This window comes from Odocoileus virginianus, chromosome 8 (assembly GCF_023699985.2).
Source record: "Odocoileus virginianus isolate 20LAN1187 ecotype Illinois chromosome 8, Ovbor_1.2, whole genome shotgun sequence".
Lineage (NCBI taxonomy): Eukaryota > Metazoa > Chordata > Mammalia > Artiodactyla > Cervidae > Odocoileus > Odocoileus virginianus.
In genome coordinates this window covers 35,676,129-35,748,217 of record NC_069681.1, presented here as the reverse complement: position 1 = coordinate 35,748,217, position 72,089 = coordinate 35,676,129, and the positions used below count along the sequence as shown (strand labels likewise).

The window sequence follows — 72,089 nt, the reverse complement described above, 5'->3', positions numbered from 1 at the left end:
ACTCCAGAAGAATAAATGACCCAATCAAAAAATGGGCCAAAGAACTCAACAGACATTTCTCCAAGGAAGACATACAGATGGCTAACAAACACATGAAAAGATGCTCAACATCACTCATTATCAGAGAAATGCAAATCAAAACCACAATGAGGTACCATTATACGCCAGTCAGGATGGCTGCTATCCAAAAGTCTACAAGCAATAAATGCTGGAGAGGGTGTGGAGAAAAGGGAACCCTCTTACACTGTTGGTGGGAATGCAAATTAGTACAGCCACTATGGAAAACAGTGTGGAGATTTCTTAAAAAGCTGGAAATAGAACTGCCATATGACCCAGCAATCCCACTTCTGGGCATACACACCAAGGAAACCAGATCTGAAAGAGACACGTGCACCCCAATGTTCATCGCAGCTCTGTTTATAATAGCCAGGACATGGAAGCAACCCAGATGCCCATCAGCAGACGAATGGATGAGGAAGCTGTGGTACATATATACCATGGAATATTACTCAGCCATTAAAAAGAATTCATTTGAATCAGTTCTAATGAGATGGATGAAACTGGAGCCCATTATACAGAGCGAAGTAAGCCAGAAAGATAAAGACCATTACAGTATACTAACACATATATATGGACTTTAGAAAGATGGTAATGATAACTCTATATGCAAAACAGAAAAAGAGACTCAGATATATAGAACAGACTTGTGGACTCTGGGAGAAGGCAAGGGTGGGATGTTTCAAGAGAACAGCATTGAAACATGTATATTATCTAGGGTGAAACAGATCACCAGCCCAGATTGGGTGCATGAAACAGGTGCTCGGGCCTGGTGCACTGGGAAGACCCAGAGGGATCGGGTGGAGAGGGAGGTGGGAGGGGGGACTGGGATGGGGAATACATGTAAATCCATGGCTGATTCATTTCAATGTATGACAAAAACTACTGTAATGATGTAAAGTAATTAGCCTATAAAAAAAGATGGAAAAAAAAAAAAAAAAGAAAGGTCTTTCTTAAGAAGGAGAAACCTGGACAAATGAGGAGGAATCCACTAAATAGAAATCTGAAGAACCCAAAGCAAAGTCATTCTGAAAATCTGACCCAACCACAGACACCAAACACAGACCAGTCTGCTCAGGCTAAGAACCTGAAAGTTTTCCTTGATTCTTCTTGTCTTCTATCATGCCATCATCCAAACCATCATTTAGGCTTGTTGGCCTCACCCACAAAACAATGTCTCAAATCTCTCCTTGCTCCCCTGAACCATCTACCATCGCCTATCACCTGGAACTGTTCTGATGTGGTAGCCACTAGCCACACACGGCTATTGATCATTTGAAACGTGTCTAGTCTGAATACTGCAAGTGTAAAATACACACAAGATTTCAAAGGCTTTGTATGAAAAAAGTAAAATATCTTATTAATAATGTTTATCCTGATTATGAGGCTTCCCAGGTAGCACTAGTGGTAAAGAACCCGCCAGCCTATGCAGGAGACAAGAGATTCGGGTTCGATCCCTGGGTGGAGGGCATGGCAACCCACTCCAGTATTCTAGCTTGGAGAATTCCGTGGACAGAGGAGCCTGGCAGCCTGCAGTCTATAGGGCCTCACAGAGTCAGACACAACTGAAGCAGCTGAGCATGCAAACACACATCTTGATTATACACTGAAATGATAATATTAACAGATTTGGTTAAATAAAGTATGCTATAATTATTAATTTTACCTGTTTTTTTTGACTAATCTTCTTCATTGTCTTCCCCCATCAGACTATTGCACTCCATGGGAGAAAGACACTGAATCAACTTTATTCACTGCAGTATCTCTCTCATCTAAAACAGTGCCTGTATTCTAGTTCACACTAAATAGAGATCTGTTGAATGAATACTGTCTTATGGAACTACTTCATCCTGGTGTTTGAGTGTGGGTGCTGAAGACATTAGTTCTAAAGCCTGTTTTTAGGGCCTTGTGTATTGTTCCTCTTAAATTTGAGGTTAAGGAAAGTCTCTTCCTTCAATTTTTATATGTTCTTCTCCTTTAGGTGCATCTTTTGTAAACTGCATAAAAATGGATCTTTTTTTTTCCTTTTAACTGGTGAGTTTAGTTTTTTTAATAATTACTGATACCTTAGATTGTATTCTGAATATCTTCAGTTCAGTTCATTTCAGTCGCTCAGTCGTGTTTGACTGTTTGTGACCTCATGGACTGCAGCACGCCAGGCCTCCCTGTTTATCACCAACTCCTGGAGTTTACCCAAACTCATCTCCATTGAGTTGGTGATACCATCATACCATCTCATCCTCTGTTGTCCCTTTCTCCTCCTGCCTTCAATCTTTCCCAGCATCAGGGTCTTTTCCAATGAGTCAGCTCTTCGCATCAGGTGGTCAAAGTATTGGAGCTTCAGTTTCAGCATTAGTCCTTCCAATGAATACTCAGGACTGATCTCCTTTAGGATGGACTGGTTGGATCTCCTTGCAGTACAAGGGACTCTCAAGAGTCTTCCCCAACACCACAGTTCAAAAGCATCAATTCTTTGGCACTCAGTTGTCTTTACAGTCCAACTCTCACATCCATAAATGACTACTACAAAAACTGTAGCCTTGACTAGATGGACATTTGTTGGCAAAGTAATGTCTCTGCTTTTTACTATGCTGTCTAAGTTGGCCATAACTTTCCTTCCAAGGAGCAAGCGTCTTTAAATTTCATGGCTGCAGTCACCATCTGCAGTGATTTTGGAGTCCAAAAAAATAAAGTCTGACACTGTTTCCATTGTTTCCCCATCTATTTGCCATGAAGTGATGGGACCAGATGCCATGGTCTTAGTTTTCTGAATGTTGAGCTTTAAGCCAACTTTTTCACTCTCCTCTTTCACTTTCATCAAGAGGCACTTTAGTTCTTCTTCACTATCTGCCATAACAGTGGTGTTATCTGCATATCTGAGGTTATTGATAATTTTTCCCAGCAATCTTGATTCCAGCTTGTGCTTCATCCAGGCCAGCATTTCTCATGATGTACTCTGCCGTAAGTTAAATAAGCAGGGTGACAATATACAGCCTTGACATACTCCTTTTCCTATTTGGAACCAGTCTGTTGTTCCATGTCCAGTTCTAACTGTTGCTTCCTGACCTGTAAACGGATTTCTCAAGAGGCATTTCTCCGGTGGCCCAATATTCCCATCTCTTTCAGAATTTTCCACAGTTTGTGGTGATCCACACAGTCAAAGACTTTTGCATAGTCAATAAAGCAGAAACAGATGTTTTCCTGGAACTCTCTTGCTTTTTCAATGATCCAGTGGATGTTGGCAATTTGATCTCTGGTTCCTCTGCCTTTTCTAAAACCAGCTTGAACATCTGGAAGTTCATGGTTCATGTATTGTTGAAGTCTGGCTTGGAGAATTTTGAGCATTACTTTACTAGTGTGTGAGATGAGTGCAATTGTGCAGTAGTTTGAACATTCTTTGGCAATGACTTTCTTTGGGATTGGAATGAAAACTGACCTTTTCCAGTCCTGTGGCCACTGCTGAGTTTTCCAAATTTGCTGGCATATTGAGTGCAGCGCTTTCACAGCATCATCTTTTAGGATTTGAAATAGCTCAACTGGAATTCCATCACCTCCATTATCTTTGTTTGTAGTGACGCTTCCTAAGGCCCACTTGATTTCACATTCCAGGATTCTGGCTCTAGGTGAGTGATCACACCATTGTGATTATCTGGGTCATGAAGATCTTTTTTGTATAGTTCTTCTGTGTATTCTTGTCACATCTTCTTAATATCTTCTCCTGTTAGGTCCACGCCATTTCTGTCCTTTATTGAGCCCATCTTTGCATGAAATGTTCCCTTGGTATCTCTAATTTTCTTGAAGAGATCTCTAGTCTTTCCCATTCTATTGTTTTCCTCTATTTCTTTGCACTAATCACTGAGGAAGGCTTTCTTATCTCTCCTTGCTATTCTTTGGAACTCTGCATTCAAATGGGTATATCTTTCCTTTTCTCCTTTTTTTCAGTATTTTTTTAAAAGTCTTTTATTTTTAATCCTTCCAACATTATTCTTTTTTTTCCTTGTGAATACTTGCTATTACTTTATATATAATATCCCCCTTAATAAAACAAGAACACCTCTGGCACATTCTCATACTTCTTGGTATAGGCTCATCATGCTGATATTATCTAGACTTTTAATTCTGAAAATTTATGGATGTATTTTCTCTTGGCTATTTCTTTCATCTTAGGTATTTTTAAAGACAACTGATTTTACTAAAATATTTGATCATCTTTTCTTCAACATTTCATGCAGTATCACCACCTTTTCCTCAAGTATTCTTACACTGTTTCCAATGTGGGTCTCTGTGCTGCAATATTCCTGAGGTCTTCTACACCTGAGATTATCTGTAGCCTATTCTCATATCTGAATGGCACCTTGAAATGAAAGTATTAGTCACTCCATGGACTGTAGCCCTCCAGGCTCATCGGGCCATGGAATTCTCCAGGCAAGAATACTGGAGTGGGTAGCCATTCCCTTCTCCAGGGGCTCTTCCCAACTCAGGGACTGAACCACCAGGGAAGCCCTGAATGCACCTTGGCTGAATATAAACTCCAGTTTCTAAATTCTTTCCCTTGAATATGTTGAAAATCTTATTCTATTGTTCTTCTTGCTTCTTGTGCTATTGAAACATCTGATGTTAATTTTTCATACTGTAAATTTTTAGAATTTTCTCTTTGTCTTGGATATCTCCAATTTCCCTATAAGCTGTGTAGGTATGGGTTTTCTGTAATATTCTCCTTCGATACTTTATGGATCCTTCTAGCTGAAGTCTTTTATTTGTTCATCCATCCATTCATTCATTTATTGAAAATTAAACACTTTACCTAAGAAGTCATCTCTTTATTTTTCCTTCTCTTTCTTTCGAGGATTATCTGCATGCTGCCACTTCCACATCTGCTCCCCATTATCTGTGGGCTTTCCCCTTTTCTATTTCTTCATACTCCCTTCTTTCTTTGTGGAGATGACCTCAATCTGATCTTCCAGTGCATTCACATAATTGTATCTGTTCTGCTATCTCATCCCATCTCTCTTGTTCTTTATTTCAACTACTACATATATCATTTGCAATATGTCCAAACTGGTTCCTTTTTGTCTGTTTCTTTGTTTTCATACAGCTAACATTATCCCTTATGTTTTTTAGGCTTACTTTAAATTTTTGGTCCACTCTAATGTTTATGCTTTTGCTGAAAACTATGACTACTATTTTCTTTGTCTTTTGAAACAACCATACTTATCAAAATATCTTCTTTGCACACGCAGTCATTTTCCTCTGGAAATGTGTGCGAGAACAGGCCTAGGATGACCCACTGGCCTGAAGGGGTTTTCTGGGATGCTAGATTAAAACCAGGACAGAAAGGTAAACAAGGATCAGTTCACCAGACTCCAGTCTGAGTCACGCCAAGTTGCTCAGGGGGTGAGAGTAAATGGGCTCCACGGTGAAGAATCCCAGACCCCAATCAATCGCTTCTTAGATCAAGAATTCACCTTCTACTTTCCCAGAGAGAAACAACCTCAGGAAAAGCAGTCATTAGGTTGTAATTCACCACCCCAGGGGAGTTAGAAAAGGAGGTGTTAGTGGGAAATTGCCCTAAGTTGGTTAGGACCTAAGGAGTTTCTTGACTCCTCAGAAGCACGGGACAGGACTTCCCTGGTGGTCTGGAAGTTAAGAATCCGCCTGCCATTGCAGGGGACAGGGCTTCCATCCCAGGTCTGGGGAGATCACACAGCCACGGAACAACTAAGTCTGTGTGCCACAACTACTGAAGTCCGTTCACTCCAGGGTCCATGCTCCACAACCAGAGAAGTCACTGCAATGAGAAGCTCGCACACAACTGGAGAGAAGCCCCCGCTCTCCGAAACTAGAGAAAGCCCGTGAGCAGCAACGAAGATCCAGTGCAGCCAAAAATTAAATAAATAAAGAATAAGCCCAGGACTTCTACATAGCCTCATCTTCTTGAGTCCTTCTGGACCAGAGCTCAGAGTCACAATACAGATGAGGGCGGGTGCTGATTTCCCCAAGGCAATGCTGACAGGGAAGCACTGGCAGATTTACAACAGTTCTTTTCCTATTTTACTCTCCCACGAGGTGGCTGGCTGCTGACTACCCCAGGCTTACACCACCACTACCCTCTTCTAGTCCCAAACGATCAGAAAAATAAACAAAAATCCTCATGACTGGCCTTTCCCATAGTCTTTTCACTGGATGGTGTTTCACCCTCCACAATACTCTAGCGATCTAGGAGGAAAGAGCATCTTCATTTTACATGGTTTAGCATCTTCATTTTACATATGAGCACAGTTGCTCCTAATTAGTTTTAAAATTTTTATTAAAAACAAAATACATCTTGGATTTATGGGACAGGCCTTTGAAAATGCAAAACTCAACAAATATTAGTTACATTATTATGAGTAACACCAAGATACTCATATGTCTACTATAGCTTAATTTTTAAAAATATTCTTAGATTTGTATAGAAGATATGAGAAAAATTACTAGAACTGTATTTGACCAAAAACCAAATAATAGCTGACAAATTTCTGATATTTAATACAGGTATTTATTGCTGTGGCTATACTATTACATTTGGCAAATCTTTTTTTTTTTTAATTTCCAAAATGGATCACTAAGCTGTAATTTATTACTCTTTAACAGATCCAACCAGGCCATCCTAAAGGAAATCAGTCCTGAACATTCACTGGAAGGACTGATGCTGAAGCTGAAACTCCAATACTTTGGCCACCTGATACGAAGAGTTGACTCATTTGAAAAGACCCTGATTCTGGGAAAGATTGAGGGCAGGAGGAGAATGGTACGACAGAGGATGAGATGGTTGGATAGCATCACCAACTCAATGGATATGGGTTTGGGTGAACTCCGGGAGTTGATGATGGACAAGGAGGCCTAGTGTGCTGCAGTTCATGGGGTCGCAAAGAGTCGGACACGACTGAGCAACTGAACTGAACTGAACTAATAGCTTTTTTATTGAAGTTTTTTTTTCTCCCTATGGCAAAAAGGTACTGTACAGAAAACATTTTAAATTACATTATTTACTAAAAAGACTTACCTTTATATATTACTGGTCTGTTGAAATTTTTTTCAATCAACTTCCATTCATTTTTACATAACAGCTACCATGAAAAAATAACTCTAAGTAAAAATTGTTTTCCAACCTATCTTCCATCTTCATCTTTTGCTTCACTTCATTTTTTCTTGCTTCTATCTGTGAAAGTGTGAATCCCTTCTTCATGATGTCCTCAAGTCCATTATTACCTCCTATGACAATTTCTTCATGGCACCCACATTATAAATTATTCATTATTTTGAATAATGCCTTAATTCACCCATTCCTGTCCATTTTATTGATAATTCACTGATTTCTAAGATGTCAATGTTCACTCTTGTCAGCTCATGCTTGACCATGTCCAATTTACCTTGATTCTGCACCTAATCTTCTAGGTTCCTATGAAATACTGTTCTTTACGGCATTGGACTTTACTTTCACCACCAGACACATCCACAACTGAGTGTCGTTTCTGCTTTGGCCCAGTCAGTTCATTCTTTCTGGAGCTATTGGTAATTGCCCTCTGCTCTTCCCCAGTAGCATATTGGACACCTTCTGATCTGGGGGGCTCATTTTCCGGTGTCATATCTTTTTGCTTTTTCATACTGTTATGGGGTTCTTGTGGCAAGAATACTGGCGTGGTTTGCCATTCCCTTTTCCAGTGGACCATGTTTTGTCAGAACTCTTCACTGAGAACCACCTGTGTTGGCTGACCCTGCCCAGCATGGCTCATAGCTTCATTGAAGGCAAGCTCCTTCATCACAACAAGGCTGCGGTCCATGAAGGGGTAGGTACCTTGTACTCTTCTACTTTTTCTTCTGGATTCTTTTTTTTTTTTTATAGTATTTTTGTATGTGTTATAATCTTGCTTGGAGACTTCTGATTTTTTTCCTTGAGAGCTGTCACTAGAATGGTGTTGCTATAGAGAAGTAAGGGATCAAGTAATCCTGTATTACCCTTCATTTCCCTCCACCTCATTCCTGCTTCCTTCTTTTGTTCTTTAGGTTGTCACTTCCTCCAAAATATGGCTTCATATTAATTTTCTCAGACAGCTTTCCTTGACTAAATCCCCTCCAGGTTATTACAATTCTCTTGACCTCTGGCAATTCATGTATAAATGATACATAATAGTGCCACGTACTTGAAAAAGTGTTTTTGTAGTTTTATTCAATTATTTAGTTATGTATTTTCTAATCTTATTATTTATTATACCCATTGTAATTCCAGATTTTCCCCTCATTAGCATTAATTATAACCATTAATGTAATAAGTTAAATGTGTAATCAGCTGCCTAATGCATGCCTCTTCTGTTTATAGTATCTATACCTCCTTCTAGAATGCAAGCTCTTTCAGTTGTCTATTGTTATATCCTCAGAGCCTAGACTAATATGCATAATAAGTGCTCAATAAATATTATAATGTCTTTGAAATACCATCCAGGACATTAGTAGAAAGAAAGTGCTCATGAGTGTTTGTTAATTTTTTAAACATATTTTTGTCTCAAATCCCTAACACTTTGTGTTACAGTTGAGATGTATCTGACTGCAAGATACAGAAAACCTAACAAACTAAAAAGCATAAATGAAAGAACTGTATACTTAGCTATGGTCCAAAAGAGGGCATTTACAGTATAGGTTTGACATTTTGATGTTGTCATCAGGATTAGGCTCTTCCCATCTTTCTTCTTAGCCATCCAAAGCATCACAGCCCAAAGATGGTGGCCATATACTCACATTTCAACGTGCAAAGCAGAAAACAAGTGATGTCAAAAATGGGGAATGTCGACTTAGTCTTGTCAGAATCCCATAAATCCCCCAGTCCAGCATCCTTCTCCCCAGGCCAACAGCAGTGCTTACTTCTGAACTATTAGTAACTGCATACAGGGGGGAAGGTGCTACCTTCAATGATCAATCCTGATTCATCCCCCTCACCTTGTTTTTTGTTTTTTCAAAAGTAAAGGAAAACTGCAGGGTATGCAAGCAACATTGTGCCTGGTCTTCTATGCTCAACAAATAACACTAGAGTTATGTTCCTCGGGGCTTCCCTGCTGGCTCAGTGTTAAAGAATTCACTTGTCAATGCAGGAGACTCATGAGACAAGGGTTTCATCCCTGGGTTGGGAAGATCCCCTGGAGGAGGAAATGGCAATCCATCCCAGGATTCTTGTCTGGATAATCCCATGGACAGAAGGGCCCGATGGACTACAGTTCCCATGAATGCAACGAGTCAGACATGACTGACCACACAGGCACGTATGTTCCTCCGGACCTTCAAGCTCTTAAGATTCTTCAAGGTTTTTCTTTCTTTTTTCCCTTTCCCTTATATTTTAATCATTAAGCCTTTCCTTCAGGGTTTTTTGTTTTGTTTTGTTTTTTTTTTTTTTGCTGCTTAAAATTGCCTATTGAAAAATTTCTCAACAAAAAGGTTTTTTTCACTGATTTGTTTACATACTCAATTTCTGCATTTCTGCATTCTAATTCTTTGCTAAAGTACTGAGACATATTTTCAAAAGAGACACACATTTATTTTGCCCCTTCCATTTCACTCTTCATGAATATTTTTGATTCTAACCTATACTGGAGCCTGGAAGGCCAAGAAAATGTCTTCAGCTCTCTTTATAACTGCCGGGTGCATTTCATAGGTTCTAGATGTATTTGATTTGTCCTTCCCCTTTATGGCTAGTCAGAGATACATTGGCTTTTATAGAAAACAATAGAAATCAGTGTCTTATAGCCAAGAAGCTCTGGTCATTTAAAAATGCCCTCTCACTTGTTTACATTAAATTCATTGCATATTCGCTTCTTGCTATTGCCAGAAAGTCCCAGAACACAGAGTATTCCCCACTTCATTCCACCTTTTCCAACATCTTTCACAGAAGCAAAGAAAGGAGCTGGGTTTCCATGGTAACACAAGTGTGACAGTTGAGGGTATATGGGCATAGGTGAGATAACTCTCAGGTTCAGTGAGGAGAGGAGAAATGAAGTTTCTCTCTCTCTCTCTTTCTCCCAGCAGTGCACTCCTGAAGCTAAAGAGATCCTAAAGGGTCAGTGTACACTATTAAGTTTTCACTAGCATGCAGATTTACCACTCTCGGGGAAAATTCAATTTCATTTTATCTCATTTTTATTTTGTTTTCCACGAACAATTGAATGGAGATATTTTATTTCTAAAATCACTCTCAGAATAGATAGTTCATGCTACCATAGCAATCAACACGATTAAGGGATCAGAAGATACACACCCAATTCCCACCCAAATCTTCAAAATTTTCTCCACATTTCAACATCCTTTCTTACAGCAGCTAATTCTTCAACCAGCATTTCACACTGAGCCTCAAATCAGGTCATGACCAAGACAGAATAAGTAAGAAAATATGCTCTACTTAACATGTTTGTCTGAGTGATTAAAAATCTATCTTTATGGCAACACTGAGAATGAAAACTGAGGCCTGTCATTGTGAGAAATATAAATGAGGTACGACTACTCCAAGAGCCGCAGTCTCTACACTTCTCCTCATCAATAAAGTCCACACTGATGAAAGAGCAGGGAAAATAACCTAAGAAATGTCCCCCAAAACTTCTCCTCTCTCTCTAAGGCTAAGAGGAGTAAATGGGCACTCCATTCACTATTTTTTTGTGTGTGACAACTTCTAACAGATGCATTCCAGGTCATAGCTTCTCAACTCCTGGGGGCCTAAGAAATGAAAACAGAAGCTTAAGGGTACATTCTGGACCCACAATCCCAATGCAAACTTATTTATGTGCTTATTTATTCATTTATTTTCACTGCACCAGGTCTTAGTTGCAGCAGGAAGGATCTTTATTTCAACATGCAGGATCTTTAAGCTGTAACATGTGAACTCTTAGCTGAGGTATGTGAACTCTTAGTGGCAGCATGGGAAATCTAGTTCCCTGACCAAGGATTAATGGAGAAGGAAATGGCAACCTACTCCTGTATTCTTGCCTGGAGAATCCCATGCACAGAGGAGCCTGGCAGGCCATTGTCTATGGGGTTGCAGAGAGTCGGACATGACTGAAGCACACACCACCAGGGGTTAAAGCCAGGCCTCTTGCATTGTGAGTGCAGAGTCTTAGCCACAGGACCACCAAACAAGTCCCTCAATGAAAATTTCTCAACAACAACAAAAAAGTTGCTGGACTTTTACTCCTTGCAAAGTGAATGGTTTTTCGGTTCCATTGTAATAGAAGGTACTACATAGGAAGTAAAGAACTATACAAAGAGAGAAAGTTTGATGTTTCTTGGCTCTATTTTAAACCCCAACATATCTAGGAACTTATTAACACAATACTCAAGTTGGATATTAAAAGAGACAGTATGTCTTTTCTGCAAAAGAAGTATGGATCTTACAAACAAACTACAAAAAGCATGTAAGTTTTACACAATATATTAAAAGTCTAAAAAGCTAGTTGTACACTGTATGCACCTACTAAATCATCTTGAAACATGCCTGCCAAAAAAGCTTAGATGTGAAGCTTTACCTCAAACCCATGTGAGCTCTTAATTTTAATTCACCTAGTCATATTACTAGTTTAAGATGGGATAACAGATCCTCTTTGGTTTCAATTCTCTTAAAACTTTCCTCTTGATTCTTCTTGATTAGTTCTTTTGCAATCTACCCTCACTGTTGATTCTGGTGGCTCAAATGTAACTCTCATATTTTGATATGTAATCAAGAAATAATGACTCATTTATATATTACTACATATTTTGACAGGACACTTCCCTGCAATTCTTGTAAGCACAAACTTGAGGTGTTATACTATACCAAGGTAATGCAACGGTAGGCTATCCATTTTAAGATGATAGAGCGATACAGCTGTTAGAGGACACTGCTAAATTTGAGTACATCTTTATAGTAGTTCAATAATTGATGAAAAAAAGATTTTAAAAGAACATCTGTTTTATTGATTAACACAGACCAAAACCCTCTCTACAAGATGACATTGTGGGGACCAGAAAGGGTGAAGAAGCATGCAATGATCAAACCACGCTGTGGTTGTTTTTTAGTCGCTAAGTTGTGTCTGACTCCTTTTGCAATCCCATGGCCCATAGCTCACCAGGCTCCTTTGTTCATGAGATTTTTCAAGCAAGAACACTGGAGTGGTTGCCATTTCCTTCTCCAGGGGATCTTCCCGACCCAGGGATTGAACTCAGTCTCCTGTGTGAGTCGTGTCGCCTGTATTGCTAGGGGATTCTTTACCACTGGAAGCCCCAGATCAAACCCTAGAAATATACAAATTTATAATTCCCAAGAAACGTGTACTAGTAATGGATGGGTGTAGACTGGTTAGAGAAGGACATAGTTTAAGAACAGTAAACCCAATAAGCAGCTATTGCAAAATACAATCCAGGAATATTTAGTGACATAAGTTCTCCTAAATTTGACTTTATGGATGGGAGAAAGAGAAGAGTAAGTTGCAAAAGTGAGTTGCTAAAACCATTTTAGGAGGCACGCCTGGAGAACCCATGCAACTGCTGCAGTATGTCTCCCTAACGACCAGAAATTTTCTCATCCTAAATACAAGATACTGTTATCTCGATTCACCCCACGATTTAGCCCACATCCCTCAGCACTATTTCTGTGTGCACCATTTAGGCAGAATGCCACGGAGACGACATTAAAGCGAAATTCATCACTCTCGCCTACAGTTCATCTCGTTCCTTCCCCAGAGTAGGGTGCTGCGACCGCCACCGCAATCAATGACCCCACCCAAGCCCCACCAACTCGCCCGTCTCATACTACCAGTCTGGGCTGGCAAGAGAATCGCGATTTCTGATTGGCTCAAACCAAGTCTCCGTCATGCGTGAGCTCACATACCATTGGCTGGCAGAGCACGCTCAGGCGCAAAGGCCCATCCTGGCCACGCAGTTGGCGATGGGAGGGCGGAGCCTGCAACTGGACTTTTACCCCCACTGGCTGATGGATGGCAACGTGGTATAAGGCGGCTCTCCATTGGCCGAGAGTGGCACCACGGGGTCCACAGAGGTGGGCTGGTTGGCTGAGATGGACCCCTAGCTTCCTACTAGGTTGTCCCAGCTGGCTGTTGCTATGAGGTGTCCCCGGGCTTTGGGGCTGTAGCTGAGGGCTGCGCTCTCCCGGTTTTCCACACGCCCGTGGTGACAGGGCGTGGGAAGAGCTCGACTCTCTCTCAGGCCAAGAAAAGGGCGGGGCTGGGGAAGGTGGGCGGGACCCCCGGCGACGTCACCGGGCGTGGGCCCCGGCTACCGCGGCCTCACTGACTCGGGCAGTAAGCTCCCTGGGGCTTCTCGCGTCTCCCTGAGTGCCCTAAGGCGATAAAAGCTTCCTTTCGTGGTGTGCCTGCTCCTCCTTAAAACAAAGAGCCTTCTCCTTATCTTTATAAAAACAAATCCCTCAGGAATGCTGACGGACCGGGTGGTGTCCAGCCAGGCCCTCGTGCCAGGGTCGCCGTTAGGGCCCTGCCGGTGTCTCACTTCTCACTCCCGCCTAAGGTTAAATCTCGGAGCCTGCTCTGGCCCCTCCAACAGCCTGTCTCCGCCAAAGTCTTGAACGTGGCCTGTTCAGGTAGAAACCTCCCATCGCCGGCTGGAGAACTGCGCATGCTCAGTACGCCTCAAACCCGCTGGGTTCGACGGGGTGGGGTGTTGTCGGGTGGCCCAGGTGGTTGTTTATCTAAGCCTCCCGGGAGCGCGCGCGCGGCCGGTCGCCTAGGCGACGCGGGCGCAGGGGCGGGGCTTTCGCCGCCGGGCCCCGCCCCCCGGGCCGCCGGGCCCCGCCCCCCGGCCGCGCTGCAGCTCGGGCTCGGGCGCGCGCTCCGCCGCCGGGAAGAGCAGCAGCGGCGGCGGCGGCGGCGGGCGGGGAGCTGGGCGTGGAGGCGCGAGGGGCGGGGCGGGGCGGCCGAGCGGGCGGCACTGCGGGCCCGCGGTTCGGGCGTCTCGGGCGGCTCCTTAGCTCCAGCTACCCGCTCGCCTTCAGCGCCTGCTGGCGCCCGCGGGGCCGCCTTGCCACCCGGCTCGGCCCCTATGCCCAGGGCTGCGCTTGCCTCCGCCGGCGCCCGGGGGGCCGCGGCGGCCGTGAGGTGGGGGCGGCCGCGGGAGGCGGCGGGGCCGGCCGCCGGCGCAGGGTCCGGGCGCGCAGCGAGGCGGGCGTAGGTCTATGTCGCGGGCGGCGGCGGCGGCGGCGGCCGCGGAGGGACGATGCGCGAGTACAAAGTGGTGGTGCTGGGCTCGGGCGGGGTCGGCAAATCCGCCCTGACCGTGCAGTTCGTGACCGGCACCTTCATCGAGAAATACGACCCCACCATCGAGGACTTCTACCGCAAGGAGATCGAGGTGGACTCGTCGCCGTCGGTTCTGGAGATCCTGGACACGGCGGGCACCGAGCAGTTCGCGTCCATGCGGGACCTGTACATCAAGAACGGCCAGGGCTTCATCCTCGTCTACAGCCTCGTCAACCAGCAGAGCTTCCAGGACATCAAGCCCATGCGGGACCAGATCATCCGAGTAAAGCGGTGAGAGGGCCGGGGGCGCGGGCAGGGGCTTCCCCGGTGGGGGGGCCAGCAGCCCCCCTGTTCGGGGATCAGAACTCACTCCCGCGTGCTCTGGGGTGGCCGTGGGCTGGAGGAACTGTCTTGGGAGACGGCTCTAGGATCATAACGCTTTATCATAATTTTTTTTTTTTTTACCAGCATCATCCTCATCCTCTTGAATCTCAAATTTGAGTGCTTTGTTTCACAACTCAAATTTGGCATCCCACAAGCCCAGCTCTTTGTCTCTTGGATGTTACTAGTAGCGCTTGTGCAGAACCCCCAAAGCAAAGAAAGTTTAAATCTCGCAGAGGGGAGAGGGGCGGGTTGATTTCTGCTGGGAAGAGGGCAGCTGTGCAAGTATAGTGGAGACATTTTCAGATTCAACAACAAAAAGACCTTTGCAGTTAGTTGACGGCAAAAATTGCCCACACATACGTGGTAAACATGTCAAGTCCGAAGGAAAAAGACCTTTCTCCTTTCATAGAAGACTGGATGGTGCCAAGGCGTTTTAACAAAAATGAACTCTGCAATTAAGATGAAACTTGAAAGACAGATTTGAAGACTTGGCTCAGTGGGACAAAGTATATTAGTATATAGAGGCATAAATATACCATTCACTTTAAAGAATGCAACAACTTTTCCCCCCTATTTTAGTCTAGCTGCCTTATTACTCTCAAAAACAGAAAGAAAAGGGGGGAGGGGGAGGCATTCCTGGAAATAAAGCAAGTTTCTTCAAAGGTGTGACTCAAATATTAGCTAATGTAAAGTTAATGCAAATAAGCACTTTCCTAATAGGAATTCTTTTTCTCTAAAGTGTGCATTTTGAAAATATGGCTGGTAGCTTAAATGGCTTATGATATTTGTATTCTCTTAAATGGATTATATTTTTTCCTATAATTTCAAGAATCAGAAATGCAATGTCTCAGCTCCTAGTTTTAGCAAATTTTTCTAATTACTGTTTAAGTGCACATTACTGTTTTGTTTTATTCTTATTATTAATAATCCCTAATAATATTGATCTAGTGTAATTTTGTTTTTCTACCCGATTCTACCTATAACCTTAAATTAATAGACATTGGCTGAAAGCTAGTTGTAAGTGTACTGTAGACATAATCTCATTTTTAGCCAAGTTGAATCAACTCATTTTGAAAGAGCAAATACCAAGTCATGTGCCCTCAGGGGTTGTTCAAAAATTCATTACAAGTAGATTTTTGATGCCACATATAAGATCAAAGGGGAAGCCCTCTCCTGAAACCCCTCCTCCTTAACTCATTGAATATGCACTTTAATAGGTAAAATAAAATTATGTATATTACTTCTTCCATTAAATTTCAAACTAAAGAGAATATTTTTATGGTCTCTGATGATGTTTTAAGATCTGTAAATCTGATAGCTTTTTTATTTTCTTCAGTATCATTTTCTTAAAGTTAATTGCTATAGTTAATATAGAAATACTTTTGGTGTTAAAGTATGTTATATTAAGAAGCTACATTTAAGTGACTCAAATCTTTAACACTTCCCCCTTACTATTAACAACAACAACAACAAAAAATCCCTATAGAACAGGGCAGTCAAACACATTGCCACATATCAATCTTACATATATCACATTAAAGTAAATGCCCCAACTGCTCCACTCTTTGTATTTACATATATACAGATAATACATACATCGATAAAATCACATGCCCAGTGCAAACTTCTTGACAGGAGCCTAGGGGACAGAATAGGGCAAAATGTCATTGGATAGCATAGTTCACATGATTTTGTAGTTTCTTTTGGTATATTTAAGATCACCAATAATGAGTTAGTCTGAACTTAGTGTACTGGAACAATTTATTTGTTTGCAGTATGACCCAGGAAGAAAAAACATAAAACTCTACTTGCCCTGATGTCATTTTACTCACTCGTCTCAGTTCCTGATGTAAAAGATTGAAAAAAATCAGCTGACATGGAGTTCATAAGCTCAAGATAATTGTCCGTAAGAACCACTTGGGCCCATCTGTGTCCTGATATTTTTTTTAACCTCACCCTAACCTCATTATCTGGCCTCCCAGTCTATAGCATATTTTAAACAATATTGAAAGAAAGGATCTGTGTATTTTATGTATATTATAATACTGTATATATTATGCTAAAGCAGGCATTCAGTGTATTGATTCTTTAACTTTTCCCACTTAAACAATAAAATGTGATTTTCAAATAAGTGCATTTTCTATTCTCTTTGAGGATCAGTTTTTAAGCAGTTGCTGTAGGAGGTATTTGTAGTTGTTCTTTCCCCTCTGCCAGTTAGCTGCTTTACATATTACACACAACAGTTGTTTAAGGATGTTTAATATCACCATAATGCTGATGACATAAGTGAAATGTAGAGAGGGTTGATACTTTTTGCCAAAAACTAGTCACTGGTGGAGAGGATATTTAAACCAAATCTGCATGAATCCATGTACTCTTCTCTTCCTCTGCACCAGGCTGCCTTTGAACTTGGCATTTACTGACAAATTCAATTATGCAGCCTTTGGTCTACGGCAGTACTATTCAATTCAAATATAATTGTGGGCCACATGTGTAGTTTTGAAATATCTAGTAGCTGAATTTTTTTTTAATGTGAAGCAGGTAAAATTAATTTTAATAATATATTTTATTTAACCCACTCTAAAATACTGTCATGTCAATATGTAATCATTATTCAAAAACTGAGGTATTTTCATCATTTTCTTTTGCATACTAAATTTTCAAAACTTGGGGTTCTGTTTATACTTACTGCACATCTCAGTATTTATAGAGTATTATAGCTGTATTTCAGTTGCTCAGCAGCCACACGTGGCTCCAAGGCTAACATATGGGACAGTGCAGGTCTAAGGTGTAAATATTTTGGGGAAACGCTGGCTTCTGTAAGCCCCAGCTTCCATGTTGTGAATTAAGAGTATGGCACGCACCTCTCAAAGAATCTGCCTGCAGTGCTAGAGACCCAGGTTTGATCCCTAGGTCAGGAAGATCCCCTGGAGAAGGAAATGGCAACCCACTCCAGTATTTCTGCCTGGAGAATCCCATGGACAGAGGAGACTGGTGGGCCACAGTGGTCCATGGGGTTGCAAAGAGTTGGACACGACTAAGCGACGTGCACCTTTCAGAGTCTTTGTTATATTAAATGAGGTGATAGATTTTAAGGTGTCCAGCGCAATACCTTGAACATAAAAATGGCAGCTGTTATTTAACTTTGTCTCCTTGTCTGTTTAAATGTTATTTTAGAGGAAATACATTTGTGGCTGCATTTTGAAATTCATTACCTAGTGTAGACTAGTGAAGTGTTAGTCACTCAGTTATGTCTGACTCTGCGTCCGCATAGATTTTAGCCCCCCAGGCTCCTCTGTCCATGGGATCTCCCAGACAAGAATACTGGAGGGGGGAGCCATTCCCTTCTCCAGGGGAATCAACCTGACCCAAGGATTGAACACAGGTATCCTGCCATTGCAGATAGATTCTTTACCATCTGAGCCACCAGGGAAGCCCAAGATGATACTAAAAAAAGCAATCATGATGAAAACAATCCTTGGAAAAATTTTGTTGGTATTCTTTTAAAATATTTTCACTTATTAAGGATCTTGCAGGAAAGGCCACAGAATGAACATGTAACTTTTACTGTAGCATCCATGCGTCGGCAACAGTGAAATGGAGCGTGTCGCTGGATTGTTCTTACATGGAGTGTTGCTTCTAGAAAATATAAAACAGGCCCCCACTCCCTTAAGTGTCCATCAGTCAGTTCAGTTTAGTCGCTCACTTGTGTCCAACTCTTTGCGACCCCATGGACTGCAGCACACCAGGCTTCCCCATCCATCACCACCTCCTGGAGCCTACTCAAACTCATATCCATTGCGTCAGTGATGCCATCCAACCATCTCCTCTGTCATCTCCTCCTCCTGCCTTCAAGCTTTCCCAGCATCAGGGTCTTTTCCAATGAGTCAGTTCTTCGCATCAGGTAGCCAAAGTATTGGAGTTTCAGCTTCAGCATCAGTCCTTCCAATGGATATTCAGGACTGATTTCCTTTAGAATGGACTGGTTGGATCTCCTTGCAGTCCAAGGGACTTTCAAGAGTCTTCTCCAGCACAGTTCAAAAGCATCAATTCCAATGATGTAAAGTAATTAGCCTCCAACTAATAAAAATAAATGGATAATTAATTAATTAATTAAAAAACCAAAAGCATCAATTCTTTGGTGCTCAGCTTTCTTTATAGTCCAACTCTCACATCCATACATGACCACTGGAAACAAAGTAGTCATAGGTTCATAGGTTCATGGATATCCATACACAGGTTTCCCACGCCCCATCTGAAAGGAGAGTGTTCCTATGAAACCTTTCCTAAGCCACAATGGCATAAAGCAAATAAGTGGTTACCTTAGGACATATCATGCTTACCGATACACACAAAAAAAATCTAGGTAAAGCTCAGATGCGCAATGACACAGTTCAAAGCCGTGGCAGCTTGATGCTGAGATGCTGAGCGTGGTTCCTGGGGAGGGAGCTTGGGGGTGCCTCTCTCCCCAGTGGGGTAGTGCTACTTCTCAGCTGCTCACAGCAAACCAAATGCTGAACGCCATTTTCATTTGTCACTTTTAAAAGCAAAAATCACCTGATTTCTTTTGGTTATCAAAAACAGGTACTAACAGAGGTCTTTTGTAAAAGCAAAGTGGTATAAAGCAACTTTGGAAAAGCACAGGGTATTTGGAAAGTACTTGCGCAAGTTCCTATCCAAGTCTAGCAGGCCAACTAAATGGTGGTTTTTATAAATTCCCGTGCTTTCTTTCATTGAAATTGACTTTGAATGAGATCAAACGCATAGTGAAGAGTGACAGGGATATAGAATGTATTTCAGTTGAAATAAAACTCGAATTCTTTCTAGTGTCCTGGTTGCTTGTCCCATTCCCCCCAGGGTAAGCTGTGGTCCTGACTTGAAGTATCTTGGAACATGCTGTCGAAGGCGTGTCGTAGGATAAAGCCCTGAAATCCTCACCATGACCAGGCTCAGCATGCTCTTGTCCCTCCCTGCCCTTCCAGCTTCACCTCTGGCAACCTTCCTTGCCCCTTGCATTCAAGCACCCAGTAGTTCCTTTTAGTTCCTCGAAATTGCCTATCTTCTGGGCATTCCTTCTACATGTAGAAATCACCTGCGTTTTGCAGAGTTAAAGCCTCCTCTTGGTTGCTGTAGTTTTTTAGTCACTGAGTCATATCCTACTCTCTGCAACCCTATGGACTGTAGCCCTCCAGGCTCCACTGTCCGTGGGATTTCCCAGGCAAAAATACTGGAGTGGGTTGCCATTTCCTCCTCCAGGGGATCTTCCCTACCCAGGGATCAAACCTGCATCTCCTGGTGGCTCAGACAGTACAAGAGTCTGCCTGCAGTGCAGGAGGCCCGGGTTCGATCCCTGGGTCAGGAAGATACCCTGGGGGAGGAAATGGCTACCCACTCCAATATTCTTGCCTGGAGGATTCCAAAGACAGAGGAACCCGGCAGGCTACAGACCATGGGGTAGCAAAGAGTCGGACATGATTGAGTGACTAACACACACAGAAAAGATTTCCTCCTCAGGGAAGCCTTGCTCATCTTCCCAAATTGAATTTACTCCTTCCCATCTTCCCACACTGTACTGACTTCATGCCTCGGCCCTTCCCTCAACCACGCGTATTTCAGACATCAGTGGCACCCTGTGCTTCCCCTCTTCTGGTAGAGCTCATCAAAGTTTAAATATTTGGGTGATACTTAAATACAATCAGTCTTATTAAACTCTAATCCCATGTGGCTAGCACAGCCCCTGGCACTTAGGAAACAATCAAGAAAAATATGTTGAAAAAATTCAGTGTTCAAAGAAAGAATTACTTTAGTGGCCTCAGTTACCCCAAGTACTTTAATTTTACAGATAGAGGAGATGATTCTTTAAAGCCCATTTTGTAGCTGGAACAGACAGTCTCCCTTCAACTCTTAACATTCTAGGAGAATACTTCTATCTACGTAGGGCAACCAGAAAAGAGGCAGTTTAATAAGAACCTTAAAGAATTAGGAACATGACGTCATCCAGATGGAGAACTTGGCATGGGAAATGCATAGTGGATGTTTTGTTCAGGTGCTCAGTCATGTCCGACTTTTTGCAACCCCATGGACTGCAGCATGCCAGGCCTCCCTGTCCTTCGATATCTCCCCATGGTTTGCTCAAACTTATGTCCATTGAATCGGCAATGGCATACAAGCATTCCATCTTCTGTCATCCCCTTCTCCTCCTGCCTTCAGTCTTTCCCAGCATCAGGGTCTTTTCCAATGAGTCAGCTCTTTGCATCAGATGGCCAAAGTATTGGAGCTTCAGCATCAGTCCTTCCAATGAATATTCAGGACTGATTTCCTTTAGGATTGGCTGGTTTGATATCCTTGCTGTCCAAGGGACTCTCAAGAGTCTTCTCCAGCACTGCAGTTCAAAAGCATCAATTTTTAGGTGCTCAGCCTTCTTTATAGTCCAATCTCACATTCATACATGTCTACTGGAAAAACCATAGCTTTGACTAGATGGACCTTTGTTGATAAAGTAGTATCTCTGCTTTTTAATATGCTGTCTAGGTTTGTCATAGCTTTCCTTCCAAGGAGCAAGCATGTTTTAATTTCATGGCTGTAGTCACAGTCCACAGTGATTTTGGAGCCCAAGAAAATAAAGTCTGTCTCTGTTTCCATTTTTCCCCATCTATTTGCCAAGAAGTGCTGGGACCAGATGCCATGATCTTGGTTTTTTGAATGTTGAGTTTTATGACAGCTTTTTCACTCTCCTATTTCACCTTCATCAAGAGGCTTTTTAGTTCCTCTTTGTTGACTGCTAAGTAGACCAGATTAGCTAAACCAGGAATTTATATAAAGTGTGAGAGGAGGTAAGGCTAAATATTAATATGCAAAGCTGAATTACAGAAGGTTAAAGACTTTCGGACTTAATCTTGTAGTCAAGGAGCATGATCAGGGTTGTTGCTGAAATGGTAATATGGGTGGTGATATGATAGATGGCTTAGTGATAATAGACTAGAATCAGAAGGAAGAGTTGTAAGATACTGTCAGAATCTCATATAAAGATTCTGAGTGAGCATGGTGTCTGTCAGAACAGAAAGGAAAGAATGGACGCAAACGATGTGAAGAACGAATTAATCAAACAGTGGGAGAGACGAGGGAAAGGTCCAAAGTAACCTTGACATTCTCAACATGAGCCAATAGGATTAAGGAGGAATAGCTGGGGGAGATGTTTTCACCTTTGGAAATGGTGATCATCCAGATAAAGGCATCTAATAAGCAATTAGGATATTGGAATAAAGCCTGAAAAGTCAGTTTATGTATGAATACAGAGACTCGAGATCATCTTCATAATTCAGATTTGGAGAGCAGGCGAAACCTTCTGGATAGAGTATAGAGAGACAGAAGTGGATGGCCAGTAATAGAAAATAGAAATGTATATGGCTGAGGATAGAATTTGAGAATTGCAAGATACCTCGAGGAGACTTTGTTAGGTTAGAAGAAATGGCGTGTTTTAAGACTGGGAAGAAGATTGGGGAAAGGGGTGGTTATGGTTACTACCCAAGTGAGTGAGTGACTTTTTTATGTTTTTTTAACCCTATTTATATTTCTGTATCATTTCACTTTTAAGTGACCAGCTGGTTGTTTGCACTTTTTCTTTTCACAGCAAGTTGCCAAAAAGCCTGCTCTAAGGTAGAGATGGATTGCCAATTGCTAAAGCATAGATCTTGACCCGAAGTAATTTGGCGCACAGAGCTAAAACCAGGAAATATATCCAGTGTTGTTTGTCCCGATAAATGATTTCTGGAATCTGCCACCAACTCCTTCTTCCCCAAACACTACCTTGCCCGGTTTGATCCCCCTGAAAACCAAAATTGTAATTGAGAGCTCCTCCAAGGTACAGAGCCTAATAGCTATGAGTCATCTTGTTACAGCCCAGAGTTTTTTTTTTTTTCCCTGAAAGGGGAACTTGGTTTCACTGCAATGTAAAATTAGAGTAAATTACAATAGAGTCGGGTTCTTTTTACCATCCCAGGATTAGAATTTTTTGAGTTCACTTTGTAGATGATGTCCCTACAGCTCAGCTTTCTGGGAATACTTCTGTGTAGTTAGCACGATAAGGGAAAACGTAGTTTGCTATGAATCTTAAAGAATCAGCAGCTTGTGACCTACAAATCTTAATCTAGTTAAGGTTTTGTAATCATTGTATCAATAAAATCTCTAATCAGGGGAATCATTACAGTTTCTTTTTAAAGGTAGAGAGGGCAAAAAGAATTTAGCCAGCTAGCCATGCCACTGTACACAGACAAAAGATATAAGCCCTCCCCAAATGGATAAATCCTCTGGCAAATGGAACAAATGGATGATTCAAAAGGCAATTTGACCGGCCACTGAAATGAGAAGTATTCAGGCAGGTAGAGGACACTGACCACCTAACTCTCCTTTGGGAAAAAGTCAGAAATTGATAAACATTAAGGAGGAGGAACTAATAAAATATGTCTGGATGGTAAAACCAACAGGAAAAGCCAACACAGTTGGAATCTTAAGTTTTCCAGTAACGCCACACTTGAGTGGTCTAATTGTATGCCATCTTTTCAGATATTATATATGGCACATTAAGGTACATACATTAAGATATTTATACATATTTCTAAGCAGTGATCTTTATATGATACTAGGTATACCACACTTAAGGAGGTTTTTTCTAAGGATAATTTTTATTTTACATGGTTTCTCTCTTAGCCATCATCTTTAGAACCTGAACCCCTGGGGAAAGAAGTGAGGTTCCCATTCTAGAGTTTCCTCTGGCTCTGTTTGGACTTCCCCCCTTTCTCTCTATCTGTTCTTACCTACTGTTTCCTCATGTACTTATGTTTTTCTGGCCTATAGTATAAAAGGAATTCTACGTACCCCACATTTATGGGGAGAAATATTTGTGTTTGAATATGAGTAGACTTTAACCCAAGATAAAACTGTTGGAGATGGAATAATTGCAGAAGTAAAAATGAAGAGAGTGTATTTCTGTAGGAAATGTATTATGAAATATTAATGGTGTGCAGAAATACACCATGTATATATTTGCCTTTTTATTTGTAACTTGAACAGTTGTGAAAGTGAAACTCACTCAGTTGCGTCTGACTCTTTGTGACTACATGGCCTATACAGTCCATGGAATTCTCCAGGCCAGAATATTAGAGTGGGTAGCCTTTCCGTTCTCCAGGGGATCTTCCCAACCCACGGACCAAACCCAGGTCTTGTGCATTGCAGGCGGATTTTCTACCAGCTGAGCCACAAGGGAAGCCCAAGAAGACTGGAGTGGGTAGCCTATCCCTTCTCCAGCGGATCTTCCCGACCCAGGAATCGAGCCAGGGTCTCCTGCATTGTAGGCCGATCCTTTACCAACTGAGCTATCAGGGAAGCCCTTTGACCGCTGTGATTCATTAAATTAAAAATCATTCTCAGTCTGACAGAAAAATTTCTTAAACACACTTTTTTTAATGATATCAATAATGATAATGCTGTGATTTTAGACATCTGCATTTCAGTAAAGTATATAAGTAAAATATATTGATAAGATTTAAGGTTATCAAAATAAATTAAAACATATTTTGATAACCTTAGAGATTAAACCTTCTAAGATTTTGACATGGTGTATACTACTGAATGGGCTTCCCTGGTGGCTCAGATGGTAAAGAATCCACCTGCAGTGCGGGACACCTTGCTTCAGTCCCTGGTTGGGAGGATCCCCTGGAGGAGGGCATGGCAACCCACTCCAGTGTTCTTGCCTAGAGAATTCCATGGACAGAGGAGCCTGGTGGGCTACAGTCCATGGGGTACAAAGAGTCAGATATGACCGAGCAACTCACACACACACACACACACACACACACAGAGTACTAAATATTGTTTAAATTATACTTAGAAAAGATTGAAACCTCTTTGGAAACATCTGACCTAATATTTCAACTACTTCACCTTTTATTCTTGTAGGAAAACTAATAAAAAACAGACACCTATATTAGCCTGATTTTTAATAAATTTCAGTTTAAATTAAAGGTCACCGCTATGAAATAAGATTCTTTTTTTCCAGCCTGTGAGTCAGAATAAGGTTATTGGTTATCTGAATCAAATGTCAGCAGCGTATTATATTGAAGACATGGTTTGGAAGGTCCAGTAACAGAACAGCATTGGGATTCTTTGCAGTTTGATGTATTTCATTACTTAATGTTGGAAATGAACTTATCACACATTGCTGAACTCTATCTGAATAAGCTATTTAAAACAGATTGCAGCATGTGAATAAAGTATACTTGTAAATTACACATTCTTTAAATCAAAATGCTGAAATGTATTCACTGGCCGCATTGGATAGATTGTTGGATTAGTTTTGTTTTTGGTTTTGAAAACAAATCAGGTTGGTGTTTTATGGGGAAATATGCTGATTAATTATTTTGTGGGTTTTTACAGTTTATTCTTATTGAGATAATTGACATATACATTGTGATAGTTGTAGGGTTTTTTCACCCAGTAAAATTACCCAGGACAAAAACATTGTAAAGCTTTAACTTCAAATATTTAGAAGTTATTTCTCATAAAATGTAATGACTTGATATACATATATAGTGCAGAATGATCCCCACAGTATGTTTAGTTAACATCTGTCACCACACATAGAACTTGTGTGTGTGTGCTGACAACTTTCATGGTTTACTCTCTTAGCAACTTTCAAATATCCAATACAGTATTGTTACCATGCTGTACTTGACCTCCCCAGGACTTACTTATTAGTTATTTTATAACTGGTAGCATATACCTTTTTTTTTTTAAACCATCTTCACCATTTACCACCCTCCATCTGTTCTTTGTATCTTTGAGTTCAGTTTTGTGATTTATTTATTTCTTTTAAGATTCTGTATATAAGTGAAATTATACAGTATCTGTCTTTTTCTGTCTGACTTATTTCACTTCACAGGCTACCCTTAAGTTCTACCCCATATTGTCTCAAATGGCAGGATTTCCCCTTGTTTTTTAATTTTCTCATGGTTTAGTAATATTCTGTTTTGTGTATATACCACATTTTCTTTATCAACTGTCCCTCGCCGGATACTTAGGTTGCTTCCATGTCTTGACTCTTGTAAATAATGTGGCAGTGAATTTGAGGGCGCATGTATCTCTTTGAAATAGTGATTTTGCTTTCTTCAGATGTAAATATCCAAATGTGGCATCTCTAGATCATATGATAGTTCTATTTTTAATTTTTTGAGGGACTTCCATACTGTTCTCCATGGTGGCTGTGCCAATTTACATCCCTGCCCACTGTGCACAGGGGTTTTGTCTTCTCCACATTCTCAACAACAGTTGTTGTTTTTTGTGTTTTGAGTGACAGTCACTCTAACAGGTGATAATCTCATTGTGACTTTGATATGTCCTTCCCTGATTAGCAGTGTTGAGCACCTTTATATGTACTTGTTAGTCATCTGTATGTCTCCTTCAGAAAAATGTCTGTTCAGATCCTCTTCCCATTTTTTAATTGGATTTTTTTTTTTCTGTTGAGTTGTATGAGTCCCTTTTATATTTTGGGTATTAACCCCTTATAAGGTGTGTGATTTGTAAATGTTTTCTTCCACTCTATAGATTGCCTTTTCATTTGGTTGATGGTTTCATATGCTGTGCAGAAGCTTTTTAGTTTGATATAGTCCCACTCTTTTTTATCTGTTTTGTTGCCTTCGCTTTTTATGTCAAATCCAAAAACTTATTACCAAAACCAGTGTCAAACAGCTTACCACCCTGTGTTTTCTTCTAGGAGTTTTATGGTTTTAGGTTTCATGTTTAAATCTTTAAATCCGTTTTGAGTTGGTTTTTGTTTCTGGTGCGAGATAATACTCCAGTTCCATTTTTATGCATGTAGTTGTCCAATTTTCCCAGCACCAGTTCTGGAAGAAACTACTCATTCCCCATTGTATATGCTTGGCTGCTTTGCTGTGAAGTAGTTGATTGTATATGTATGGGCATTCTGTAGTCTGTTCCATTGATATATTAATATATGTCTGTTTTTATGTTGGTACCATACTGTTTTGATTTCTGTAGCTTTGTTATATAGTTTGGAATCAGGAAGTGTGATGGCCCCTGCTTGGTTCTTCTTTCTCAAGATACCTTTGGCTATTTGAGGTCTTTTGTAATTCCATACAATTTTAGAATTGTTTATTATATTTATGTGGAAAAGGCCTTTGGAGTTTTGATAGAGATTGAATTGAATCTGTAGACTGCTTTGGGTAGTATGGACATTTTAACAATAATCGTCTAGGCCTTGAGTACAGAACAGTCTTAGATTTTCCTTCATTTTCTCTCATCAATGTCTTTTTTGTTGTTATTATCTATCAAAAAGAATATTTTTTAAAAAGCTATCTACTTTGTATTTAGTCAGCAATGAGGGGCTTTTACATTTTATTAAATCATGGCTCTCAGAAATACATTTTACAGTGCACATACAGACATAAATACATGTAACTGAAACCAAAATTTCATGAAACAATAGTTACACTTGCTGTGTTGCTATTATTATAGTTTATTATTCTTTTCTTACTTCGTTGTTTATAAGTATTCCTCTTGATCCACTAAATTGATCTCATCACACACAATTTGAAACCTGCTATTGTGGAAAATTTTTCTCTAAGAAAACTAAATGGAACTATCTCTTTCATAGTTTGAAACAGCTTTTATCTTCTCTTCCCACTTTTCCATTTTCCAGCAATGCTGCATAAATGCTCTAAAAGTGAAATAAATTTCCTAACGTGAGTTAGTAAATGCAGCCTCTGTTATGGAAAAAGAAACCATTTAGTCAAGGATCAAAAAGATACAGAAAGTGTATCTTTTGAGGAAGCATTTATTACCCTTTGTTGGGCAGATTACAATTACGAGGACTTGTTTCTTAAGTAGGTTTGTTCGTCCTGATAAGGCGGGATAGCTCCGGCCCTGTGCAGTGTAGAACAGAGGATGGGCGCTACAGTAGTATTCCAACCGGAGTGTGTGTTCATTAGCACAACAGGTTGCTGGGGAGACTGATCTTTATAAGAGGCTTGCTGCATCTCTCCAAGATGATATTGATTCAGCTCTGCCTTTACAACAGTAAAAAGAGATAAAGATGACCATAATTATAGCTATCTTAAAATTACTTTGTAAAATTACCCCAGAGAAACATTATAAACCTTTACTTAAAACACTTAGAGGAGTGTTGTTTTTCATGTTTTTCTTGGAGCAGCCCTTAAAAATTAATAATTCAAATGTGGAAATCCTACATCCTGTTAATAATTCAGTACATCTTAATATTTTCTTCTTACCAGATGTCTTTACATCTTTCTGCAAATGAAGCCTTAGAGTGTTTTTCTCGCATTTTGGGTGGAAATTTTTATTTTGTTCTTAATTCTAAATACATGCATCCTTAGGTTTACAATGAACATAACAGATATACTGTATTTATTGTAGTTGTTCTAATTCAGCTTTTAATTTTATCATACATAATGATCTGATTTTACCTATGAAGACCCATAACGGTTAATCTGGTTAAAGCTGAGCTTCAGTACTTACTAGTTATGAGGAGCAAGTTAGCATTCTCTGCATCTCAACTTCCTCATCTGGAATATAGGTATAATATAATAATTGATGAGGTAATGAATGTAAATTTTCTTTGCCTTGGTTCAGTTGCTCAGTTGTGTCTGACTCTTTGCGACCCCATGGACTGCAACACTTCAGGCTTCCTTGTCCATCACCAACTCCCAGAGCTTGCTCAGACTCATGTCCATCGAGTCAGTGATGCCATCTAACCATCTCATCCTCTGTCGTCCCCTTCTCCTCCCGCCTTCAGTCTTTCCCAGCATCATGGTCTTTTCCATTGAGTCAGTTCTTCGCATCAGGTGGCCAAAGTATTGGAGCTTCAGCTTCAGCATCAGTCCTTCCATTGAATATTCAGGACTGATTTCCTATAGAATTCTTTGCATAGTAACCCTAAAATATCAATAATAACGTTTCACCAAAGATCACAGAAATAGAAATGCGAGCCAAGTATTTTCCGACTTTATAAAATCAGTGTACTGCCATGTGATTTCTTAGGCATTAGACTCAGTTGCCTTCCTATATGTAGATAAATTATATAGCTAATCTAGTATTGCATTTCCATGTTTCCATTGCTTTCTCCTCCGTGGGCTTCCCTGGTGGCTCAGAGGTAAACAATCTGCCTGCACTGCAGGAACTACAGGAGACTCAGGTTCAATCCCTGGGTCAGGAAGATCCCCTGGAGCAGGGCATGGCAACCCACTCCAATACTCTTACCTGGAGAATCCCATGGACAGAGGAGCCTGGTGGGCTACAGTCCATGGGGTCGCAAAGTCGGACATGACTGAAGCGGCTTAGCACATAGCACAATCTAATATTGCATTTCCATTTTTCCACTGCTTTCTCCTCCATGTCTGAAGTGCTCATCCAGTGTGTGTTACCGACCTTATAGGCCTGAGTGCTTCCTGTGTTCGTCTTCCACAAGACTCTTGCCTATAGATGGTGACAGTATGATTTTGGGCTCACAAAGAATTGTGATTCTTTTTTTTTTTTTTAATGTGTGTTTGTCACTCAGTCATGTCCAACTCCCTTGCGACCCCATGGACTGTAGCCTGCCAGGCTCCTCTGTCCATGGAATTCTCCAGGCAAGAATACTGGAGTGGGTTGCCATTTCCTTCTCCATTTTTTTTAGTACATATATGTAAAATATAAAAATATTTCACAGGAAATGATCAGATATATAAAAAGTATTTGTTAAATAACATTTCTTTTTTAAAAAAGTTGACGATGATAATAGACTTTGTGTGAAAGCCAAAACTGCGCATGGGGTAGAAATAATTTTAATAGTGTTTATGGCTAGTTATATATATAACTACATCTGTATATATGTATATATATAGAGAGAGAAAGAAGGAGGGGGGCAATGGAGGGAAATATGTTGACAGACCTTTTTAATAAATTGATTCTAGAAGTCTTGTCTTTGCATAAAAGTCATCACTGTCAACATCAAATACTATGGTTTAAAGCATTTTATTTGCATAACATTGCCCTGGGCATTATGCAGAATAAGTACAAGATTCTATCTTCGTCCATCTGGTGTGTCAACATGTACTACAAATGAATATATGTTTGACAGTGTTGAGTTTATTATATATGGAGAGAGAGACAGAATACATTTTTTTTTTGGGAACAATTTTATTTCTAAGTTTTAAAGTATTATTCCACCAAAGACATTGCTTTTACTAGACCACTTTTTCTAAGGAAGCTTTTGGGGGGTACAACATTCTTCCCCCTTCCTATTTAATTGAACTGTAACTCACCCACAGCACTATATAAGTTTAAAGTGTACAGCATAATGATTTGACTCGTGTACATCATGAAATGATTATCACAGGAGGTTTAGTGAACCTTCATAATCTCATGCAGATGCAACATTAAAGAAACAGGAAAAAAAGATTTTTTTTCCTTGTGATGAGACTCTTAGAATTTACTCTCTTAACAGCTTTCATTGGTAACATACAGCAGTCTTAATTATATTTAATCATGTTGTACATTATATCCTTAGAACTTATTTACTTAGAACTAGAAATTTGTGCATTTTGACTGCTTCATCCAGTTCCTCCCCCAACCCCCATACACCCCTGCCTCTGGTAACCACAAATCTGTTCTCTTTTTCTGTGAGTTTGTTTTTTTGTTTTTGAAGCCTACAACAAATAATTGGCCTACAACGCTATGTGGGTTCCTGGTGCACAACATAGTGATTCGATATTTCTACACATTGCAAAATGATCACCATGATAAGTCCTGTTACCATCTGTCATCATACAAAGATTTTACATTATTATTGATGCTATTCCCCTGTACAGATGTATACTATATATTTCACACTTCTGAATCATTCATTTTGTAACTAGAAGTCTGTGCCTCTTAATCCCCCTCACCTATTTCTCTCACCTTTTCTAAAGATGCATTCTGACTCAAAAATTTCTCGCTAAGACTAATGTCAACAATTGTGTATTTGCTTTATTTAGTACATCTTAATCCTCCCTGGAAATGAAATCTTAAAACTTTCTGTCTGTATTTGGTTGTTGAATGGTCTGAGCAGAATTGTTATCTTAGAAAGCATTAAAAAAGCAAACTGATTTATGGATAATTGAGAGAAAATAGGGTCGGTTAGCTAGTACCCAGGGAAGATCACTGGAAGATAAGCTAAAGATAAAAGTTCATTTAAAAATAAAAGTTCATTATCAGGGATAGTTTAATATAGATTGAGAAACAAAGGATAAGCTTTATCGCCATATCAGGTTGTTTTTGTTTTTTGGTCTTTGCATTTAGTAAAACTGAAGTTTCCAAATATGGTATATATAAAACTATTTTCGTTCAGTCTCTTAATTAGTCGTGTCCGACTTGGTGAGACCCCATAAACTGTGGCCTGCCAGGATCCTCTGTCCGTGGAATTCTCCAGGCAAGAATACTGGAGTGGGTTGCCGTTTCCTCCTCCAAAACCATACTGAGATATAATCTCCTCCTCACCCAGACGACCCACGTATACTCAGCATGCTTTCTCTTCTGCTTTGTGAGCCAAACAAACTTTGCCCATCAGTCCTGTTGGCATAATGAGGGGCTCGGTGCTCACTGTAAGACAAGTGCATGTTACATGGACACTAACTAGAAAGTTAAGGTGATTTTTTTAAGTTTTATTTTAGAGGAGCTAGAGATGAGAAAATAACATCTTGATGATGTATCACTTTACGCATAATACTAATGGCAGTGGCCTTACATTAAAGAGCTGTAATGCTTGCATAAACTCTGCCTGTTCTTTCTCTCAAATGGCCATTAACCAGTTTGGCATACTGCTGTCTTCAGAGGGGAAGGATGTAAACACTATCGGGTGGTAGGTAGGACGCCTCCCAGAGCTACATCCATTTGAAAAGACCACTCTTGATATTTATTCCCCAGGCTATCCTGAGCACATCATCTGGTTTTACTAAATGAAACAGTTGGACATTTACGGAGGAAGGACTATTTGGGGAAGGCGAGTGGTTCTGTTGCTCCCATCAGCACATGCTGTCGAAATCACAAATCCTAAAGTTTTTGGAGGGGAAGGGGACAACAGAGGATGAGATGGTTGGATGACTCAATGGACATGAGTTTGAGTAAGCTCTGGGAGTTGGACATCTGGGAGATGGACAGGGAGGCCTGGCATGGCGTGGTCCATGGAGTCACAAAGAGTCGGACACGACTGAGCGACTGAATGGAGCTGAACTGAAAGCTTTTGTAGGCCATGCTGATTGGCTTCTAACAATCCCATAAATATTTTCCTTTGAGTGAGTACCACCACTTTCATCTGTTCCCTTTTGTCCAAAGGTGACCTGATGTCTCTTTACCTGGGACAGTTCAGGTTTATGCCTGTTGCCAGGCACATTTGTTTACGGTGTCCCTTTCCATCTCAAAAGCGTCTCTTGGCAGTAAATTATATAGTCCCTCTAGACTCTTACCTTAAGTTCCCTGGTTTTAGAATCATGACAATTACAGCCCAGTTTTTTACATGTATTTTTGAAATACCCAGTCTGTATAAACAGTCTCTTTCTTTGACTTGGCCACCATCCTTCTGTGTTATATTTCTTAACTTGGGGCAGCAGATCCCCATGACCTGGAAATTCAGTTTAAAGAATGACATCTTCTTTACAAAACATGCTAGACTAAAGATGGCTGTGGATTGTTGGACATGACTCCCAGAAAGAAGTGGGATCTATTTCCCCTCCCCCTGAATCTGGGCTGGCCCATAACTACTTTGACCAAGAAAGATGGTAGAAGTGATGCTAAGCAAGTTTGGGGCCTAGTCTCTACAAGGACTATGCACCTTCCACCATGGTCTTTTGGAGCCTTGAGCTGCCATGTGAGAAGTCCAGCTGCCCTGAAAAGGCCCTGAGACTGTGTGGACAGAGAGAGGGAGCTGCCCGTCCAACTGTGTCTACCGATGTGCCAGGCCTAGGGTGCAGCCAGCGTTGACTGACTGCCCAGCCCAGCCCTAGCTGAGCACCACTGAGTGAGCCCAGTCAGTACCACATGGAGCAGAAGAATCACCCAGCTGAGCTCTGCCCAAATTCCTGACTCACACCACCATGAAATCCAGTAAAAAGGTTATGTTAAGCCATTAGTTTCGGGGTAGTTTTTTATACAGCAATAGTTATCTGAAACAGTAGAACATTTTTAGATGAACATGTTGATATTTTAGAAATTATTTTGATAAAAGAGTACTATTGATCCTTTGGATTTCTCTGTGAAGACCTTTAAAGAATATTGAGGATGGGTGGTAAGTGAATGGATGAATGTATTTTAGCTATTAAAAGGTGGCAAACTGATGCAGGCACTCACCATTTGCCTTCACATTTTATCTGCCCTGGGTCATTTTACTCTTCTTATCCACATATGACTAACCACACTTTGAAGATCATATTTAATTTTATTAGGTTATAACATATTAAAGTTTAGTTTCAGCAGAAAAATCTAAGTCTGCGTGTATATGCTTTGCAACTGCTTGTAATAATAATAGTCTCACTGGCCCCTCCCCCGTACTCTGCCCACAGTGTATATTGTTTATAAAAGTAGTTGACATACACCATCTAACCTGTGTTAAGAATAAAAGCTTCTTCCATGTATTTATTTGGTGCTAGTCTGCTTCAATTTTGATATCTAGCACTTGATTCAAAGAAAGTATCTAGTAAATATTTGTTGAATTATAAATAAATGTTCCTTTAGTTCATTACATTATGGATTTTGACCATTTTTCTTCCAAATATCTGGAGAGCCTTTACGCTGCAAATCAGTTTTAAGCATTTTGGCATCTAATGGAAAGCATGATAAAGGATAAAGAAAAATAAAGCATTCTAGATAAAGTACATCCAAAATGCTTTCTCAGCCTGGGGACCATGGATATGGCTTTCCTGGTGGCTCAGTGGTGAAGAATCTGCCTGCCAGTGCAGGAGATGCAGGTTTGATCCCTGGTCAGGAAGATCCCCTGGAGAAGGAAACTGCAACCCACTCCAGTATTCTTGCCTGGAGAATTCCACGGACAGAGGAGACTGGTGGGCTATAGTCCGTGGGGTCGCAAGGGAGTCGGACAGGACTGAGCGACTAAAAGAGCAGCAGCCATGGATATGTTTGCATGGTTTCTGTGACATTTTCACTAGGGGCTCCATGTGAAAGCTGTCATATTTGCAGATCATCACTTCATTAAGTCATTCTGTTTTGTAGGACTGTAAGTGTCAAGAATTGATTCCAGTGCTGGAGAAACAGCTACATAAAAACATTCCTGGCCCTTGCTTTCCTGAGGTCCCTGATCTAACTTCAGAGGTGGCACTGCTGGTTTAAGGCAGAAACGAGACCTCGGTTCTCCTCCTTCTCTTCAGTTCTGTTCTATTTTCTTTTTTATTATCCCACATTGTTCTGTAAGGCTTCAGAGCCATGGTTCAGCCTACGGCCATACCACCCAGAGCACGCCCGATCTCATCAGAGTCGTGGTTCATATCTAGTGACTTGACTCAGCAGTGTTTGAAGCAAGAAGATGAATAGAGTAAGGAAAGATAGTTCTGTTTGGAGAAGATGGTAAACGGTCAGCTTTTGATGTTAGCGGCAATAGTATCTATCCTGTTGTTCTCACGTTCCCACAAGAGCTAATGGCCTTTATTGTAGAACACCATCCTGCCAGGGAATGGGAGCTGGAGATGAGAAGTAAGATACTATGGAACAATTTTTGTACTTTTTTACAGCTATATCACCACAATTAAAATTCTAAAACTGACTTACTAACAGATGGTTGGAGAGAACTTAGAAAAGAATAATTAGCATTTTGTAGTATTTTACAGTATCCATAATACTTCAATGGATAATTCATGTAAACTGCTTAGCACAGTGTCTGGCACCTACTAAGCCCTCTACGGATGCTAAGCTATTATTAGTAAAGTCATCACCATCTTCTTCCATACTGTAATATCTAAGGATCAGTAATGTTTGTTTCACAAGTAAGGAACAAGAGGGGAACTCGCCTGGCAATCCAGTGTTTGGACTCCGAGCTTCCCGTGCAGAGGGTGCAGGTTCAATCCCTGGTCAGGGAACTAAGATCCCACATGCCACAGCCAAATTTTAAGGAAAGAAAAAGGGGGGGGGGGGGAACTGAGGCAGAGAGAGATCACATGACATGTCTTAGGGAGCACAGCGGGGACTTTTTGTAGGTACCCTAAATATGCATCCAGTTCTCTTCCTATTGTGGACTCCATCACGATTTTAGCCAGTAACCAAGCTGTGGTTGACCTTGAGTGTTAGCCTTTATCTAGTGGTTGTAATTGTTGTTGTTCTTTAGTTGCTAAGTCATATCCAACTCTTTGCAACCCCATGGACTATAGCCCACCAGGCTCCTCTGTCCATGGGATTTCCCAGGCAAGCAAACTGGAGTGGGGTGCCATTTTCTTCTACAAGGGATCGTCCCGATGCAGGGATTGAACCCACATCTCCTGCATTGGCAGGCAGGTTCTCTACCACTGAGCCACCCGGGAAGCCCCAGTGGTTGTAGAGCCGCCATTTATTTTTCTAAGGCAGCGATTTGCGGGGATGGGGAGAGGACCGTGTGCCGGGTTGTAGGATAACTGTTGTGGACATGGCATAGAGGATAGAATAGTGGGGCAAGAAATTGGAGGTGGGACCAGTTAGGAGACTTGCATAGCTCAGGCTTGAGTTGTTTTGGAAATTAAAGGAGTTTTGTAGCAGGAATGAAAATGAAGGGACCAGTTTTCTCACATCCAATAATTCTCACCCTGCCTGTCCCCTGTAATCAGTACTGTTCCAGACCTGTTGTTACAGCCTCTCATCTCAAACTTGATTACTTTAGAGACTCTTGAAGACTTTTGCTGACCATCCTTTCCCCCTCGTTCCCACAGTGACCTCTTATAACCATTTCTAACTTCTTTTACTTTGCTGTTGGTCTGAACCCTGCCAACATACCCGTAGCGCATCATTCTCCATTGACTGCTCTTGGGCACCATAATCTCTGCCAATAATGAGGGTTTCCAGTTCCTTTCTTCACTGTGCATTTGTTTTGTTTTGCCTCTGCCATCTGTCACCTGTTACTTCTCCCAGTTCAAATGAAAAATCCTTTTTAATAGACATCACCAGTAAAACTTACGCCCAGTTGAACTAACCAGTTGCAACCTGCCGTGCATAATTGATGCACTCATTCCCTGAGCTGTTTATTGCTGAGAGAAGAAAAGCTCATTCTGCTGGTCTGATAACCTGAACTTTCTAGAGATTCAGCGTGTTTCTGATTTTTAGTTTTATTTGGTGCTGTTTATATTTAGTGATTTGGAAATAAATATTTGAAGATCTTACTACAACAGTAGGAAAGTACCCCAGGGAAAAACACTCTTCTGTTCATAATTTAAAAGTTTCTTAAAAAGTCTTAGCTCTACCTAGCTTTGATGCATCTTTAAATGTTCTTCAGTCAGAGGTAACTTTTTAAAAAATACTTATAATTGAACTTTAACTGTGTACCAGAAACATACGAATTTCCATTCACCAACATTTTTGCCAAGAATGCTGAAATGAGGGGATGCTGAAAAGAAATACCCTATAATTTGACATAAATGTAGATAACAGTTCAAATAACTTGCGTATTTCTGAGTAATTGACTCAATTTAGTCTTTTCGACTACAATAGTTGGACCTGTTTTTTAATGCAGAGGTTTTAGATTTCAACTGTCATTAAAGATAAAATGCAAGTTTTATGTCTGAAGACCTTTGTTTCTTAGATGAGACTTCTGTGTTCTTCAAATATATGTCCATGCTTGAATTGTCCCTGCTGTTTAAATTATCTAAGAAGATGCTTACTTTGTTGACAGATTAGTTGATGACTGAATATACATTAAAATGCTGGTTGAAATTTAGTTACACATTAAAGTACCAAATGTGAACCAGTAGCTGCTTCTCTCTGCCTTATTTTGGATATCTTGGGTATTGTGCTTTAAAAAAAAATAATAATAATGGTTTATTCATATATTTGCACATGTAGTTTCTAAATAACAAGGTTTAAGGCTTCCAGTTGCAAACACTTCCCCACATAAGACACATATCTGGGGCGGAGTATTTTCATATCTAATAGATAAAAAGCCAGGTTGAATGTAATCATAGTTATATTTTGTTTCTAACATGAATATTTGTAGTTCTCTGGCTTACTGTGACATCTTGCTATGCCTGAGAAGAATTGTAGTCAGATGGATGCAATTTATAGATCCAATAGTGAAGAAAATTTTCAGAGTTTTCATCGTTTTTATTTCTAAAAGCATTTACTTTGGTATAGTATTCCTTATGCTTTCAGTCTTCAGCCAGCTTTGAATATAAAATAAATAGCATAGGACAGAATTTTAGAATAGATTAGCAGTATTTAGCTGAGCAGTAAACTAACTGATCCACTGAATCATGTACTGGACTTCCCTGGTGGCTGTGCCTACAATGCGGGAGACCCGGGTTCTATCCCTGGGTGGGGAAGATCCTCTGGAGAAGGAAATGGCAACCCACTCCAGTACTCTTGGAAAATCCCATGGGAGAAGCCTGGTAGGCTACAATCCATGGGGTTGCAAAGAGTCAGACACAACTGAGCGACTTTACTTCACTGCTTCACTTGTGCAACTTACACTCATTACCAACATGCATGCTCACTCAGTTGGTCTTTTTTTTTTTTTTTTACTCAGTTGGTCTTGAAGGTTATTTTACTATTCCTATTTCAGTGAGGAAATCATTTAGATAATTATTTATTGATGTTTTTTGTTTCAATTTCTTTCTTTAATTGAGGTATACCTTTTATCTGGTAAAACAAAGAAATAAGATCAGACAGCTAGATGTATACTCCAGGTAGCCAAATCCTGCATAAAGATGTGGGACAAACCTTTCAAACAACACAGCACTTTCCTTCATGTTTCATGCCTGTTACTTCCATGCTCGAAGACCAACACAGATTAGTTTTGTTTATCTTTAGGCTTCTGAAAGTGAAAGTGTTAGTCGCTCAGTTGTGTCTGGCTCTCTGCGACCACATGGACTGTAGCCCACCAGGCTCCTCTGTCTATGGGATTCTCAAGGCAAGAATACTGTAGCGGATTGCCGTTTCCTTCTCCAGGGGATCTTCCTGACCCAGGGATCAAACTGGGGTCTCATCATTCAGCATCCTCATTGTGAGACTCATCCATGTCACTTATAGCAGTAGCTAATTCTTCATTGAAGTACAGTAGTCCCTTGTGTGGATATCCCATGATTTCATTGTTTATTCTGCTGATGGGCACTTGGGCAGTTTTGAGATCAGGGCTATCATGAGTAACACGACTGTGAACATTCTAGTACATATCGTTTGGTGCATATATGTACACTGTCCCTTCGTGAATAGCTCGGAGCAGAATTATTGGGTCATAAATGCATAGTAGATACAGCTGACCCTTGGACAATGTGGGGCGAACTGTGCGGGTCCACTTACATGCAGACATTTTTCAGTGGTAACTCCTGCAGTGCCGCGCAGTCCATGGTTTGCTGAAGCCCTGGCTGTGACCACGGATACAGAGGGCCAGCTGTAAGCTATGTGTAGGTTATCCCCAAGTTGTTGAAGGGTCAGCTGTACTAACAAATGATTCTCCGAAACAGTTGTACTGATTTCCTCTTCTCCCAATAAGAGTTGTTCCACTTGCTGGCCAACATTTGATATTATCAGCCTTTTAAAATTTTAGCTTATCTGATAAGAGTTGAGTGGTACCTCATTTTGATTTTAGTTTTTATTTCTGTGGTGTATAATGATAAACACCTTTCTATATGCTTAATGACTGTTGGCATATCTTCTTTTTAAAACAACTTACTCACATGTTCGGTCCACTTAAAACTTGTATTGTCTTTTTCTTAAATTTTGTAGAAATTGTTTATACATTTTGGATTGAAGTTCTTTTTCAGATACATGTATTGCAGGTACCTTTTCCTCACCTTTGCCTTACCTGTTCACCTGCTTAATAGTTTCTTTTACAGAACATAAATTCTTAATTTTAGTTTATTAATCTTGCATTTTTATGTTTAGTTCTTTTCTGTGTCCTAGTTAATAAATCTTTCTCCACCCCAAGGTTATGAAGATTCTTCTTCCATGTTTATTTCTAGAAGGTGTATTGACTTTTATTCTGTGATTCATCTCTAATTTGTATGAAAGGTGTGAGATACAGAGAGTCAAGGTTTTTCTTTTTATCCCCCCATGTATAGCTATCCAGTTGACCTAGTGCTATTTATTTAAAAGACCATTTCCCCAAAGAGTTGTAGATGGACCTTTGTCATAAATCATGAGATAAAGCTACACTTAAAAGCAGTAGTTTACCTATGAATCATTTACTGATTTCTCTGTCATCCAACCATTACCTGCTGTCTTCTTCAGCCAGTCTATTATCATGTCTTTGTTGATGCTGCCTCCAAAATGTATTTTAAATTTTATTTCTTTCCACTGTTAACGCCATCATTCCAATTCAAGCCATCACTGATGCCTTGAACACAGCAGTCATCTCCTGTCTTCCTTCCACTTCTGTGCCCCTAAAGAACATTTTCTGTGTATTAGCCACACTGATCTCTTAACACATAAACCTCCTCACTTCCCTGCTAAAAGACCTTCAGTCACTTTCTCCTGTTCTTAGACGAGTGGTCATAGGTCCTTCTTCATGTTTTTCTTCCCCTTGCTCTTTATGCTGTAACTGTGCCAGTCTCCTCTTTGTTCCCTGAATAAAGCTGGCACTTTTCTACTGCCTTTCCTTTATATTTTCTTCTGGTTAAAATGTTTGATTCCTGGTTGGTTTTTTTTTTCCTGTAGCTGACTCAACTCTCAACCTTCAGGTTTCAGCTTAGAATTCATCTCCCTAGGATGCCTTCTTTGATCCCCTCATGTAATACTGGCCTGCCCAAGTTACTGTATGTTAATCAATATTGACTTTCTTTGAAACAGATATCACAGTCTTTAGTGATATTGGTTGCTTGTTTATAGTGTTTCTGTCAACTTGAGCATAAACTCTAAGGATTTCATTTGTCTTATATCCACAGTCCCTCACACAATGCCTAGTAGATACTCAGATAAATAAATTAATGAAAACCTATGAAGCCCAAATTCTTAATGACATCAGTTCAGTTCAGTTCGGTCGCTCAGTCATGTCCAACTCTTTGCGACCCCATGAACCACAGCACACCAGGCCTCCCTGTCCATCACCAACTCCCAGAGTCAACCCAAACCCATGTCCATTGAGTTGATGATGCCATCCAACCATCTCATCCTCTCTCGTCCCCTTCTCCTCCTGCCCTTAATCTTTCCCAGCATCAGGGTCTTTTCCAGTGAGTCAGCTCTTTGCATCAGGTGGCCAAAGTATCAGAGTTTCAGCTTCCACATCAGTCCTTCCAGTGAACACCCAGGAATGATCTCCTTTAGGATGGACTGGTTGGATCTCCTTGCAGTCCAAGGGAATCTGAAGAGTCTTCTCCAACACCACAGTTCAAAAGCATCAGTTCTTCGGTGCTCAGCTTTCTTTATTGTCCAACTCTCACATCCATACATGACCACTGGAAAAACCATAGCCTTGACTAGACGGACCTTTGTTGGCAAAGTAATGTCTCTGCTTTTTAATATGCTGTCTAGGTTGGTCCAAGGAGTAAGCGTCTTTTAATTTCATGGCTGCAATCACCACCTGCAGTGATTTTGGAGCCCAGAAAAATAAAGTCAGCCACTTTTTCCACTGTTTCCCCATCTATCTGCCATGAAGAGATGGGACCAGATGCCATGATCTTAATTTTCTGAATGTTGAGCTTTAAGCCAACTTTTTCACTCTCCTCTTTCACTTTCATCAAGAAGCTCTTTAGTTCTTCTTCACTTTCTGCCATAAGGGTGGTGTCATCTGCATATGTAAATATAAGAGTTCAGACTAATGAGCTATTTATAAAAGTAAGGGAGGGTTTTGAAAGATGAAATCTGACCTAAGCTTTGAATGGTTCTTAGAATTTGATTGGTAGGGACCATTATCTTTAGAGAACTATCATGAACAGGCAGACAGAATTTAGAATGGAAGATTCTCTTTATCAAGCTGTAGGAGATAAAGTTGAATTAGATAATGAAGAACTAGAGTTTATATATCTGAAGAAGTGAAACGGAGAGGTTTATAGATGATATCATCAGTGCTTTACCCTCTGAAAAGAGGGGCATGAGTGACATCACGTAAGTAAATTGTTCCAAAGTATTGGTGCATTTCATCCAAGTTTCTCTTTCAGGAGCATATTCTTTTCCATGTCTGTAGTGTGTGTAGTAAGTTTCCTCTTTCTGGTGTTGTTAACTTGTGTCATCTTTTTTTCTTGATCAGTCTGGATAAAAGTTAACTGATTTTATTGGTCTTTTTCAGAGAACTAGAGTTTTAGTTATGTTGATTTTTTTCCTATACTGTGTTTCTGTTTTCTTGTTCTTTTATTTTTGTTGTTGTTGTCCAGTCACTTAAGTTGTGTCAGGCTCTTTGCAGCCTCATGGACTGCAGCACGCCAGGCTTCTCTGTCCTTCACCATCTCCTGAAACTTGCTCAAACTTTGTCCATTGAGTCGGTGATGCCATCCAACCATCTCATCCTCTGTCGTCCCCTTCTCCTCCTGCCCTCAGTCTTTCCCAGCATCAGGGTCTTTTTCCAGTGAGTCGGCTCTTCACCTCAGGTGGCCAAAGTATTGGAGCTTCAGCTTCAGCATCAGTCCTTTCAGTGAATATTCAGAACTAATTTCCTTTAGGATTGACTGGTTTGACCTCCTTGCTATCAAAGGGACTCTTAAGAATCTTCTCCAGCACCACAGTTAAAGACCATCAGTTCTTCAGCACTCAGCCTTCTTTATGGCCCAACTCTCACATCTTTTATTTTTGTCCTTTAGTATTTCTTCCTTCTGCTTAATTTGGATTTATTTTGTGCTTTTTCTCTTAGTTTCTTAAGGTAGTAGCATAGATCACTGATTTGAGGCATATAAACATTTAGTGCTATAATTTCCCTCTCTGCATTGCTTTAACTGCAATCATCCCACAGATTTTGTTATGTTTTATTTTCATTCACTTAAATTTTTTTTAATTTTTTAATGATGTCTTCTTTGGCCCATGGATTATTTAGAAGTATATGGTTCAGTTTCTCAGTATCTGGAGATTTTTCTAGGTATCTTTCGTTACTGATTTCTAGTTTAATTTCATTATGATCTGAGAACATATTTTGTATCATTTCAGCTCTTTTACATTTGTTACAGTTTTTATAGCCAAAAATATGGTCTTGAGTGAACATTCCAGGTGCACTTGACAAGAATATGTATTCTACTTTTATGAAGTAGAGTATTCTATAAATATTAATTAGGTAAAGTTGGTTGCTATCCTTCTGCACTGCTACACTACAACTAGTAGTTCTCCCAGTTTGGGTCATCTTCCTAGCAAAGTGGGCAAGAAAAGAGAAGGGAAAAAACTAGAGCTTTCTGTCATCCTCTTTGGACCTTAAGAAGCCCTGTTTTCAATTCCTCTAACCAGAAATTTCTAAAGAAGCCTTAGCTGTTGGCATTGCCCACCACCCCAGCTCTGCTAGGGGACCCGTTGTAGGTGAGCTTTGAAAGGACAAGCAAGGAAAAAGGGAGGCTTTCCCACCCACGCACACCTTCCAGCTCACAGGCATCCCTTCACTTGACCTTCTGGGTAGAATGAATTTCTCCCAGAGTTCTGACTGTGTGCATACCACTGAGTGCCCAATCCACGCAAAGAGAAAAAACCAGGAAACAACCTCATGGGTCTTCTCTCCAGGAATTGGCCCCCCACCCCAATCTGCCTGTTTTTCTCTTTACATTTCAGAGTTGTTTGGTAGTGTATCCTGTCATGAGTTTTCACCTGTGATCAGTGGGATATAAAGACTTTAGTGAACTTAAGCCCCCTTGGTTACCCTAGTCCTCCAGTATAGCCTTCTTTTTTAAAGACTCTATTTCTTTAGAGTAGTTTAAGGGTCACAGCACAATTGGGATGATGCAGAGATTTCCTGTATAGCCCTTGACCCCACACATGTATAGCCTCTCCCATTAGCACCATCCCCCGCTGGACTGGGAAAGGGAAGGGAAGCTGAAAGTCACTCAGTCGTGTCTGACTCTTTGCAACCCCTATGGACTATACAGTCCATGGAATTCTCCAGGCCAGAATACTGGAGTGGGTAGCCTTTCCCTTCTCCAGAGGATCTTCCTGACCCAGGGATCGAACCTAGGTCTCTCACATTGCAGGCAGATTCTTTACCAGCAGAGGCACAAGGGAAGCCCAAGAATACTGGAATGGGTAGCCTATCCCTTCTCCAGTGGATCTTCCTGACCCAGGAATTGAACCAGGGTCTCCTGCATTGCAGGCAGATTTCTTTACCAGCTGAGCTATGACATTGGTTGAATTGATGAATCTACACTGACTTGCAATCACCCAGTGGTTCACCTTCGTACACTCCTGGTGTTATACGTTGTGTGAATGCATGTGTCAGTTGCTCGGTCGTGTCCAACTCTTTGCAACTTGATGGACTGTAGCCTGCCAGGCTCCTCTGTCCATGGGATTCTCTAGGCAAGAATACTAGAGTGGGTTGCCATTTTCGTCCTTCCGGGGGATCTTTCTGACCCAGGGACTGAACCTGCATCTCCCATGTCTCCCACATTGCCGGCCAATTTGTTACCTGCTGAGCCATCAGAGAAGCCCTATACATTGTGTGAATTTGGGCAAATGTCTAATAGCATGTATTCATCATGATGGTATCATGAAGAGTATTTTCACTGTCTTAAAAATCCTTTGTCTTCCATCCATTCTGCCCTTTCTTCCCACCCTATCAACCCCTGGCAACCACTGATCTTTTAACTTGTCTCCAGAATTCTGCATTTTCTAAAATGTCATGCAGTTGAAACATGCAGTATGTCGCCATTGCAGATTGGTTTCTTTCACTTAATAATGTGCATTTAAATTTCCTATTTTTTTCATGAGTCATTAGGTTATTTCTTGTTAACACCAATGATACTTCCCTGTCTGGATATGCCACAGTTTATTTATCCATTCACCTGCTGAAGGATATGTTGGTTGCTTCCAAGTTTGGGCAGTTATGAATAAAGCTGCTGTATACATCTATATGCATGTTTTATATATTTGTTAGTACTTGGTTTGGGGAGCTAAATACCAGGGATTGCTGGTTTGTATGCTAAGGATATGTGTCGTTTTCTAAGAAATCACTAAACTGTCTTCCAGGTGGCTGTGCCACTTTGCATTCCCACCAGGAATGAATGAAAGTTCTGTTGCCCCATATCTTCTCTAGCATTTGGTGTTGTCAGTGTTCTAGATTGTGGCCATTCCAGTAGGTGTGCAGTGTCTCTATTTTAATTTCTCTGACAAAATATGATGTGCAGCATCTCTTTACATGCTTATTTGCCCATCTGCATACTTTCCTTGTTGAGGTGTATCTTAAGGTCCTAGGCCCATTTTTTAATCCGGTTGTTTGTTGCCTGCTGAGTGTTAAGACTCCCTTGTATATGCTGGATAACAGCCCTTTATCAGATGCCTTCTGCCAAGTATTTCCCAAATGGCTTTTTAACACAACATTCAAAGCGCCTGAGTTGCATTGTCATGACCAATTGGTGCCTCACCATCACACTGTTCTTCTGATACAGCGTCAGCTCTTAATTTCTATAAAAACAGATTGTTTTCATTTATATCATCATGGAGTAGCCCTGAATGCCTTGTATAACTTTCTAGTGTCATTACAGCCCTTACTTAATTTTTAGATTACATTTACAAATTGCTCTCTGTTCTTCAGTATGCATGCAGTCTGAAACCAAGAGACAGTCACAGCAAGAAATTTGGGTTTCCTTTTATTATTCAAGCTAAGTTACCAGAAATTCCATTTTAAGATGAAATATTTAGTCACCTCAAAACAAGTCAGTTTAGAGGAAGAAGGAAGCCTTACTTAGCTTAAACGTTTTCCACCTTAATAAGAAGTACTGATGTTTTTATGCTACCGGGCTGTGGTTGGGGCCTTCAACTCCCAGCCATAAAACCATTCTCTTTTTCCAGAACTGCCATAACACTTCCCTGAAAGATTAAAAATACCCATCCCGAGGGTGGGGAAACAGGCAGCCTTGACCTAAGCTCTACTGGCTGTAGTATAAATTTCTGGATGTCAGTCAGATTGCATGTGTGTGAGCACAGTAGTCTGAACTAATCTAGAAATGTGTGTGTGGTTTTGTTTTTTTTTTTTCTGGTTCAAAGGGTATGCCGTACACACATGCATACAACACAGACTATGCACACTTTTGAGAAAGAAGCTCCACGTCTAGGTGTGGTTCATCAGTTTGCTGTGGGTTAATGCAAACATGAGTGGAGGGGAATGCTTCACGCATAGATGGGGAAGGGGCAATTAGTTATGGTACTTTTATTATCACACAGACGCTATAAAATGGAGTACTCTTTAACCATTAATATGATGTATACCATTTATTGGCATACAAGATAATAAGTGAAAATAGAAGCAACTAAATATAACGGGCATGATCGCCTTTCTGAAAAATCTACATAGATATGTATAAGTAAATAGCCTGAAACGATACACACCAAAATAGTTATAGCAGTCATTCTCATGGAGGTGAGATGAAGAATGCTTTTTTGTTTTCCTCTTTACCTATTTAAATATTGCCATGGACTTTAAAAAATCATTTTGTGTTACTTAATTTGAGCAGGGAGGTGGGGAAGGAAACCTGTGAGAAAAGATTTCTGTGTTCTCAGCGGTCACAGGAAGGATGAGGTGTTACAGGTCATTAGATAGGGATAAACTTTTTAGCACCAACTTTTTAACACTCACATTTAACAGGGCTGACAAGACAAAATGGGTTGCCTGAGATGTGAGTTCTGCATCACTAAAGATGTTCAAATATAACCCATTTGGTGAGGTTGTCATGGAAATGACTAAAGCATCAGGTGTTCTGACATTTTACCTTGAGACTCTTGGTAGATGAAATTTTTCACAATGGGTAGAAGGTTGAACAAGGGAACCTTGTAAGTAAAACTCTCTCTGATTCTCATTTCTGAGTTCAAAGAGAATTGTATTTCAGCCTGCTTAACGGAAAAGTGACTAAGGAAATAGCAGCATGTTGAAATTCATGTGAGAGCCTAGCCTCTTTTAACGTGCTACAATAGAGCGCCCTCCAAAAGACGTCAAAGGAACCGAGTGTGGTGGCATCTGTCCACAACTTATCATTGGTGAATCAACGAAGGGAAAAGGAACTGATCCTGGACTTGCCACAGTATAAAACCATGAACTATACACATCCACTGCTATTTGGGGTCACAAAGTAACAGATCAGGTCAGTGATTCCTAAACCCTGCCGAACCTCACAATCATTCTTCAGAACTTAGACCCAGTTTTAAGTAGGCTTCTTAGGCCCAACCCCACAAATTCAGATTCAGGAACCCTGGATTTGGGCCTGGGAATGTTGGTGATCAGCGAGTTTAGACACAACCAGAATGAAATACACGTACACGTATACCCTATCAGGACAGTTACATAAAGACCATTGATAAACATCAGATGCTCCTGAACCATTCAGGTGTACAAAGTCACCTCGTGTGGAGAAGCCCATCAGTGTTCTACAGCTAAGTGATACTCAAGCCAGTGTTTCTGATGTTTCATTCAATGCATTAAGTAGAGCTGCTCAAAAGAACTAGCTCTATTTATTAATATATTATGTAACCATGCTTATGAATACTGTAAACAACAGGGACATTCATGTTAATAAAACCAGTGTTAGTTCTTAGACTATAAACAAAAGTAAAGTGATTTGAGCTACAGAAGCCACTGTATGACCCTGGTCACGCTCTCAAAGGAAATACCAAGGAAGATACGCTGAAGTTGATGAGAAACCAGCTGATGCCTGAGATGTGGATACAGTGGTACCTTGCTCACGGTCGCATCAACAGTAACACATAAATGAAGTGTTTGGGGGATTTTGCATCTTCAATTTTGTTCCCAAGTGATATGTTTATTAATAGAAAGGGGGGGCAGAAGTCAAGACAGCTCACCAAACTATGGTAAATAAAGAGCATGAGATGAAAATACTAATTATCACCTGCTAACCAAGCACCCAGTCTTCCTAAATGATCTAGTCGATCTCATCATAGAGGTCACATTTGTTTTCTGAGGCCACTGTTGCCAACAGGTTCCAAAGTTCATTTGTTCCGAGTGAACAGGTTTCCTACACTGCAGGCTTTCTGACTGCTGGCGTCGGGGAGGTGACACAGAGGGACCCCACGGCCCTTTGCTCTTCTTCCCACCAGCTTTTACGCTGCCTGGTCCTCATCCTGCCCGGAATGCTGTCCCCCAGACACGTGCTTGGCAAACTTCCTCACTCCCTTCATGTCTTGCTCACCTGCCACCATCCCAGTAAAGCCTTCCCTGCTCATCTGGTTTAAAATCGCACTGGTTTAAAATCGCTCCCAGCCCACGCCCTGTTCTGCAATTTTTTTTTTTCCATCGCACTTACAACCATTTAGTAAACCAATAATTTACTTATTTACTTGGATTTATTATCGACCACTATCTTCTCTGCTAGACTCTATGGCAGAGCTTTGTTCGCTGATGTATCTTAAGTGCCTCGAATAGCATCTAGCACAAAAATAGGCCTCTATCAAATAAACACTTGTTAAATGGATGAATAAATATGTAATACATTGACTGAAAGTGAAAGTGTTAGTCGCTCAGTCATGTCCAATTCTTTGCAACCCCATGGACTGTATCCCCCCAGGTTCCTCTTTCCATGGGATTCTCCAGGCAAGAATACTGAAGTGAGTAGCCATTCCCTTCTCCAGGGGATCTTCCTGACCCAGGGATCGAACCCAGCATCTCCTGCACTGCAGGCAGATTCTTTACCAGCTGAGCCACAAGAGGAACACTTAATTATTATACGTGAGGCTCCTAGAAGATGTGCAAAACTCTTGGGTCCTATGTTCAGAACTCTCAGTATGATCAGAGAGCAAAATCACTGCCGGTATACAGTTAATGCCTGTAAAGTCCTTTGATAAAAATTAGAGTTGTCCAGATCCATTTCCTGTGAAATGATAATATCCAAATCTTAGATTTATCCTTGATAATGCTGCTGTTCAGTCGCAAAGTCATGTGCTACTATTTGTGCCCTCATGGACTGCAGCACGCCAGGCTTCCCTGTCCATCACCCTCTCCCAGAGTTTGCTCAAACTCACGTCCATCGAGTTGGTGATGCCCTCCAACCATCTCATCCTCTGTCATCCCCTTCTCCCAGCTTCAATCTTTCCCAGCATCAGGGTCTTTTCCAATGAGTCAGTTCTTCGCATCAGGTGATGCAAGTATTAAAGCTTCAGCTTCAGCATCAGTCCTTCCAGTGAATATTCAGGGTTGATTTCCTTTAGGATGGACTAAAGGACCTCCTTGCTGTCCAAGGGACTTTCGAGAGTCTTCTCCAGCATCACAGTTCAAAAGCATCAATTCTTCGGCGCTCAGCCTTATTTATGGTCCAACTCTCACATCTATACATGACTACTGGAAAAACCATAGCTTTGACTGTACGGACCTTTGTCAGCAAAGTGATATCTCTGCTTTTTAATACACTGTCTAGGTTTGTCATAGCTTTTCTTCCAAGGAGTAAGAGTCTTTTAATTTCATGGCTGCACTTATTTTGAAGTTGTGTGTTTCAGATTGCTAAGGAACACACTGCCTAGAGCGTGCCCTCTTGTTGAGACCATTGTCAGTGTGATCTTGCGTCAAAGGGGAAAAAATGAGACTCTGTTGGGAATACAGTTTGCTTTATAAATTAGAGTGAGCAGAGAGAACCATCTTGCCAGGAAGATGAAGCTGTGAAAGTATTGTTGCTAGCATTAACTGCCCGCCTGTTGTTCTGTTTCCTGAATGATAAAAACGCTGCACAAATCCTGCCTTAGTAAATCCTGACTATGTGTAGTTCTCTAACGGATTAGCTGTGTCTAGTCACATTTGTTATCACTCGTGTGCAGTTTTGCAGTTTGCTTCCTTGATAAATTAGACATACATTCTGCTTAGAGGAGAAAGTACAGACACACATATTGATTTATACTGAAATCACAAAAAGCCTTTAAAACGATGTATAAAGTAAAAATGTATTAGCAACATTGCTTAGGACAAACATAAACACAAGTAGTAAATAAATTTGCACAGTGGCACCATTTTTTACACCATGAATAACCATTGTAGAGAGAATCATCTTTAGGTACAAAATGATTTATGACCTCTTGTCTTTGTTCTTTTCCTAGTTCTGTTGTCTGTTAGCATTTTCCAAACATCGTGACTTATAAACACCTTATCTTAGTCTATCTGGCTCCTATAACAAGAATACCACAAACTGCATGGCTTAAACAACAAATTTATTCCTCATATTTCTTGAGGCTGGGGAGTCCAAGGTCAAGGCTCTGGAAGATTCAGTGTCTGGTGAGGGCCCACGTCCCTAGAATCATCTTTTCACTCTGTCTGTACGTGGCTATAAGGGCAATGGTGATCTCTGGGGTCTCTTGTATAAGGACACAAATCCCGTCCACGACCCAGTCCTTTCCCAAAGTCCCGACCTCCTAAATACCATCCCATGGGGGATTAGGTTTCAACATCCGAATTTCAGGGAACACACATTTAGTCTATAGCACGGTGATTCTAGTCAGGAAGGAAAAGAAGAGATAATATCAAACAGAGCTAATGATTGGAATGTTTAAGTCCTTGTCAGGCCGAAAAGAACAGTAATTATCCTTCAACAGGCTAATCTATGACAGTTTGTATAAAGGGATAGAGCATAGTTGTATTTGGTGAGTTCCATCCTAGTGAGTTCTGCTAGCTTGTTTCTTATTTAGGAATGATTAGAACGTGATCAGCTTTGTATACTTTCATTGCTTTTTAGTTGCTCAGTCATGTCTGGCTCTTCTGCGCCCCACGAACTGTAGCCCACCAGGCTGCTCTGTCCATGGGACTTTTCAGGCAAGAATACGCAAATGAGTTGTCATGTCCTTCTCCAGGGGTTCTTCCCGACCCAGGGATTGAACCTGTGTCTCCTGCATTGGCAGGCAGGTTCTTTACCACTGAGCCACCTGGGAAGCCCTTGTATACTTTTAGAACATAGTAAAATTTATAAAATTACAAATTATGTGTTTAGTAACTAGAGGTATTACCTCATCATCTGAAATTCTGCATAAGCATCCCTTACAATAAACAAAGTTTACATGAATCCATCTAAGGGGAATATTCTGAGATTCTGAGAATAATTTTCCAAGTACATCTGGGAAAATAAATTGATTTTAAAAGATATGTTATTGATTAAAACATCATTTTGAACAACCCATTTGTGATCTACTATGAGAGCTGCCTTCTGGTCAATGTCAAACCAACTGGAGCAAATAATTTTTCATGCAGCTAAGAATATCTGTAGGACCAGTTCAGTTCGGTGGCTCAGTCATGTTCGACTCTGCCACCCCATGGACTGCAGCGGCTGCCAGGCCTCCCTGTCCATCACCAACTCCCGAAGTTTACCCAAACTCACATCCATCGAGTCAGTGACGCCACCCAACCATCTCATCCTCTGTCGTCCCCTCTCCTCCTGCCTTCAATCTTTCCCAGCATCAGGGTCTTTTCCAGTGAGTCAGCTCTTCGCATCAGGTGGCCAAAGTATTGGAGCTTCAGCTTTAGCATCAGTCCTTCCCGTGCATATTCAGGACTGATTTCCTCTAGGATGGACCGGTTGGATCTCCTTGCTGTCCAAGGGACTCTGTAGTACCATATCATGAAAAAAGAGAAAATCCACTTTACCTGTCACCCTGTGCTAACGTCTGCAACCCCTGTGTCCGCGTCTGTTCTCTCGCAGGTACGAGAAAGTGCCGGTCATCTTGGTGGGGAACAAAGTCGACCTGGAAAGTGAGAGAGAGGTGTCCTCCAACGAAGGCCGGGCGCTCGCCGAGGAGTGGGGCTGCCCCTTCATGGAGACGTCGGCCAAGAGTAAAACCATGGTGGACGAGCTCTTCGCCGAGATCGTCAGGCAGATGAACTATGCCGCCCAGCCCGACAAGGACGACCCGTGCTGTTCCGCGTGTAACATACAATAGCATTGACACGTGGCTGCCCGCCCCACTCCCACCCCGCAGAGGCAACACCAGCCTCGCCTCCCCGTGGAGCCTGCAGGGTGTGCGGTGTGAACCTGCAGTGAAGCAGCTGATCGTCCTTCAGAGCCCGGCGGCGATTGTCAGCTGAGAGCTCTGAGTCACCTTTGGGTCCAGTAACTCCAGTCTTCACCGTCATCCTCAGTCTCCTCCAGGCACCTGCAACTTCAGGCGTCCTGGCCCAGTCGATCCGCAGGGCGACCTCCTTCAAAAGCTATGATGGTATTGTCACTTGAGTTGACAGAAGCAACTATGGTCGTCGTTAAAAGTAATCACGGGAGAGAAACCAGAAGAATTCCTGTGACCGCTTAACCATTAAAATATTTTGTCTTCTTTAAAAAAATAGATGAGTCAAGGAGAAATATTTTCCTACCAGAGTACTGAATTTCAGAAACTGAGATAGTGCTTCTAACCAATATATCACATCAAGGAAGATAATAGCAGCTGACCTGCCGGCAGCATTCCAGGGAGAGATTCTTTGCTCAGCTGACTCACTCCTGTTTTTCAAAGTCGATGCTTAATTGTAGATGTTATCCTAATTTGTGACACGGAACTAACTCATGCACCAGTCTCTGATAGAGCCAGAGTCAGCACAGGTTGGGTAAAAATACAGCCTGGTGTTACAATGTGTTATCACCTGCTTTGCCCAGAAAGTGGAGACTCTCATAAGGGTCTGAGTCAAATTAAAACCCCAGACCCACCCCTCTGTTCACCAAGCAGGGATGGTCTTTGTTACTTTACTGAACAAGAAGGAAGCAACTGTGATGGGAAGAGATTGCCTAGCCTTACTAATGAGAAGCGTTCCAGTACATGAACTAGTACCATCGCGTAAGGAAAATGAAGCCATGTTGCATCCACATGTTCCCGTTTGCAGAAACCTCACAGGACAGTACAAATATCTTGCATTTTTACGTTCGTTAAAGCAGCAAATTCCTTCTTGCCTTTAAGGGCTATGGTTGTGGTGTGATTCTTGGCTAACCTGCTTTCGAAATCAAGTTTTCTATAGCAGAGCTTTATTGCAGGCATTAAAAAAAAAAAAATTGAATAACCATGTGAAATAATTGGGGCTTAAAAGTAGAACAGAAATTATAGAGTGGAAGGTAAGAGACGAAAAAAAAAAAAAAACCCTTTAATTTTCCTGGAGAATTCTATAAAGATTTTCTTACAACAATTTTGCCCTGATTACTGAAGTGGCAAATAAAGCTAGAGTGAATATTTTGTCTTGAAAAGGTGCTCAAGTCCTGACATTTTTGGTTTTTATAGCCGCCAAGTATTTATCATTTGCATGACTAATGGCACAGGAAAAAACGTATTCATAAGTTTTACAATCAAGCGCAGAAGGGTTTTCACCCACCTTCAGAGTTATAAAATGCTGAAGAGAGTATTTTGAGCTGATCCTCTGGAGATGAATTTGGCCTTCAGAACTGCAATATCACTGAGCCTGTGATCTGCATACCGCCCCATATTTCTTGTTGGTTTCACACTCTTGTGCGAGTAACCTCGGGTCTTAACGTGTGTTACTGAGTGAAGAATGTGTCTTTGCGTGTGCATGTGTGTCTAATGTTATGAAGAATTTGGCACAAGTCAGAGATAATTGCCTATACTGAGAATCTGTCCTGCAGAATACCATGTATCAAAAACATTTTTTAAGTGTTTTTTTTTTTTAATACATTCTTGAAATCATTGCTAGCCCACCCCCTAAGTGTTTAGTAAACTGATGTTAAGGTTGGAGGAGAGAAAAAAGGTGGATAGTACTTTTCATAAATGAGAAGACAGATGTGTGGATAAAACCAGGCATGGTTGTCAAAAGTCTTTGAATTGTGAATATTTGCATTCTTCAATATAATTTTTTGAATAATTCCCAATTATGAAGCACCTTTTATAGGCCAGAAAGTTCTAACTAATTTTACTGCATCAAATTTGGTCATGTAAAAGGTGATTTGACTCAATCATGTAGACAAGTCAGTGATTCAAGAAGTATGATTTTTATCAACTGAAAGAGAAATATTTGTTAGTGCACTGTTTGAGTTTTGAAGCCTCTAACTTCTCAGAATGATTCTGGTTTTTAGAATTCCATATTTAGTAGAAATGTATGGCAAGTAAGATTACATATAAAAACATCTATAAAGATTTTACAGTTTTACCTTGTGGATTGCTATGCAGACAAGAAAAATAAGTTAAATAATGTGAAAGGTATGGCAGGATATAAGGTGGAAAAGATTATCTAAAAATTTGGGTTTTAGTTAGATGTGTTTATGTCAGACAATAAGGTGGTTTTTTTTTTTTTTTACTGTAAAGATGTTAATAGCTGATATGGCTGCCTGATCAGTGTTTCCACCCAGCCTTGCGTATTTAGTGACAAAGCATCAAATATATCCAGAAACTTGGAAACCCTCGTGTGCTCTTACTGTTGGTGTTTCATCTGGTATGAAAATAACTCAGCTTGAATGAATGTGTCTGTTGAGATGTTAATACAGAGCTTAAGAACAGGAAGATGAAATTTGTTGGCACATGAATTAATAGTTGGTGACCTTGTGTCACTATTTATTTTACGCCCTGATCAGAATAGCAACTAGATAACTGAAAGTTTTTCTAACATGCCTTAAAAATGTTATGGTTTGATCCAAAGACCCACTTTTTCTTTAGCTACTACGATAAGGTTTTTTTCCTTATTTTTTCTTTGTTTCGTCTTGTTTTACTTTTATACAAAGGCAGCGTTTTTGTTGTTGTTGTTGTTCTATGTTGCAACTTTTTGTTTTGGTTCTCTTAAGCTGTGATAGTGATGGTGACTGATGCCTTTCTTTTTGTTCAACTCATACAAAACAAGCCAGCATCTGATCAAAAGTATTACATAAAATCTTCCTTAAACTATTGAAAGGTGCTTTGATGATTTTTCTTCTTTGGTTTGTAGAATTAGGACTGAAATTTTTACTCTAATCGCTACAGTTGCCATCACTTTTCTGTGGTCAAACTACTGATATTTGCTTTTCTGTAAAAAGAAATGTTGCCTAAGGATGTCTACTGTTTGTTTTCAGGAGTTGTCCAGTGGGAATATTGCCTATATGTATGAATATGAAAGTGCTTATTTCGCTTGTTGCCATTGGGATTCTGTTTGTTTGTTTTGTAGTTTTTTGTTCTCAGCAGTCTTGTGTTAGCACTTGGGTAAGCTTTAATTGTCTCCTTAGCCAATCAAATGTTAAAGACTATGGGGGTCTTTTCTTTTTTTTTAATTAATGTGTCATTGTGCATCTCTTTAAATCTTGATCAGGGTTTCAAGAATGACTGCAGTGGGTTTTGGAAACAGACTTATCCTTATTGATTTGGGGTTTCCCAGAGATAAATATAGTTCACAGTTAATTGTTGAGCTCTAATACAACTGACCATTTAAAATTGAACAACAGTTTATTGTTTTGTAACAATGTCAGTTGTTAAACCTTGACCTTTCAGTTAAAACATGAATTGTAGTTATAACTCAATGCAAATTCAACAGTTGTATTTGGAGTTAAATTATTTTAACAAATAAATTTATTTAATGAAATTGCCTCTGGATTTTTTGTTGTTGTTGCTTTGTACATATTCATGGGTGAAATGTATTTATTTAGAAATGAAAAAATTGCTGTAGAATTCTATTTACAGAAATGGTCAAGCTAATTGAGAATTCATCATATTAAAAAGGAAGGTTAGTAGATCATTTTCATAGCTTTTAAAAATTAAAACATGAGAAGATTTTTAAATTAGTAATTTTAGATATAAATGGTATTTTATATTTTTGATGATAGCTGGCTAATTTGAAATCTCAACGGTATTCATGTTCACAGAATTGTTCTAGATAATTAACATTAATTAGCAGTTGCTTTGTGGCCCTGCTGGTATCACAAAAACGTATCAGTGTCCTTCCAGTGATGGCTTCGGGGGGTGTCTCTTTGTTTAGGTCTTGTGGATTTTTAAGGTATCAGAGGCTGGAGGTTGCTCTTTAGTAGGGCTATAGGGCCTGCTTGTTCTATATAGGGCCCTGTGAATGTTGACAGATGCTGTTAATTATATACAGCCTTCAGCTGCTCCGATAAGGAGCCCATTCATTCCCTAAGCCAATTTAAACTGTGCCTTTTGGTCATGTTGCCTTCAAACTGTGTTGAAATTTCCTGGCAACATTCCACCAGTTTAGAAGCCTCATTGTTTTGGAATAGAAGAATAATTTGAATGAATATAACAGAGGCACTGTAGGCAGAATCTCAAATATTTAAAGGAAAATGTGTCTATATTTTAGTATAATAAACAAATACCTACTGGTTGGCTTCATAATCTCATTTGAAGCATTTGTAAAGTATTCAAGCCTATCACATTCTGCTTTCAATTGGGAGAATTTCTTTGTCACTGTGAAATAAAATTTTGAAATTCTTACACACTGTACTGTTTATTGATTATTAGAGGTCCATGAATAAAAATATAAAAAGCTGAAGAGAAAAGTGCTACCGATTGGTCTGACCTCTTGAGACATGTAAAGTGGAGAAAATTGTCACAAACTCCCTTTAAAAAGCTGCTAACCTCTTAATTTGTTTCTCTACAAATAAACTTTATTATGTTATTACGTGAAAAATATATTACATTAAAGGGTGAAAATGTAATCCCTGAAGAAAAACCCAAATGTCCTCTTTCATGAGCAATACCCATTTGTTCTCATGTATCACACTTTTTTTATGTTCTTTATTTTCTTTTTTTTAATTTATTTATTTTTTAATTGAAGGATAATTGCTTTACAGAATTTTGTTTTCTGTCAAGTCCCAACATGAATATCTATGTTTCCAAGTAACTAGAGGAATAAAACATAGTGACACTTCATTTGTTAAATGGAAAATTTTAACTGGTTTTACATTTTCAATATTAACTTTTCTCCCCTGCTTTTTGCTTTTTTTTCCTTTGAAGTTGTTGTTCAGTCACTAAGTCCCATCCAACTCTTTGCAGCCCCATGGACTGCAACACACCAGACTTCCCTGTCTTTCCCTGTCTCCCAGAGTTTGCTCAAACTCATGTCCTTTGAGTCGGTGATGCCATCCAACCATCTCATCCTCTGTCGTCCCCTTCTCCTCCTGCCCTCAGTCTTTCCCAGCATCAGGGTCTTTTCCAGTGAGCTGGCTCTTCTCATCAGGTGGCCAAAGTATTGGAGCTTCAGCTTCAACATTAGTCCTGACTCCAGTGAATATTCCAGGTTGATTTCCTTGAGGATGGACTGGTTTGACCACCTTGCTGCCCAAGGGACTCTTAAGAGTCTTCTCCAACACTACAGTTCAAAGGCATCAATTCTTTGATGCACAGCCTTCTCTGAGGCTCTTCCAGGTAACGTGATATGTTATTTCTTAAAATATTTTCTTCAAACAATAGTCTTAATGTTACCTTTCTAAAGATTCCTGCACGATTAATGGAGAAAAAATAGAAGACTATCTGCTGGAAATATTCAATGTGAAGACCTATTTATACACACAAATTAGAGGGGAAAACCACTGAAGGAACAACAATGTGATTCAGTTTATGGGAATTTTTATTAAGGATCCTCCCATTTCAAAAACTCAACAATATGAAAGATTTCATTGTTTTATCATATGATTGCAATTTTATATTGACTGTGTTTGGGATATGCTTTACACTTTACCTTTAAAAAGATTGAATATCAGTGAAATGTACAGAAAGGGAAAAGCCACTCAATTTCCAAATTCCCAAAACAACCATGTTAATATTCGATGTAAACCATTCTAGACATCTTTCTCTGCATATATAGATACACACACATGTGTAAGAAGGATAAATAATTCTATGTTGCTTATAAGAAAACTGGCTCTAAAGCAATAAAAATGGATCACACATGGTCACGGAACTAATAAAAGTGCCAGGGTTGAGATCCAGACTCTTGTAACTTTAAATCACCTTTTCCCTACTGTAACTTATTTTTTTAAATGGTGTCCACCATTCCAGCCTCATTCATCTGTTCTTCACTGAGGAGTACTCCTGCACGTGGTATGGCACAACCATGCAGATGGGCACGTACACATAATCCCTGATATCAAAGACAATTTAATTGTCCTGGTCCCTTCAGGCTGCTCTGACAAAATACCATCGTGCATGCATGCTCAGTTGTGTCCAAATATTTGCGACCTCATGGACTGTAGCCCACCGGGCTCCTGTGTCCATGGGATTTCCCAGGCAAGAATACTAGAGTAGGTTGCTATTTCCTCCTCTGGGTGATCTTCCTGGCCTCGTGGTCAAACCACATCCTCTGTGTCTCCTGGATTGGCGAGTGGATTCTTCACCACTGAGCCACCTAGGAAGCCCAAAACACCATCAACTGGGTGGCTTATACAACAAACATCTATTTCTCACAGTTTCAGAGATCGCAGAGCCCAGGATGAAGGCTCAGGCAGATTCAGTGTCCAGAGAGGGTCCTCTTCCAGGTTGCAGATGGCTGACTTTTCCCCATGTCCTCACACAGAGGACAGAGGGGGGAAGGCAGCCCTCTGAGGTCTCCTTCATCAGGGCACTGATCCCATTCATGAGCAGTCCACCCTCATGACCTAGTCACCTCCCAAAAGCCTCCTCATTACACTGGGGATTACGTTTCAACACACAAATGTGGAGGGAACAAACATTCTGCCTCTACTACTGGTCTCCTTGCCTTTCCCTTTAGCTCATCATATAAGAATTAGCCTACTGGCAAGAATGAATTAATTTGTACCTTGCCTACTTCGGGGCTCCAATGGTGGCTCAGATGGTAAAGAATCTGCCTGCAATGCAGGAGACCCATGTTCAATCCCTGGGTTGAGAAGATCCCCTGGGGAAAGGAATGGCTACCCACTCCAGTGTTCTTGCCTGGAGAATTCCATGGACAGAGGAGCCTGGCGGGCTATGGTCCATGGGGTCACCAAGAGTCGCACATGACTGACACTTTCACTTTACATCACCTATTTTTACATGCCAGGGCTCTAGCAACCCAGGAGGACCCAGGGTCCTGGGCATAGCCCACAGACACTACAGCTGGCTCCATTCTTTCCAAAGACAATGCAACCAACCTGAGCTGTTTCATCCTGGCACTTGAGTCTGGATGGGTGGCCACACAGCAGGGTTCTGGAGCTCTGCTGTTGGAGCAAGTGTCGCTTTCCTAAGGAAGCCTTCAGGCTGACAACAGGATCTGCAAGGGCCCGCCCTGCTCCTGGAGGGTGGGCAGTGGGGGGCTCTGAGGCAATTTAGGGACACAGCAAAACTAAGGGGGGCAGAGGCATGGATATATCCGTACACAGAAGAGTAAATGCCAGGTCTGTGCCTGCAGTTGGATATTAGACATTTTTTGGTTTTAGTGAGATTTATGGTTAAAAACATCAGAACTGGGAAGTTCTTTTTAAGACCCTTCTACAAAATGAGTGATTCATATATACTTAGAGCAACTGAAATAAATCACCGTTGAGTGGAAACTACTAACACCAAGAAATGATATACTATAAAGAGACAATAGAATTTCTGTGAAGAAAGTCACAAACTCTAAGTTAGGAAACCAAAAAAGGGTGAGCCAAAGCGCCAGGGGCCTCATTTATCTGGTCCGTAGTCATGTCTGTGTGGTAAGAAAATGAGAAAGTTCTAGCCTGCATTGGGAGTGCAGTCAACCACTGGACCACCAGGGAATTTGGAAAGGTTGAGCCTTTAAGTTATAGCTTTAATCTCTCTTGGTCAAGGTTAATGAAAATGTATTTATGAAATTCATTAAAAAAATAGTAACTCTGATTCCTTTTTTCTTCTTTGTATAATTGGTTCATAATTATTGATAATGAAGCAGTTTAAATGTCTAATGATGGTTGATTTCCTGTCAATTACTGAATTTACCTGACTGCAGATAAACTGGTTTGGTTTGTAGACTATTCTAACTGCCCATGAAAAGAGATTGTTCTCCTCCCTACAGAGGTTTTCTCCCAGGGAATCTTGGCTGGTAAGATCTGGTGGTAGATATATGAGCCAGAAGAACTGTCTTGATTAAATCAGAAGTATGAACCCTAGAGCATTCCTCCCCTCCTCCATCAGATCACCAAGCCCCAGAGCTTGGTTCCTTCTGCTGCAGAGGAGCAAGTCAGTGTATTAATCAGGATGACCTTTTTACTAAGCCCATTCCAACCAACTTTCCCTAGAAAGTGACAGTATCAGAGGTGACTATAGCACCTTAACCAGATTTAGTTCACAAACCAGTTAATCTACAATGGGTTAATATGGAATTTGGTTTGTCTGCTTTTTTTTAACTGACCTATAACACACGTACATATATGTGTGTGTGTGTGTGTGTGGATGTATGTATGTATATATATATAGCTATATATATACATATATATATATGTATATATATGTATATATATAGCACACACAAAATGCTTGCTCCTTGGAAGGAAAGCTATGCCAAACCTAGACATGTATTAAAAAGCAGAGACATCACTTTGTTGACAAAGGTCCATATAGTCAAAGCTATAGTTTTTCCGGTAGTCAGGTACGGATGTGAGAGTTAGACCATAAAGAAGACTGAGTGCCAAAGAACTGATCCTTTCAAATTGTGGTGCTGGAGAAGACTGCTCAGAGTTATTTGGACAGCAAGATCAAACCGGTCAATCCCAAAGGAAATCAACCCTAAATATTCATTGAAAGAACTGATGCTGAAAATAAAGCTCTGATACTTTGGCCACCTGATGCCAAGAGCCAACTCATTGGAAAAGACCCTGATGCTGGAAAGATTGAAGGCAAAAGGAGAAGAGGGCAGCAGAAGATGAGATGGTTGGATGGCATCACCTACTCAATGCACATGAATCTGAGCAAACTCCAGGATTCAATGAAGGACAGGGGGGAGCCAGGCATGCTACAGTCCATGGGGTTGCAAAGAGTCAGACACAACTTAGCTACTGAACAACAACAACAATAACACACATATAGCAAAATGCCCAAAACTAAGTGTACAATTCAGTACAATTCAATGTACTTCTACATATGAAACCACCAACCACATCATAATATAGACTATTTCTGTCCCTCCAAAGGAATGCTTCAAGCTCCTTCTCGGTCAATACCCACACCCCACAGGTCAGCATCATTCTGACGTCTATCGCCATGGGTTAGTTTTGCCAGTTTGTGAGCTTCATATAAGTTAAGTCACACAGTAGATGCTCTTTTGTCTCTAAACACTTTTGCTCAGCATTGTATTTGTGAGATTCAGCCATGCTGTTATGTGTAACAGTAGCTTCTTCTTTCTTATCACTGTACAGTATTCCTATGTATGAACTTACTTATACAATCTACAGTTGATGGACATTTGCACTGTTCCCACTTTGGATCTGTTATGGAAAAAAATGCTGCCATGAACATTTCCGTAGATGACTTTTGGTGGGAGACAGACACAAGGCTCACTTCTCCCAGGTAAATATAAAGTCACAGTTGACAGTTTTCTCAGGTCGTACCAGCTCACACCAAAACCAGCGGTGAGTGAGAACTCAAGTTTCAGAGGTCACAGGACAGGCTCCCTGGGAAGCAGACGCTACAACAGAGTGTGGTATGCAGGATATTTATTACGGAGTGCACTTGGGACGCCAGGTGGCTCCCCAGGCGGCACTAGTGGTAAAGAACCCACCTGCCAATGCAGGAGACTTAAGAGAGGTGAGTTCAATCTGTGGGTCAGGAAGATCCTCTAGAAGAGGAAATGGTAACCCACTCCAGTATTCTTGCCTGAAGTATCCCATGGACAGTGAGGCCTAGTGAGCTACAGTCCATAAGGTCACAAAGAGTAGAACACGCCTGAAGTGACTTAGCGCACACACACACACACACACACACACACACATACATGTCCTTGGGATCGGATCCTGCAGACGGCAGCAGTAGGAACCAAGATTGGAGAGAGGGAGAGGGAAATTGAGCTGCAATGCAGGGCCAACAACTACCTGGGCTTGGGAGAGTTAGAATGGCCCCGCAGAGTTATCCCGAGTCGGGCCAAGTGACTTGTGTCACTTGTGTCAGGTCCTTTGTGCCTTCCGTCCTTCAGTCACTGCGACCTTGGATGAGATGCAGCTGAGACAGTCACAGAAGGATTAAGGATGGAGGCTGTCTGTGCCCCAAGCATCCGGGCAACAATCACTCCATTGAAAGGAGATCCAGGCAGTGCCTCGCAGTGTCTACCTACTCCACACACCCACGTGCATACCTAGTGCTGTCAGCGTTTCATTTTAGTCATGCTGGTGGGTGTGTAGTGGAATCCACTGTGGATTTTACTTTGCATTTCTCTAAGGTCAATAATAATCATATGCTTATTGGCCATTGGTTTTCCTCTTTTGTGATGTACCTTTTGGGGATGTTCATCACCTTTTTGTGATGTTCATGTCTTTTCTCCATTGTTTAAACAGGCTGTTTTTCTCTTATATATTCACATTAGGTCTTTGTATTTTATGGATATATATATATATGTAAACATACTATCCCAGTGCAAAGTTTGCCTTTTCATACTCTTGTTGGTGTCTCTTGATAAACAAAAGTCCTTAATTTTTTCTCCAAACCTGAAACTTTTTATTTTGTATTGGGATATAGACGATTAACTCCAAGGCCAAATTTGCCTGTTACTACAGGTACTTCTTGGTGGCTCAGATGGTAAAGCGTCTGCCTACAAGGCAGGAGACATAGGTTCGATTCCTGGGTTGGGAAGATCCCCTGGAGAAGGAAATGGCAACCCACTCCACTACTCTTGCCTGGAAAAACCCATGGACAGAGGAGCCTGGTAGGCTACAGTCCATGGGGTTGCAAAGAGTCAGACACAACTGAGCGACTTCACGTCACTTCACTTCACAGGTACTTCTTGACTTCCTACTTTTGCCTGGAGCAACAGGCAAATTCGGCCTTGGAGTACGGAATGAAGCAGGGCAAAGGCTAACAGAGTTTTGCCAAGAGAAGGCACTGGTCATAGCAAACACCCTCTTCCAACAACAAGAGAAGACTCTACACATGGACATCACCAGATGGTCAATACCTAAATCAGATTGATTATATTCTTTGCAGCCAAAGATGGAGAAGCTCTATACAGTTAGCAAAAACAAGAGTGTGAGCTGACTGTGGCTCAGATCATGAACTCCTTATTGCCAAATTCAGACTTAAATTGAAGAAAGTAGGGAAAACCACTAGACCATTCAGGTATGACCTAAATCAAATCCCTTATGATTATACAGTGGAAGTGACAAATAGATTCAAGGGATTAGATCTGATAGACAGAGTGCCTGATGAACTATGGATGGAGGTTCGTGACACTGTACATGAGGCAGTGATCAAGACCATTCCCAAGAAAAAGAAATGCAAAAGGCAAAATGCTTGTCTGATGAGGCCTTACAAATAGCTGTGAAAGAAGAGAAGTGAAAAGCAAGGAGAAAAGGAAAGATATTCCCATCTGAATGCAGAGTTCCAAAGAATAGCAAGGAGAGATAAGAAAGCTTTCCTCAGTGGTCAATGCAAAGAAATAGAGGGAAGCAATAGAATGGGAAAGACTAGACATCTCTTCAAGAAAATTAGAGATACCAAGAGAGCATTTCATGCAAAGATGGGCTCAATAAAGGACAGGAATGGTACAGACCTAAAAGAAGGAGAAGATACTAAGAAGATGTGGCAAGAATACACAGAAGAACTAAACAAAAAAGATCTTCACCACCCAAATAATCATGATGGGTGATCACTTACCTAGAGCCAGACATCCTGGAATGTGAAGTCAAGTGGGCCATCACTATGAACAAAGCTAGTGGAGATGATGAAATTCCAGTTGAGCTATTTCAAATCCTAAAAGATGATGCTGTGAAAGTGCTTCACTCAATATGCCAGCAAATTTGGAAAACTCAGCAGTGGCCACAGGACTGGAAAAGGTCAGTTTTCATTCCAATTCCAAAGAAAGGCAATAGCAAAAAATGCTCAAACTACTGCACAATTGCACTCATCTCACACGCTAGTAAAGTAATGCTCAAAATTCTCCAAGCCAGGCTTCAACAATACGTGAACCATGAACTTCCAGATGTTCAAACTGGATTTAGAAAAGGCAGAGGAACCAGAGATCAAATTGCCAATATCTGTTGGATCATCAAAAAAGCAAGAGAGTTCCAGAAAAACATCTACTTTTGCTTTATTGACTATGCCAAAACCTTTGACTGTGTGGATCACCACAAACTGTGGAAAATTCTGAAAGAGATGGGAATATCAGACCATCTGCCTTGCCTCTTGAGAAATCTGTATGCAGGTCAAGAAGCAGCAGTTAGAACTGGACATGGAAAAACAGACTGGATCCAAATCAGGAAAGGAGTACATCAAGGTTGTATATTGTCATCCTGCTTATTTAACTTATATGCAGAGTACATCATGAGAAATGCTGGCCTGGATGAAGCACAAGCTGGAATCAAGATTGCTGGGAGAAATTATCAATAACCTCAGATAAGAAGATGACACCACTCTTATGGCAGAAAGCGAAGAAGAACTAAAGAGCCTCTTCATGAAAGTGAAAGAGGAGAGTGAAAAAGTTGGCTTAAAGCTCAACATTCAGAAAACGAAGATTATGGCATCTGGTCCCTTCACTTCATGGCAAATAGATGGGGAAACAGTGGAAACAGTGACAGACTTTATTTTGGGGGAGCTCCAGAATCACTGCAGATGGTGACTGCAGCCATGAAATTAAAAAATGCTTGCTCCTTGGAAGAGAAGTCATGACCAACCTAAACAGCATATTAAAAAGCAGAGACATTACTTTGCCAACAAAGGTCCGTCTAGTCAAAGCTATGGTTTTTCCAGTAGTCATGTATGGATGTGAAAGTTGGACTATAAAGAAAGCTGAGCAGCCAAAGAATTGATGCTTTTGAACTGTGGTGTTGTAGAAGTCTTGAGAGTCCCTTGGACTGCAAGGAGATCCAACCAGTCCATCCTGAAGGAAATCAGTCCTAAATATTCATTGGAAGGACTGATGCTGAAGCTGAAACTCCAATACTTTGGCCACCTGATGTGAAGAACTGACTCATTTGAAAAGACCCTGATGCTGGGAAAGATTTGAGGGTGGGAGGAGAGGGGATGACAGAAAATGAGATGGTTGGATGGCATCACCGACTCAATGGACATGAGTTTGAGTAAACTCCAGGAGTTGTTGATGGACAGGGAGGCCTGGTGTGTTGCAGTCCATGTGGTCACAAAGAGTCGGACACAACTGAGCAACTGAACTGACGATGTGACATGACGTGAGGGCGCTCAGTTGTGTCCGATTCTTTGCGACCCCATGGACTATTATAGCCCACCAGCCTCCTCGGTCCATAGGATTTTCCAGGCATGAATACTGGAGTGGGTTGCCATTTCCTTCTCCAGAGGATCTTCCCGACCCAGGGATCGAACTCCTGTCTCCCGCATTGTAGGCAGACGCTTTACCATCTGAGCTACCAAGGAAGCCCAACTGAACTGAACTAATAATCAATAATAATGTTGTGGTAGTTAAAGGGGAACAGCAAAGGGACTCAGCCATACATACACATATATTCATTCTCCCCCAAAGCCTCCTCAAAAGTTCTTAATTTTAATGAAGCTAATGTATCAATCTTTTCTTTTAGAGTTAGTTGTTTTCTGTATTCTTGTAAAGGAATCCTTCCTTACTTCAGGGTTGACCTTGACCTTCAGGCCCTCAGTAGTATGCTGAGCTGAACTTAACATGGAATGATTATAGAATAATTACTCATACAGAAATTGTTGACCAAAGGGAAATACAGCTACTGTTACTAGTATTCATTATTTTATTTATTTTGGCTGCACCAGGTCTTAGTTGAGACATGTGGGATCTAGTTCCCTGCCCAGGGATCAAACCTGGGCCCCCTGCATTGGGAGCATGCAGTCTCAATCACTATGCCACCAGGGAAGTCCCTGTTTCATATTATTAGTGAAACATTTAATTAACAAGTTTGGTTCTTGGCCAGTGTTTCCCTAAACATATTTCACCAAGCACTACGTCTGTGGTGAAAAAAAAAAAAGAAAAAGAATTCCATGGTCAAGTAAGTTTGGGAAATACCTGGTTAAACAAAATTACACAGGTTCTTTCCTGTAGAATTCCTTGGAGTCTTCAATATTCTGATATACACTAAGCAACTTCAAGAGAGATGGCAGGTACTTTCCAGCTCCAAATTACTTGACCACAGAATGCTTTTCCCCCAGAGCATTTCACCCAAGTGTTGTTTCACAGGTGACTAATTTAGTAAATATATCTCAAGGCAAAGGATATAATGTCCAACAAAAAAGGGATCGAAAAATCTGAATCTAAGAGTCCATAGAGATATTTTAAAATATCTCTAAAAATAAGGGAGGAAAGGGAGTAGCCACTTTTTATAGGATACTAGTAAATGAAAGAAGAAAGACAGAATTAGAAAATCATCCTCTTGCATCCCCATGTAAAAGTTGATTTGGATTTTGCATGCTCTTTGTGATCCCATGAACTGCAGCCCACCAGGCTGTTCTGTCCATGGGATTCTCCAGGCAATAATACTGGAGTGGGTTGCCATGCCCTCCGCCAGGCGATCTTCCTGACCCGGGGATTGAACCTGTGTCTCTTACTTCTCTTGCATTGGCAGGCGTTTTTTGTTTTTTGTTTTTTTTACTGCTAGCACCACCTGTGAAGCCCTGCATTATATTATGGAGTGGCAGTCAGACAAGTCCACATCACAGGTATTCCACAAAAATAGGTTTGAATGCAGCAAAAAGGTTTGTCTCAAAAGACAAAAATTGGGGGAAGGGGGACGACACTGTTCTAGATTTAAGGAAAAGAAACAGACATTTTAAAGAAGACAGGATGCATTTTTCCTGCCTCCTGGTCTTTCATTGTGCAAAGTGAGCCCACGGGCAAAGTTGCATTGCACATGGAACATCTCCAAAGAAGGGAAATGGGATCCCACTCCTAACAGAGTGCATCCAAGTCTGTGTGTGAATCTCGGGAGAAAAAGCCAGCCTTCCCCCTGATCTTGATATTCAAGAACCTCCTCCACTGGGATTGGACTCCCAGAATCAGTGAGTTGGGTTAAGGTTTTTCCCTTCATGTAAGTGATACTCATAATACTTGCTGCCCAGAGACCCACCTGTTTGTTTGTTTGTAGCCACCTTTATGGTTGAACAATACAAACTAAAGAAAATCCAGGATACTGTTGCCTGAGGCCAACGCCAGAGCAAATAAGGAATTTCGGAGTTCATCCTGTGAGACTGACTGGGAGGTTTAGGAGAGGCATCAGCGGTCCCCTTGAACCAGTTCAGAGTTTCATGACACACCTCCCTCCACCCTGCTTCCCTTCATCTCTTCCTTTTTGTCTCCTTTGCCACCGCATCTTCCGTGGCCCCGTGCGGCTGGGTTTTCTCCACACCCCAAGCACAGACAGCTGCTATTTAAGGCATTCACATTACTTCCTTTGGAGGATGATGCTGGTCTGGTGGTTGCTCTGGTTGTGTTTTTCTAGCAATAAATTAGCTCACTTCAGCCATTTCCGGTGGTGTCAGTCTGTGATTTGCAACTGAAACAAAGCAAAGATGCAAGAAACTCTTCTCATTCACTCATTCCGCTAGTATTTATTGTGCTTTTTTTTTTTAATTACAAACTTTTTATGTATAACAAAACCAATTTCTCGGCATTTACTTTAAAGCAGGATAACAGTGATGGTGACCTCTAGGGCCTCCCAAAGCCGCCCATGGCCATGGCCTGGGGCCAGGTGGGAAGGACCAGAAAGGATTCACAGGACTGGCTGGGACACTGGAACCAACTGGGGAACCAGAACAGATGCTGCTTGGACTCAAGGAAGAGGCGTTTCAGAAGTAAATCCTGGCAAGAGTCCGAAATGGAGAAATGTGATAGTAAGAAGTGAAAAAAAAAAAACCTTAAATAATGGCTGGCCTTCTCATCCTGACTTGAAGGAATTCCAAAGAGGAGCAAACGAACACATCTTTTCTTCTTGTTTTATTCCATCTGCAGAGCTCCCTTCAAGATGACTGTATCCTCGTTTCTTCTTCCTACAGAATTTTGTCAGCCTCCGTCCTGAACAAATATTGTTTGATGTATTAGCACATCGGTAGCTTGGAAAAATACAATTAAAGGTAAAATGTACTAGAACTTAATGATACAGATAACCTCATCATTCACATTTAATTACATTTGGATGGATTCTTCGTTGCCATGGAAACACTCTATCCTTAGGAAATTTTGGAGGCAGGGATCTCCTCCAAATTTCACAGTTCTGCATCTTAAAGAAACTTTTTGTTCTATTTATGAGTTTAGAAGATATTCTGCAACTTTCCATTAGGTAAGCAGGCTAACAGCCAAAGCAGTTAACATAAAAGGCATTGTTTGCTTTTCACTGTTACAAATTTCATTGCTACAAAAATTGCTGCAAATTCTTTATGGAACTGTTTTCTTTGCTGTCTGTAGATCAGTTGATTCATTAAACTTCTAAGTGTCCAATATGGCAGCCACTAGCCATGTTTGCATGTAGCTGTTTAAATTTATGTCAGGTAAAGTTAAATTGGAATATAATTCTTTGGGCTTTCCAGGTGGTTCAGATGGTAAAGTGTCTACCTGCAGTGCAGGAGACCTGAGTTCGATCCCTGGGTCGGGAAGATCCCCTGGAGAAGGAAATGGCCACCCACTCCAATCTTCTTGCCTGAAGAACTCCACGGATGGAGGAGCCTGGTGGGCTACAGTCCATGGGTTGCAGAGTTGGACTTGACTGAGCGACTACCATGCATAATTGTTCAGTGGCATTACTAGAAGTTCAAGTCCCACTACCCACATTTTAAGTGCTCAATGGCCTTAGGTAGTTGGTGGCTATATATTAGCATAGATATAGACCATTTCAGTCATCACGGAAAGTTCTATTGAATGGCACTACATTAGAATAAAAATTGCTTGCATCAGACCTATTCAATTTTCTTTGCTCAGAAACAGCAAGAGACTTAAGAACATATATCTGAGGCTGGTTATATGGGTATGCACTCTGTGTTGTCATAAATGGCCTTCCACTTAAGAAGGACCCTGCTGCTGCTGCTGCTAAGTCACTTCAGTCGTGTCCAACTTTGTGCAACCCCATAGATGGCAGCCCACCAGGCCCTCTGTCCACGGAATTCTCTAGGCAAGAGTACTGGAGTGGATTGCCATTTCCTTCTCCAAAGAAGGACCCTATGCTTGGCGTAATGTTCTGTTCTCACGATCTTGAAATTCTTAATAATTCTGAACAAAAGACTTCACATTTAGGTGCTAGGTTTCTCTCAAATTACGTAGCCAGCCCTGAGCATGTCACATGGAGCTTGGATGCTGAGTTCTTCCTTTCCTTCCCTTGTTGTTCAGGTGCTCAGTTGTGTCTGACTCTTTGAAACCCCATGGACTGCAGCACGCCAGGCTTCTCTGTCCTTCACCATCTCCTGAAGTTTGCTCTAACTTATGTCCATTGAGTCAGTGATGCCATCCAACCTTCTCATCCTCTGTCATCCCCTTCTCCTGCTGCCTTCAGTCTTTCCCAGCATCAGGGTCTTTTTCTAGCGAGTCGGCTCTTCGCATCAAGTGACCAAAGTATTGGAGCTTCAGCTTCAGCATCAGTCCTTCCGATGAATATTCAGGATTAATTTCCTTTAGGATTGATTGGTTTGATCTCCTTGCCTTCCAAGGGACTCTCAGGATTCTTCTGCAGCATCACAACTTGAAAGCATACGGTTCTTTTCAACCTCCTTTCCTACAATCTTCAGAGAGTTAGGAAAAACAATTGGCACATGGGATAAAATTTAAGTGCCTGTAGAACTTTAGACCATCTCATCAGAGACCCTCATCAGGGATTCAGTTTAAATAATGTCTGTTCCCAAGAATGCCAAAAGCCTGCAGCTATGTCCTGGCACCTGGAACATTAAGGGAAAATTGAGTTCTCTTTTGAACAGGTGTTTTATGACAAGGATTCTGAGTTGCCCACAGTGGAATTCTTTTCCATTAAACAGCCTTGCCAGAGTTCATGTTTAAGCTTTAGCCTGATTGGTTTTATTCACCATTCATTCAATCTTTTATTCTCACTGTCATTCAGTCAGCAGAGACAAAGCATCTATTATGCACAAGACACTGCTGTAGATCTGAATAAAAAAATTATATTACACAAACCTACTGTTGCCATCTGGTAAATTATGTGCTGCAATTAACCCAGCATTAATGATAGATACAGGAGGACAGTTAAAATCAAATACAAGGCCTGAGTACCATCAGGGGCTTATTAGCTACTATCCATGTTTCCATGGTCACATTAAAACAAAAAGAATAAAGCTAGAATGAATGTAGCCGCAATTCTGACTGATTTCTATATTGTGTTATGAAGGGGAAGGGTTTCTTTCAAACCAAATTTTGGTTAGATTTCTTTTTCAAAATAAGTACAATGTACCTGCCAAAAAAAAAAAAAAAAAGGAAAAAAATAGTTCAGAAAATAGCAGTGTTAATAATAACAATACAGGAAATACTAAAGTCATTTTCATTTGCTTTGGAAATTCATTACATGAGGTGCTTTTCTGACCATTTTGATTGCTTATTATGTTGATTTAAGCTCACATTCACATTGATGTTGCACTCGGTGAGCTTATGTGATTCAACAGTAGATCAAATGGCAGAGAGAAGACAGTTAGATGATTCAAATGGCCCCCCAAAATTTGCAAAGTAAGAGACACTCATGCTAAGAATTGGACTGTCAGTTTAAAATGTACTCTTCTCTCCTTTCTATATCTTGTGGACTTGCAGAAAATCATGCCATGAAAATTGACGAGGAAATAAGGGAAAACAAAATATAAAGTAGAAAAATCAGAAAAAAATAGAGGTGACATTATTATTCACCATGTGTGCCAGATGGGCATGTACTCCTGAAAGTTGAGCTCTTCCTGTTCCATTCTGAGCTCCCTGGAAGCCAAAGTAAAAGCCAGAGAGGAAAGCAAAACTGTACAATTCACTGTGTACTTGAGATGAAGATAACCCACTCTGCAGAGGTTCCAGGGGTTCTTGTGAAGCCCTATAAAGGGCTCCCTGTAAGATGAAGCAAATGACACCATCGGCTCCATAATAGGGACTCTTCTGTTGTCAGTCTTATTCCCTGTCACTCCTTTATTCACTAAAATGATTACTGTTTATAGAATAATTTTCTGGATTTTCAGCAAAGGGGCAGGTTTTAAATATTTCACTCAGACCATTACAGAAAGATGAAGCGTTTCTGCTTGTTTCATATTTCAGGCACAGTGAAAATACCGTGAGCCTATTTAAATGAGGTGAATGAGGAAAGGACTCATGAGGTGTCTCAGAGTTTAGGGGTCAAGATTATTTTTACAGAAGGACCCTCTTCAGATGTTTCATGATAGGGAGAATGGTGTGGGGTGAAAGCTCAGGAATTAAAAAAAAGAAAGAGAAGGAAAGGGGGGCGGGAAGACAGATTAGGGAGCAGAGAGCAGTCCTGAGACATTAGCCCTGTTGGATTTGGCATCCTACACAGTGGCACGTGTAGGAATGTTGGGTGGAAAGATGCTAGACATTCAATACGAGCAAAGATGGAGTGCATGACGTCCTGACGTCCTTCCTCTGGGCATGACGTCGAGGTATTATTAAACCTGTATGTAATATTTGTGTGTGTGTTTACTTTCTTTCTTATTATCTATATACTATTGACATATAAAATTATATTAGTTAGGTATGTTTTTAATAAACTTAACTTTTAGAGCACTTTTGTGTCCACAGAAAAAAGGAATGAAAGTATACAGAGTTCCTATACACACCCTGCCCCCTCCACGTGCACAACCTCCCCACTATCAACAGCCCCCACCAGTATCGTCTGAAGTTCATAATTTACATTAGGGTTCACTCTTGGTATGGTACATCCTGTGAGTTTGGACAAACATGCAATAACAAACTTGCAACAGCATAATGAATGAAAGCTTTTCTTAATTATATTCTAATTGACTATAGATAGCACTCATTTGTGTTTATCTACATAGCCGATCCCTTCTCCGGAGGATCTTTCCAACCCAGGAATAGAACCGGGGTCTCCTGCATTGCAGGCAGATTCTTTACCAGCTGAGCTACCAGGAAAGCTATGTATATACACATATGGGTGTATATATACATACATATACATAAAATCACATTTTCTTTATGCACTCATCCACTGATGGAAAAGTCCATCTGTTTTTATCCTCAGGAAGCCCCAGTTCTTTATAGTCATTTGGCTAGACTTGAGTGTGACATTATCAAGAGCTCAGGCTATGAGAACAGCTAGAACCAAGCACTTCTCTTCCTCAACAGAAATCAGTGGGTTCAAGAGGCTTTTTCCTTATTAACTCCACATTTGACTTCCTTTAGTCCTGGTCTGGAACACTATACATTCTAGTGGGAGGTGGAAAGAATATGGGTAATGGAAAATAATGGAGTGTGGGATAAATCTAATTAGGAAAAGCTGATTACAATCTTACCTCAGGAGACTGAGTTGCTTAGGGAAATGAATTAAATTTTAAAGTTAATTAGGCAATAATGTATTGCATCATTTGTTGAAAATCTTCCTAAAAATTATGTGTTCAATTTCAGAGTCAAAGTAGCGGCAAGTTTTGGAGCCCATGTACTGTTTCCAAGTCCCCACTAAATTGTTCATGAAAATACTAAAAAGAAAAAATTGACAAAATGGGAAAGTCAAGGTAGGATTTCTACTAACTGCATTATTTAATAAGTTTTATTACACTTTAAAACATACACACACACACACCCTCACACATGCATCTATACTAACTTAAGAGCAAAATACTAGAAATAATTTCAGTACAGTAAAGAAAAAAGCAATATTCTTTATAATTACCATATCATCAAAATTTAACACTGTTCTAGGAGTTTCCCTAATTCAGTGAAAGATGGAAAAGATAGAGATAAGAAGTAGTAGGAATTAAGGGAAGAGAATATTGCAGACACAGTTGTCTAGTTGGAAAACCTTAGAAAATCAATTGGAAAACTAAAATTATAACTAAAAACAAATACAAATAAACGTACACAAATCGGTGCTGGGCTGTTCTTAGTCACTCAGTCATGTCCATCTCTTTGCGACCCCATGCACT

General features: G+C 40.8%; 1 protein-coding gene across 2 annotated transcripts; it reads left to right on the top strand.

Moving 5' to 3' along the window:
- The first annotated feature begins 14,201 nt into the window (after positions 1-14,201).
- On the top strand, positions 14,202-54,492 carry RAP2A (RAP2A, member of RAS oncogene family). 2 transcript variants are annotated; one of them, XM_020905405.2, is made up of 2 exons: positions 14,202-14,609; positions 50,663-54,492. In XM_020905405.2, exons 1-2 carry the CDS (start codon positions 14,296-14,298, stop codon positions 50,898-50,900), a joined length of 552 nt encoding a protein of 183 aa, XP_020761064.1. In that variant the 5' UTR covers positions 14,202-14,295; the 3' UTR covers positions 50,901-54,492. The 2 variants fall into 2 exon arrangements, with proteins under 2 accessions (XP_020761064.1, XP_020761065.1); XM_020905406.2 differs by lacking the exon at positions 50,663-54,492 and adding an exon at positions 14,787-16,833.
- The last annotated feature ends 17,597 nt before the right edge of the window (positions 54,493-72,089 follow it).

What these genes read in the sequence shown, in the direction of transcription:
- RAP2A (XM_020905405.2), top strand. Translation starts at nt 14,296, where the DNA reads ATGCGCGAGTACAAAGTGGTGGTGCTGGGCTCGGGCGGGGTCGGCAAA. An exon ending in CAGATCATCCGAGTAAAGCG is followed by an intron (nt 14,610 to 50,662) that starts GTGAGAGGGCCG and finishes GTTCTCTCGCAG; the next exon opens with GTACGAGAAAGTGCCGGTCA.